Below are 72,089 nucleotides of genomic sequence, written 5' to 3'. Positions count from 1 at the left end.
GGAGAACGATACAAGTATGGATAGGAACGACATTTTACATGAGATCCAAGTATATTTGAGTTTTGGACACTATTTGTAATAATTAGACAAATATTTTTGTGTGTAATAGTCTCTTTTTTAACTATTTTATTTATTTATCTTAGATAAATAAATATTTTGAATTTAAATTAGTTTTTAGGTTGTATCTTAGATAAATAAGTTTTTTTTAAATTTAAACTATTTATCTTAGATAATTAAGGTTTTTTAAAAAATAAACTAGTTTATTTTGTATTTCAAAAGCAATGTATTAGCCTAGAGGCTTAGGCCACCTACTTTGGATAAATCAATATAATAATTATTTTTATTACTTTGAAAAGTGTTTATGAAAACCATTTTTTTAAAAGGGGTCAACTTTAATACTTAAAAACGAAAATAGGAGTTGCCACCGATTTTTTTTTGAGGTGTGGTCGGATCACCTAGTAATTTGGTCGTTTTAATAAAATATTTTGATTTACTAAAATAACGATTTTGATCTATGAAATTCGAGAAAACGAATTCGGGAGTTGGTTACATGCGAGGAAGGATTAGAACCCTCGTCATGCCCAAAATTGGTACCTAATTGATTCATCAATGTCTTAATGTCAAAAATTGAAAATTTGAAAAGATTTTAAAATACAATCCCCTTTTTATTAATTTTAATTTTAAAAATGTTTGAATTAAAATGAAACGAACATCAAAGCCCCACTCATCCCGTGATAACAATATGCCACATCCCGTAAGTTAGGATGCGACATTTGAGCCCTCGAGAATGAGGTTGCCTTTAATTTTTATTTAAGAGTTAGGTATTTTAAATTTAGAAGGATGCTCGGTTGTTTAGATTTAACGAGAAAATTGAAACTCCATAAGTTAGGGTATGACTTCTCGAATTTTCAAAAAAACGGAACATTGCCTCACTTTTTAAATTTTTGAGTAATAGTGATTACAAAACCGGAACGATAGGTGCTATTTAGTTGGAGTAAAATATGACGGCTTATATTGGATAAATATAATAGAACTTAATACACAATGCGATTTAAACGAAATAAAATAAAAAGGCAATATAGAGCATGAATAATAATACATGAATTAAATGTTATGTTAATGAATGTCAACAATATGAAAATATTAATAAGTAATTCCTAGAGCATATAATGGCAATATTCACATAATACACCATTTTAATACCACAACTAACAATCAAGAAAACGAAGCAAAATAATATATAAAATAATTTGAAGAAATAGTATAAAACAATTTAAAATAAATAATATGTAAAAGAAATGAAAATAAATAACATACAAAGAAATTTAACATAAATAATATAATAGACACTTTAAAATACATAAAAAAAGAGTTTTAAGATAAATAACATGTAAAAAGAAATTTAAAATAAATAATATACAAAACGGTTTAAAAAATAATATATATATAAAAATTCAAAATAAACAATATATATAACAGTTTAAAATAAATAATATATAAAAATTTAAAATGGATAATAGTTTAAAATACATAATAAATAATAATAAAACAATTTAAAATAAATAATATATGAAAAAGTTTAAAATAAAAATATATAAAAAATTAAAATAAATAAAGCATAAAACAATTTGAAATAAATAATTTATAAAGTAATTTTAAATATATAATACATAAAACAGTTTAAATGAACTAATATGTAAAAGTCTAAAATAAATAATATATAACACTGTTTCAAATAAATAATATAAAAAAATTATAATAAGTAAAATATATGAAACAATTTGATATTAAAAGGGTAAGGATTGAATTACAAAAGGTTAAAATTATGGGCCACATCTAAAAAACACAAAAACACGGAAGCAGGGCCTAAAATAGAACACGCGCGAAGGAACAGGGGTTAACTGGGTAATTATTCCCCAACCCCTGTGCGCGACGTTTCAATATAGGACCCAAATGTAATAAAAATAAATTATGCAGATAAATCTCAAACATATCAAACTATAATGGGATTAGATTAAAACATACAAGAAGATCAGAAGGATTAAAATAGCAAATAGCCTATTTGGGCCTTAACACGCAGATCCCCCACTAATCAGGTTGGGTTGCAGGTTCCCCCCCCAAAACGATGTCGTTTTGGCATCTGCGGGGAGGGAATGAAACGGTGTCGTTTCATGCTGCATATTTAAGCCCAAATTTTTTTTAAAAGTTTTCATTTGCAGCCCATTCTCTAAAAAGAAAATGAAAGAAAAAAAAAACTCTCAGCCTTTCTCAACCTCTCCTTTTCTCCGGCTAGTCGGGCCACCGTCCGTCCACTCCGGCCACCAGCCGTCGGCAATGGTGGCCATCGTATACGACGGCCGAATTTCAAAAAAGAGGTCCTTAAGGCCGTTTTGATCTCCCTAAGTCCGATTTGAGGTCAAAATTCTAATATTCGAACAAAAATTCCCCGAACAAACGAAAGACCCTTTGACTTTTAACCACCTTTCATCGGAGGTGGCTACCTCAGTCACCCATAACGGTGGAGCACCAACCCTTAGGTATGCCCTTTTAGACTCATTCGCTTTTTAATTTATGTTTTTTTTTTTGTTAAAATAGATTTGCAAAAAAATAAAATAAAATAAAAATAAACAGAAAATAAAATAAAATTTGAAAATAACCAACAAACACCTTTTAAACTTCAGTTCTCTTTTTTGATTTGCTTGTGTGCGTAAAAAAATTACAAAGGAAATATTTTGGCTTTTATAACCGAGTTACATACTGTTAGCTTTTATTGTTTGTCTCTTTACTATTTACTACCACTGTTGCTTGCATGTTCCTTTCTCTTCTTGCATTCAATTTTTGCAGGTGTCAGACGCGTGGAGGATGGCGTGCGGCGGTGCTAGCTCGTGTGGGAGGAGCGACAGCGCAAAGAGGCTAGGGTTTCTGCCTCCTTTTATTTATTTGCTTGAAATGGTTTAGTTTTAGACCTTTTTGGGCTACTAGGGTTTTAATCTTGTTGGGCTTGGGTATTGAGTTTGTAGATTGGATAATGTTTTGTAATGGACTATTAATTTTGGACATTTTATTTATTTGGTTTGAATTTTTGTTTTATTTTTGTGATTTGGGCCCAGGTCAAAATTGACCTATTACAGTGTTGTTACTTTTTTTAAATAAAAAGAGATTATTTACTTGTTTTAGAATTTGAATACAAATAAAATTGATGATGTGTATGATGGTACAATGATTATGCAATTTGATGGTTATGTAATTGGATTTAAAATCCTCAAAATGGTGATGAATATTATGTTTTTGATATGAATGTAACCGATCCATTCGAATTTAGTGATGATGTTGGATTAAAAGTGCCACTTAGTAGAAATTTCAATTTTAAAAGATTATAAAAATTTTCCACAACACTAAGACGTTAAATAATTTAGAAAAATTATGAAGAGCAACCATGTTTAGCCAAATACGTTAAATAAATAAACTGTTTGAGATAGAATTCAATTTATTTTAATTTTCTAATTATTTTAGTATTACGTATTTACTATTTTATTTTTATTTAATTCTATTTCAATTCTAGAGCCACCGTTTCATGACCCTTAGCAGCGGACCAAGTTGCCAGCCAACAGCTCCTTGACCAGCTGCACACCATGGTTCTTTTCCAAGCTCTCCCATCCTCAACAATGCCCCCTTGCAGCCCCACTATTTGCTTCTAGCAACAAAGCCACAACCACCTTTCATTCCACCCTTCGCCGCACCAACCACCAGCCACCTTCACCATCTTCACTAACGCCCCACTATTATTATTAGACTCCATGCCATTATATTATTTTTATTATTTTATTATTAATTATTCTATTTAGCTCATTATCTAATTCTTTTTTTATTAACTATCAATACACGATGGCATCTAGTATTATTTTGATAATAAAGCAAAATTTCTCTAATCACATTCAAGACAAACATACCACAAAACTAAATACTTCACATTCAAGCACAATCCCCTTCTGTCCCATCAAGAGATGATAAATTACTAACTCACCTCAACAACAAAGCTCTAATCAATCCTCGATGGTTGCATCTCAATTGCGGCCAATTCTTGTAGTACTGCTTCCTCCTGATCCTCCTCAACTCATTACCCCAGTAGTTTTTCCCTTCTACCATTTCCATGGTCTCCTTAAGAATTACTCTTTTTTCTATTCTTAAAACCCGAGTCTAACAAGGATGCATTGACTTCTTACCACTTCCTCTTTTCTTCATTCACTAGGTGTCATCAAACTTTTCACAATTTCATCAATTTGTCTTACTCTACTTTTAATTGTAGCCACCTTGCTTTTGAAGGAAAGAGTAATTATATATATATTTTTATTTTTATATTATTATTAAAGTAAAAATTACAAAATCTAAACAAAACTAAAATTATATAGATTTATAATATATATATTATTTCAAGTTGGAATATACCTAAACAAATTGTTGTCGAAATTCAAATAAGCACGGAAAATAGTTTGTCCAAATTCATTCTAAACACTTTTTAGTTGATTTATATATTATTAATTTTTCATCAAAGATCATATTTTTATATTATTATTCTAAAACTAAAAATATAAAATTTATAAAAATAAATACCATTCAAATTAAAAATAAAATAATTAAAGATAATTTAAAATATATAAATTTGTAAATATATAAAAATTAAGACCATCGAAATAAGATAACTTTAGTTAAAGATAAGCTCATTTAAATTAAGACCATTTACTCCCTAGAAAGGTAAATAATATTCTTAGGGCTAGTTTGGCAATGCTTTTAAAAAATGCTTTTAAAAAGTGCTTTTGAGAAGTACTGTGGAAAAGTGCTTTTGAGAAGTCTTTTGAAAAATTTGGTTTAAAATTTGAGTGTTTAGCATTCTTTGTCAAAAGTGCTTTTGAGAAATAAAATGTCCATTTTAGACATGTTATTATCAAGTAACAAATATACATTTAAATAATATTTAAATTAGTTAATATTATTATATTTTAGTAAGAATATAAAAAATATATTATAATTTCTTGTTAATATTTTAATATATAAAATATAAATTTTAAATATTTTAAGCAATAAATATTAATTATTTATAAAATTTAATTAGAGTATATAAACTATATTTTAAATATTTAAATATAACTATTAAATATTTGTAATTAGTATTTTAAAAATATTTTTATTTTTAATTAATGATTTTAACACATTTGTAATTAAGTACCAAGAAAAAAAGAGAAGTACTCTATTATTGAAGGGGTAAAAAGTAATTAAGCACTAAAAGTGCTTTTGGGGAGAAAAAGCTAAAATTTTAATTTCTCCGTTTGAAGTGCTTTTGAAAAGCACTTCGAAAAGCTAAAATTTCAACCAAAAGACTTGTTCTAAGCAAACTTTTCTTCCAAAAGTGCTTTTAGAGAGAAGTGCTTTTGAAAAGCAATCTGAATCCCGACCCTTATTATGTTTTAGATAAGAGGAAATTTATCTTTAATTTAAATGGTTTTAATTTTCATGCTTTTTTATGAAGATATGTATATATATATTTTAAAATATATATTTTATAAATTTTTAATTATAAAATAATAATATTGTCGAAACCATGAAAACGGGAATCGACTTTGTTTGAAAGCGAAGATTAAAAATGGGAGTCGCCACCTATCTTTATTAGGTGTAATCGGATCACCTTTGTTTTAGTAAAACATTTTAGTTTACTATGATGACATTTTTGGTCTACGAAACATGAAAGAACGGGTTCGGGAGTCGGTTACGTGCGAGGAAGGATTTGCACCCTCGTTGTGACAGCCCAAAATTGACCCTAGACGGGATGTGGTTTCGGGACCACAAAACCGAGGCATAAAAATAATTTAAAATTTATTGTGATGCCTATGATATGTGTTAAATTGTGTGTGACATTTTGATGATTTGATTTAGTGTTATAAAGGTGAATTTCACTAGAAAGGACTTGTGAGAAAACTTAGAAATGAGATAGGCAAATGTTGAAGTGGCCTATTGATGCATACTAGGAAATGTTGTCCTTGCATGTCAAATTTCCCAAATTTGACTATAGTGGCCGCCAAGGTGGGTATGATGGGCAAGGGAAAACATGTTTCCAACATGTTTGGTTAGTGAGTTATGTATGAAGGAATATAATAAAATTAGCATAAAAAATGAACAAAAAAAAAAGAAAGATGAGCATGGATGCCCCTTGTTGCCGTGAGTAGAGGAAAAGAAAGGAGAAATTTTTGTTCATCCATTTTCACTTCTTGGCGAAAATACTAAGGAAAAAGGGGAGGATTTTTGCTTCATGCTTGGTTTAGAAGAGAACTAGAAGGAGATTTGGCTATACTTGCATCAATATTAAGGTATGTTTGAGGTGGTGTCATGAGATTCATGCTTGTTTTGGTTGCTTACTTGATGTGCATGTTAGCCATGGTTCAAATCCTTGTTATGCCATGAAAATGGTATTTAGCCAAGGTTGATATTGTGTTGAAACTATTGCATGCTAAATGTGAAGCTTGCTATTGATGCATGTAATGATGGATTAACTACTCTTGAAATTTCTTTTAGTATTCTTGAGTAGGGCATTGAGTCCTTTGTTTAACCACGACAAAAAAATTTTAAAAGGGCATGGTGTGTGAGGTATTCGCCATGGTATGCTCATGAGCATGGTCTATGCTTCTTGCATGATATTAAAAAATTTGTGTTTTGAATGGTTATGGACACCTTAAAATTTGGCCTTGCACCTATGTGTGGATATATGTTTGCACATGATGTTTTGGTTATGAAGTAAATGATAAATGTGTTTGTTAAAAAATAAATTGTTGGAGAATGTTTGTAAAACTTCAAGTATATTCGCCATTGGGTGAGTATGTAAGTGATGTTGAATCAAGTTTTTGGTGCATATTTGGTGATGTATAATCGACCAAATGGGTGATTAGTAAAAAAATGGTTGCGAATATACAAGCATACATATGCATGTGTAGTTGAATTATGAATGTTTAGCAAGATGGTTAAACTAGTTGATTTATTGATTAAGCTCAAGGAGTTAAAGAAGGAGAATCAAGCAAGGGAAAGACGAAGGTCATCGAGTAGCCGACTTGGACTGTTTTACCCAACACAAGGTAAGTCATTAAGCATATATTTGGTGTTGATGTAAATGACCATAATATATACGCAATTGTGTTTAAATGAGTTGATGTGTAAATGAAAATGTATGTGTATGGAATGATGCCATGGTTGAATGTATAAAGGCAGCAACATGCATAAGGTATTGGTCTCGGCACTAAGTGTGCGGGTATAAATGGACACGGTGACAAGATTGGCACTAAGTGTGCGGGTTTAAAATTGTACAGCACTAAGTGTGCGAGTTTGATTATATAGCACTAAGTGTGCGAGCTGAAAATATATAGCACTAAGCGTGCGAGCTGAAAATTATATAGCACTAAGTGTGCGAGCTGAAAATATATAGCACTAAGTGTGCGGATTCACTATATGCTCTTGTATTACAATTGGCACTGAGTGTGCGACATTATCGAGTTAATCCCGGACAGCGGATCGGGTAAGTACCTTGAGCTCATGACGAATAGGCAATACATTCATGCTCGGGTTGAGCTTGGTAAGCTTGAAATATATGTGATGATTGCAATTGTATGATTGTGGTGCGAATGAGTTGGTGTGTAAAAATGCCTCAAATATCTTATTGTATAGAATATGAAATGTGGATGTATGACTTGGTATGAGATTGAACCGAAAGGTCCGAGGAATTATGGTATAGTTTCGATATGGATGAAGTACCTAGCCTCGTTTATTGTTTGATGTTGCGAAAACTTTATTAATGGATGGTTGATGAATGCTTATGACTTACTGAGTTATAAACTCACTCGGTGTTTTCTTGTCACCCATTTTAGGTCTCTTGGACTCATATTGTCGCGTGCTCGGAACCGTCGTTGAAGTCATCACACCGGCTGGAAACCTTTTGGTATTGTCTTCGTAGTTGAACTAGGAGAACAATTGGCATGTATAGGCTATTATGTTTTGTTGAATTGTGGGTTGTAAACTTTAAGCCATGTGAAAATGGCCTATGTGGTCGTCGAGTGGGATGCTAGAACCTATAGCCACGAGTCTTAGAAACTTTAATTTTGATAAGGTGGCCATAAATTGTGTCATGTATGATGGATGATTAGTAAGGCCAAGGAAAGATTCATGAAATTGGCATAGTCTACTGCAGTAACTGTTGCTGACAGCAGCAGTGAGATGAGATTGAAAAATCACTAAAAATAGTAGAAGTAGAATTAAATAGTGAATAAATTATGAAATTGAACCTTGATGAATCTATTTTTATATGGACGAAACGAAACGACCATATGAGCAGTATACTAAGAGATATTAGAGTTCTTGTGAGACAGGGCCAGAACGGTTTCTGGGTCCCCTGTCGCGACTTTGAAAATTTACTATAAATTATCCAGAAAGAATTAGAAGTCATGCCTTATATGTGCAGATTCCATTTTAGTCTAGTTTCTTTAGAAACAAACGGAACCAGTATTAAAGCCCTGTACAGAGAGATATTCAAGTTGTAACGCGCGAAGGTCAGTGTAGTCGACCCCTGTAACATGGGTGACTTTAACTAATAAACTGTACCAATTGGCCTAACCAAAAATTCTAGAAATAAATCCAGGGATGGATATATGAGTCTAGTTTCAGGGAAAATTTACGGAACTGATTTTCGAGTTCTGGAACTCGAGATATGATTTTTAAGGTGACAGTGACGCAGTTAGCTAGCCTGCCTGGAACTGAAATCAATTATTGTCAAGAGAGAAAAAAGGGAAGTAAGCCCGGTAACACCACGTGTTCAAATCCGGTGACGGTCACGGGTTTGGGGTGTTACACTCGTCACGCCCAAAATTGGTACCAAATTGATTAGTTAATGTCTTGATGTCGAAAGTTGAAAATCGAGGACGAATTTAGAATACGATCTTTTTATTAATGTCAATATTGAAAAATGCTAGAATTAGCTCAAAACGATTGTTAAAGATTCCCTCGTCTCGAGATATCAGAGTATCACATCCCGTAAGTTAGGACACGAGTTAGGACACGACACCATGAACTCCCGAGCGCGAGTTTGTCTTTAATTTTAATTGGAAATCCATGTATTTTAAAACTCAAAAGGATATTTGGCAATTTAGAACCAACGAGAAAATCGAAACCCCGTAAGTTAGGGCACGACTCCTCGAATTTCTTAAAACGCCAAATATTGCCTCATTTGGAGGATTTTCTTTTTGAAATATAACAAGTATAATATTTATCAACGTACATTTATTTATTTGGAATAAAATCAAGCAATCCAATTTAGATAAGCACATTGGATCAATTCACAATGCGATGAAGTAAAAATGTAATAATGAGCATAGAATAATAATACATGAATTCAATATTACACAAGTAAATGACAATAATGCAATAATGCGATATAAATGAATTAAAATACATATAATGGCAATAATCACGTAACATATAAATACTAACACTAATAATTAAATATTAACACTAATAATTAAAGAGCAATGAAACAAACATCATATATAACAATTTAAAAGAAATATTGTGAAACCAATTAAAATGAATATGAATGTAAAAAAAAAATTTAAAATGATGGTAACCTAGTTTAAAGCAAATGATGCAGAACGAAATTTTTGAAACCAACAATTGTAAAATAATTTAAAATGTAAATAATGTACCCATAAAATTTAATTAAATAATATACAAAAGAATAAGATCAATAACAAACTTAATATGAATAATAGCGAAAAGAAAAAAAAGAAATTTAAAATAAATGAACGAGATTTAAGATAAGCATATAAAATAATTTTAAAATGAGCAATGTATAAGTTAATTTAAAATAATATATATAACAAGTTTAAAGTATGTAATATATAAAGCATTAAAATAGACAATATAAATATATTTTATAACAGCGATTCAAAGATAATATATAAAGAATTATTTGAAATACATAATATGTAATAACTAAAAATAAACAAAATAATTTGAAGCAAATGCACGACAAAACAGTTTTAAAAGAATAGCAAATATATAAAAACTTGGAATAAATGGTATATATACACGTATAATAGGTAAGGATTATAAAATAAATAATACATGTAAAATAGATTAGGATAAAATATACACATAAAGCAAGTTAAAATAAATAATAAACATTTGAATAAACGACTTATTAAAATAAGTTAAAGTAGTTATAAAATAAATGACCAGTAAGATATTTAAAATAACATTATAATAAAACGTTTTTTTAAAAAGGATTAATAAATGATTTAAAAAAATTTAGGATATGATTGAAACCTAATTGAAATTTTGGGTATAAATTATAAATAACAGAAAAGGTCACAAGGGATCAAAATCGAACGTGCCAAAACTATCAAGGCCCAATCCGGCTAAAGACCCATTCCCAAGGGTTCACCATGCCAAGGACTGAATTGAACTACACGCGAAAAATACGACCGAATTTACAAAAATACATAAGATAGATGAGGGGTCGGATTGTAACATGCCATAAAAGTAGAAGGACCTCGCGCATAAATATCCCAATGATGGGAAACGCGCGGATCCTCCCTTGGATACGGGTCGGGTCGCGCCTGGGTGTATATAACCCAAGATTTTTTTTTTAAATTCATTTTAGCCCCATTTAAAAAAAACAAAACAGAGAGCTTTTGCTCTCTCCTTCCCCTTTTGTCTCCGACGGTTGGGGTTCCCCACCGCCCGTCGTACCACCATCGTACCTGGTGGCGGACGAAGTGCGAAGACGGGCTTTTTAGCCCCGTTTTAAAAGGAAATCGAAGGTCTAGCCTTCCTGAGCCAAAAAGAAACAAAAAAAGAGATCCTCGCTTCTTTTCGATCCCGACGACGGAGGAAAGACCTCCGGTGACGTAACCGCAGGCAATTCCGGTGAGATTCCCCTCTCCTCTCCTCTCGTTTCTTTTAATTGTTTTACCCACTTTTATTTATTAGGTTTGTAGTAAAAAATAAAAAAATAAAAAATAAAAAAATAAAAGAAGAAACTAAAAAAATGAAATGAAAACAAAGAAAAGAAAATCGGAGATCCACTTCAAACCTTGGTTCTGTTCTTTTTGATTCCAAAATGTGTGTGTTACATCTTTTTTTGTGTTTGTGGCTATATAGTCTAATACAAAGTGCTTTAGTCTAATCTCTGTTGCTGTTTTGCTTCGTTTCTGTTTCCTGTCCTTTTTTTTTGCCTTTTTGTTCTATTTCTGCTTCTTTTTTTTTCTTGCAGGTAAGGTCAACGAAGCTGTAGATGGCCGTTTTGGTGTAACGGGGCCGAATCTCGGGCGTCGTGCGTGCCGAGGGCACACATGGAGGCGCGGCGCCTTGGGCGTATTAGGGTTCCTGTGTTGTTTTATTTTTGGGCTATTTTTCTAGGCTAGGTTTTTTTAGTTTGGGCTTGTATTTTATTTCTTTTGTTTTGATTTTGGTATCGATGGGTCCGGGCAATTTTGGCCCATTACAAATATAAAAATATGATATTTTATAAAAAGCTAATAATATATAAAATTACTAAAAAGAATGTCTAGAATGAATCTAGACAAATGATTACATAAGTTCACTTAAATCTTGATAGTTTTTTTCTAAGTTCTAATATTGATAATATTTTATAAATTTATATATTTTTAATTTCAAAATAATAATATAAAAGAATGAGATGTTATAAAATAATCATATAGAACGAATTCAAACAATTATTTGTGAATGTATGAAAAATTATACTTTTAAAATTTTTAGTTTTATCACGTGCTCTAATTGATTGTTAATATCAGGGAATTAAAATTAAGGGCGTTAAGTGCAATACTTAAAGTTGATATATACTGAAAACAAGTCAGAAAAGTTAAAAGGATAAAATGTATATTAATGAATGCAAATATAAATAAACTAAAATATATAATCGTGGACCACTAAAGTGGGAATATAGTAATAAATAAGAGAATAATAATAATTCTCAAGATAAATCTTCAAAAGATAAATATAACTTATGTTATCAATGTGATAACATATGTTATTGGCCACATATGTGGTGTATGCTCAAATATTTTGTTTCTATTAATATTCTTTTGAGGAATGATATGACAATGTAGTAATGAATTCTATCATTACAGATAAAAATATTTATCTTATTTGGTATCTGAAACAAATAAATCTTATCCAATATTTGATAGTACAAAATAGTTGAAAGCTCTAGAAGAGCTAATATACTAATATCTAAAAACACAAAATTTGTGATGGTTAATACATTACTTTTAAAAATATTCATTATAATGTATATCATATTGAGATGGTAAATGAAGAAAAGATTATATTTCATATGAATCACTATTGCTATAAATATCTATTTTAAAAGGATGAAAAAAAAGGAGGATTGAGTTATTGATTACTCTTGTTATTAAATTGAATTGACTGTGACTATCTTTGTGATATTCTTTTGTCATCATCCCCATTAAGAGACTGAAAATAAAATATTTGACTGTGAAAGATCTACTTATGAGCAATAGAATATGTTAATTCTATCTAAAGCTTGTTATGGTTGGATGCACCTGAAGTTGCAATTTTTTTTTTAAACTGTAAGTATAACTCTACAGTATTCAGAATAAATTCTCAATTAAAATTACGTGGAAAAATATTACTGATGAGAACTTGCAAGATAGAAAACTTATTTGTGAAAAGTCATTGGTTATGTACCTGTTGGACACCTGGAAAATAAGATCCACTCTCAAAGTTTGGTATTAATAGATTTTGATTGGATTCCAAATCTACTACTAGAGTTTAATTTTCTAACTTCTTGATAAAATCGTCAAGACTCAAGGCAAAAAAAAAAAAAAAAGGCACATCTCTAAATATTAAATCTACTTGATATATGGTTTAAATATTTGAATGGTCTTCTTTTTAAGTTTTGATTACATGAGTTACATATTGTTTTAAGCATCTTATTTGTTCATGAAAATGAATATTAACTAATTTGTTTATGTCACTATAGTAGGTTTTATAATTAAATAATACATTTGATTAAAACATATCTAGTATGCAAATTTGTGTTAATAAACCAATGAGTTTTATGATTATTTGGATTTGATTTAGTTCAAAGAATTGTTAAAGGTAGTAAGTTCATACGTTTTATATTATTCCATGTGTTAATTATTTAGAAAAATGACATGAGCAATTGTAAATGAAAAGTTCTATGAGCATGAATGGTTGGATTTTAAATTAAATTTCATGCATGTTTATGATGATGATTATGAAAGAAAAAATTGCTAGTTTTTAATTATATCATATTTTTATATTTGAGATGTGATTTTATGGATATATTTAATTTAGGCTTGTTTCTATACATGACCTAGGCAGTTATTCTTGTTAGTTAATTGATTATGCAAAACTCTTGTTAAAAGGGCATTAAAAGTATTTTGAATTGATCTCATATTTCATTATGGATAAACAAATTAATGAGTTATTTGTTTCACCAGTTTTGCTCCATTCCCTGAAGTGAATGTAGCAATTCATAACAATTATGAAAATTTATCTTATTGTCATTATTGAAAAATAGATAAGAACAAGATGGATGATTCAAAATGGTGCCAAACATTTATTCTTAGTACAAAATGCTCAATGCTTTATACTAATTTATCATTCCTTGAAGCAAATCATATCTATATAATCTTATTGGTAAAAATATGATATATGCTTATATTATTGTCTAAATTGCTTTTTGCACATTCTTCAAGTGAATGTCTACAATAAATATAATAAATTTTATAATTATTACTTTTAGACATTTAAAGATTTTGGCATATTCCCAAGCGAATATTGCATATAATTGTTTGGAAATTATATTTATTTTGTTGACTTAGTGGCATTATAAACTTCACATTTGACATTTCTAGTAGTAAATGTCATAATAGTACTTATATATGGATACAAAGTAAAATGAATGACAGTAAAAGTATCACTTTGTCAAATTTATATTGACATTATTAGTACAATTGAAATGCATGTTAAAATAAACTAGAAGTGTAACGCGAAAAATCTCTTATATATTTATTTTCGTATGTTTGTGACATAAATATATGTCTGCCTCAGTGGTTAAGTGTTTGGGGAAGTGTCTGAAGGGTCTTAAGTTCAAGCCTTAGTTTGGGCAAATTTTAGTATTTTTATGAATAGAGTCCTATCTCTGATCAGTAGGCTTATAATTAAATGTGGGTAAAATATGTAAAAATAAGCCTATTGGTCTAGTGGTTAAATGGAGAGCAAAGGAGCAGGAGGTCTAGAGTTTGAGTCCTTGCCCAAATAAGGGGTTTATTTTTACTGCTTGTGCCGTGTGGGTGTTGTAGTTTGACCGAAATTCTGTAGTGTTTGAGTGGGGTTTGAATTCAGTTGTTGAGGGGAATGTGGTAGACGGTTGGGGGTGGTGTTGGAGTGATTTGGGGAGAAAAATAAAGGATAGATGAATTTCAAATCATCCCAATTTGGGTAGTGGCAAGTTTCGGCTTTCCTCCTCTCAAACTCCCAACTTTCTGTCAGATTTCCCTTCTACTTCCTTGTTTTCTCTGCCGAGTGTTTTTCCCATATCGTCTCTGCTGTTTTCTTTTGCTTTTCGTCCCTACTTACTGTCGTTTTTCTCCATCAACCTCATTTTTGTTGTCGAAATTCTAATTGGTATTTTTTCTTCCCTTTGCTGAAAATCTTGAACGTTTTTCTCATCTTTTTCTTTAGCCGAATCTTATTTGTTTTCTTCCCAAATTTTGGCTGCTACTTCTTTTCTCTGCTTGGACGCCCCTTCCTAAAGTGCTTTCGAGATATTGTTATGTATTACTGAGTGCCAAAATTTCCCTTTTTGTTCTTTATCTTCTTCCCCTCTCAAATTTATCTCCCCATCCCACGAAAATAGTATTTTCTGCCTTCGCGTGGTTTCAGTAATCAAGTTTCTGGTGTTTGGTAAAATTTTATTCGTTAAGGTTCTAATTAGTATTCATTTATCTTGTTGGGTAGCAGCAGATCTTAGAGAAAGAGACCAGTCGCGAGTGGAACCTTAGTCGAAGCATTCGAAGTGTCGAGGGTAAGTTTGGATGTTAGGTAATAAGAAGAATGCTTCAATTCAATTTGGTTTGAATGCGTATCAAAAGATTAATCTAGTGTTTATCAATCAATTGATAGGTATTGGAGTGCTCAGGAGTGCAATCGCATCGAAAACAGTTCAGGTGTGTACACATAACTTCAAAAGTGGAAATTAATAAAAAGCCGAAAAGTATGACTGTTGACGCCACACAGGTGTGTGGCCGCCCGTGTGGTAGGCCTTATGACCGAACACGAGTGTGTGATCGACGAGGTTGGCTGTGAGTGATACATGGGTCAGACCAAATTGGGCCGTGTAGACTACACAGACATGTGGGATCTTTGGGGCCAGACCTTGTGATCCATACGACCTAGGCCATTTTGGGCCGTGTGGGCCACACGGGCAAACAACATGGGCTTGTGGGCCCATTTTCACTATTAGATTGCTAAGGTTGCATGGGTCGCCTGAGTTGATTGGGGACCTACTGTAGGGTCGGTAAACTTACCTAGACCCCTAATTGACTGAAATAACTGTATGACTGATATGGAAAAAGTATGATGATGTCCCATTGATTTCATACTGTATGCCCTGATTACATTCATGATATTATGTTATAGCATGTTATACTTATATATTGCATTGCATTGGGTTAGTGGTTTATATTAATTGGAGGAAGTGTACTGAAAGGCCTCGAGCCTAATTCACTGGCAACTCAGCTGCTAGCTATTGTTTAGTGCCGTGTTCAATACTTTTTGGAGTGTAGGGATGGGTGGGTTGATTATATCCCTACATGGAGTATGGGGTTAGACGGGGTTAGACGGAGTTGGAGTGTAGAGGCTGGCTGGGTAGGATTTGATACTGTATATCTATTATTATACTGAATATTGATACTGTAATAGGCTAAGGCTCAAATGCATGACTGCTTTTGTATTGTAATGGGCTAAGGCTTTCACTGAAATTGAAACTGTCACTGAAATGGATTTAGGCCCAGACTATAATTGCATTTTGTCTGCTTGTTTCTATGGGAATTACACACTGAGTTTTCATAAACTCACCCTTTTATTTTATCTGTTCAGGTAATCCCCAAACTTAGGCGTATCGGAGCAGGAAGGACTCAGCGGTGGCTACACGACCCTTTTTTACACTGTTTCGTACTTAATTAGATTTTTAAAAGTTTTATTTGGGATATTTTACTATAAGATTGGCCTTTATGGGTTTTTGCTTTAAATTTGGATTTTATATTGCTTGATGTTTTATATCTGCCAGACATAGGTAAAACACAGGTTTTTTTTAATGCATGTGTTTTAGCAAAATACCTACAAGGACACAAACTGTTTTTAAAGCTTCCGTAACGTATAATGTTTTGAAAACTAACGACTGAATAAAAACTACAACTTTGGAATTAATAAAAGATAATGACGAGTTCTAACAGGAAATATTTTAAGCCAAGTTATGATTTTTCAACTCCAGCTACAATTTTTAAACACACTACTATGTGACATCGCCAGATTCGGCCATAACATTCAGGTCAGGTTTGCGGTTTTACATTTAGTGGTATCAGAGCCAGGTTTGCAAAACTCAGCTATAGATTTGGGTTTTTAAGGTTAATTTTTTAAAAAACTAATTTCTAATGATTTGAAATATTTTTACCGAATGTGTGGTACATCGAGTCTCCAGCATTGATCCCGTAAGTTCTCTGAACTGTTATCTATTTATAAACTGAAAATGCTGTAGATAGTATGTACCGAAACTACTATAGATTGATTGTACTGAAAACACTTAAGTTAGTGTATACTGATACTGTAGTAAGACTGATGGACATAGATTGACACTGCGATGTATGAAACAAACTATACACTTCATATACTATTTTCATAAAATATTTGTTAATAAATAATGGAACTGTAAATTGATACATAAAACTATTAGTACAAATAAAATGCAATTAGATGCACCAGAGGTACTCGCGAACGTAGTACAAGAGGCCATGGTAGATGTCATAAAGAGGCTCGAGCAGGGTCCTCATCTTCTGAAAACCTGCTTAATTTGGATACTAGTGAGATGCCGATTTCACCTGTGACCGAGACTAGGTCTCATGATCGAGCGGTTAGGGACGAAGCATTGTCCCAAGCTATGTTAAGGATCTTAGAGAGGGTCGCTGGGCCTAATACTGGAGCTGGAGGCTGCGAGTCAGTTACGGAACGACTCCGGTCTAATAGAGCTGAGCTTTTCAAGGGTATTGTTCGAGTTGCCCCTAAAGTGGCTGAGTATTAGATAGAGGCCACAGAGAGGATTATGGACGATTTGGACTGCACCCTCGAGCAAAAATTAAAGGGTGATATATCGCTGCTACGTGATGAGGCATATTAGTGGTGGCTTACTGTTAAGAAGGGCACTCAGCCCGAACGACTGTCCTGGTAATATTTTAAGACCGCTTTCCAGGGAAAGTATGTGGGTGCCAGTCGTTTGGGCTTAAAAACCCTCAGATTATCCCTGAAGCCATCCTCGAAGCAAACACATCGCTCATACTCAATCGCCACCATACCTCGCGCATAGCGGCTTAGTCTTAGAAATTTGGCCTCATAGCGGATAATCTGAGGGTTTTGATAGCTCTATAGAGGGAGCGAGACTTTGCTGCACTGGTTGATAAAGTAAAGATCGTCGATGAAGCGAAGTGTACTAAGCGTCAGAACCAAGAGAGAGGTAGAAGCAAGAGGGAGTAGGAGCTTTCAAGTTTTGTTCAGAGGCCTAAGAAAAAGACCAGGGTTGATGGGCCAATAAGAGTTGGGGCTCCTATTGTTGCTACTGGATAACCGCCACTTATTGACTGTAGTAGACGCCATCAGGGCGAGTGTTGGAAAAGAACTGGGGTTTGTTTGAGATGCAGTTTATTAGAACACTATATTAGAGAATGTCTGCAAAGGTTCGATCAGATGCAAGCTTCTGGCATGGATACTGTACCACCACCAAGGGTAGTTTAGCAGCCACAGAGATGTTGTGGTCATACCAGAGGTGGGAATGGTTTGGGCCATGTTTAGAAAGCACCGAGAAGAGGTGCTGCACATACTGAGGTAAGCCTGTCGACTCTAGTTAATGCTGCACGTCGCTGAGAGGATGGAGATGCTCCGAATGTCATTACGGATACGTTCTTTATTTATAATGTACCTTATATTGCACTGATAGATATAGGATCCACTCACTCCTATATAGCTTGTACCACATCTAAAAACGTAGGTATACTGGTTGAGAGCACTACGAGTGAGGTCACTGTACTGAGTTTATTGAGGCAGTCAATAAGGGTTAACAAACTATTTAGAGATGTTCTTCTAGAGGTTCAATGGGCTATCTTTCTGGCTGATTTGATGGAACTGCCTTTTGGAGAGCTTGATCTGATACTAGGAATGGATTGGTTGGTCAAGCACCGAGTGAGCTTAGATTGTACCACAAAAAGGGTTGTACTAAGAACAGAGAGGACAACGAAGTAGTCGTAATTGGGGAATGTCGAAACTACTTATCGAATGTGATTTTTGCACTGAGGGTGAAAAAGTTGGTTCATAAGGGATGTGAGGCGTATTTGGTCTACATCAGTTTAAGGATATCAGGATAGTTAAGGACTTTCCGGATGTTTTTCCTGAAGAGCTACCTGAGTTACCTCCGAATCGTGAAGTAGAATTTAGGATTGAACTCCTTCCTGATACAGCTCCAGTGTCCATCGTCCCTTATAAAATGGCACTGAAGGAGCTCGTAGAGCTTAAGGTTTAGATTCAAGAGCTTCTGGATCGTAGGTTCATCTATACTAGTGTGTCTCCGTGGGGAGCACCGATTCTATTCATGAAAAAGAAGGATGAATCCATGCGAATGTGTATTGGTTACCAGTAACTAAACAAGATGACCATAAAGAATAAATACCCTCTACCAAGGATAGATGATATGTTTGACCAGTTCTGAAGAGCTTCGATTTTTTTCTAAAATTGATCTCCGATCAGGGTATCACTAGTTGAGACTTAAAGAGGCTGATGTGCATAAGACAACGTTTAAGACTTGTTATGGTCACTTCGAGTTCCTAGTAATGCCATTTGGACTAACTAATGCACCGGCAGCTTTTATAGATCTGATGAACTGAGTGTTCCATCCCTATCTAGATCAGTTCGTGGTGGTATTTATTGATGACATACTAGTATATTTGAAGATCGAGGATGAACATGATGAACATCTCAGAGTGGTTTTACAAATTCTGCGAGAGAAACAACTGTATGCCAAGTTCAGTAAATGTGAGTTCTAGTTACGTGAAGTAACATTTCTAGGATATGTGGTTTCTGCTGAAGGGATTAGAGTCAATCCTTAAAAGGTTGAGGCTGTCTTGGATTAGAAGCAGCTTAAGACTGTATCTGAGATTCGCAGTTTTTTGGGACTGGCAGGGTATAATCAACAATTTGTAAAGGGTTTTTCACTGATTGCAGCACTCTTGAATAAGCTGCTACATAAGGGTATGCCGTTTAACTGGACTGTTGCATAACAAGAGAGCTTTGAGAAGTTTAAGACTGTACTAACTAAGGCCTTGTTCTGATACAGCCAGAGTCTGAAAAAGAGTTTACTATTTACAGTGATGTATCACATGTCAGTTTAGGATGTGTGTTGATGCAAGAGCGTAAGGTGGTAGCGTATGCGTCTCGTCAGCTTAAGACGCATGAGGCAAATTATCTGACGCATGACTTGGAGTTGGCTGTTGTGGTATTCACACTGAAAATCTGAAGGCATTACTTGTATGGTGAGAAGTGTATCATCTACATTGATCATAAGAGCCTCAAGCACCTCTTCACTCAGAAGGAACTGAATCTTAGGCAGCGTAGATGGATTAAGCTGCTTAAAGATTACGATTGTATGATTGAATACCACCCTGGTAAGGTCAATGTGGTAGTCGACGCACTGAGCCGTAGGGTTATGACTGATATGAGGGTAATGTTTGCTTGCCTCAGTTTATATGAAGATGGTAGTCTATTGGCCGAACTTCAGGTTAAACCGACATGGATAGAACAAATTAAGGGTAAATCGATAGAGGACGAGTCTTTAGGCCTTTGCTTCCGACAGGTTGAGAGTGGGAATACTGTGGATTTTGGACTGAATAGCGAAGGGGTACTCTGTTTCCGTGGGAAAATCTGTGTATCGAAAGATACTGAATTAAGGCAATCGATATTGAGAGAGGCATATATTAGCTTTTATGCTATGCATCCTGGCAGAAATAAGATGTACCGTGACCTACGTGAGTTATACTGGTGGACAGGTCTTAAATGAGAAGTTACCGAATTTGTGGCTAAGTGCCTAACATGGTAGTAGGTTAAGGCTGAGCATCAGTTACCTTTGGGTTTGTTACAACCAGTTAAGATTCCACTTTGGAAGTGGGAGAAAATGACTACGGACTTCGTTAGTGTGTTGCCCCTCACACCCATTAAGAAGGATTCAGTGTGGGTTATAGTGGATTGGTTGACCAAGTCCGCCCATTTCATACCAGTTCATATTGACTACTCTCTACAAAAGCTAGCTAAACTGTATGTGTCTGGGACAGTGAGACTAAATGGGGTACCTGTTTCAGTCATCTCTGATAGGGATCCTTGCTTCACGTCTCGATTTTGGAATAAGCTACATGAAGCTCTGGGTACAAGGTTAGACTTCAGTACTGCGTTCCATCCTCAAACAGATGGTCAATCTGAGAGGGTATTCAAATACTGGAAGATATGTTGAGGATCTGTGTCATTGACTTCTGAGGTAGTTGGAAGGATTACCTGCCACTAGTAGAGTTTGCTTATAGCAATAACTATTAGTCTAGCATACAAATGGCATCTTACGAGGCATTATATGGTCGTAAGTGTCGCACACCTTCATGTTGGACTGAGTTAGGTGAGCGGTGTGTTCTGGGCCCTAATCTAGTTTCTGATACCGAGGATAAATTTAGGTTAATTTGAGATCGACTAAAAGCGGCATTAGATAGACAAAAGTCCTATGCAGATTTGAAACGATGTGAAATCAAGTATTCTATGGGAAACTTTATTTTTCTTAAAGTCTAGCCATAGAAGAAGGTTATGAGGTTTGGTCGTAAGGGCAAGCTGAGCCCTAGATTTATCAGACCCTATCGCGTACTGAAATGAGTGGGACCAGTTGCCTACCAATTGGAGTTACCTCCAGAATTAGATCAGATTCACAACGTGCTCCATGTCTCGATGTTGAGGTACTACCGCTGGGATCCCATGCATATTGTTCCTATTGAGGAGATCGAGGTTAGGCCAGATCTAACTTTCGAGGAAGAGCCAATTCAGATTTTGGATCGTGACGTAAGAAGAAAATCCATTCTACTGGTTAAAGTTATATGGCGTAATCATAACACTGAAGAGGCCACGCGGGAGCCTGAGGATGCGATGCGTCAGCAGTATTCTCATCTGTTCAGATCAAGTAAAATTTCGAGGCCAAAATTTTCTTTTAGGGGGTAGAGTTGTAACGCCTCAAAATCTCTTATATATTTATTTTTGTATGTTTGTGACATAAATATATGTCTACCACAGTGGTTAAGTGTTCTGGAAAGTGTCTGAGGGGTCTTAAGTTCAAGCCTTAGTTTGGGAAAATTTTGGTATTTTTATGAATAAAACCCTATCTTTAATCAGTAGGCTTATAATTAAATGTGGGTAAAATATGTAAAAATAAGCTTATTGATCTGGTGGTTAAGTAGAGAGCAAATGAGTAGGAGGTTTGAAGTTTGAGTCCTTGCGCAAACAAGAGATTTATTTTTACTGCTTGTGCCGTATGGGTGTTCTAGTTGGACTGAAATTCTATAATGTTTAAGTGGGGTTTGAATTCAGTTGTTGAGGAGATTGTGGTGGACGGTTGTGAGGAGGTGTTAGAGTGATTTGGGGAGAAAAATAAGGGATGGATAAGTTTCAAATCATCCCAATTTGGGTAGTGGCAAGTTTCGGCTCTCCTCCTCTCACACTCCCAACTTTCTGTGTCGTTTTTCTCCCTCAACCTCTTTGTTGCTGCCGAAATTCCAATTGGTATTCTTTCTTCCCCTTGTTAAAAATCTTGAACGTTTTTCTCATATTTTTCTTTAGCCGAGTCTTATTTGTTTTCTTTCTAAATTTTGGCAGCTACTTCTTTGCTCTACTTGGACGCCCCTTCCTAAAGTGCTCTCGAGATATTGTTCTGTATTACTGAGTGCCAAAATTTTCCTTTTTGTTCTTTATCTTCTCCCATTCTCAAATTTATCTCCCCATCCCACGACAATAGTACTTTCTACCTTTTCCTTGACGATTCTTCGCATGGTTTTGGTAAGCAAGTTTTTGGTGTTTGGTAAAATTTTATTTGTTAGGGTTCTAATTAGTATTCTTTTATCTTGTTGGGTAGTAGTGGATCTTGGAGAAGGAAACTAGTCGCGAGTGGAACCTTAGTCAAAGCGTTTGAAGTGTCGAGGGTAAGTTTGGATATTGTGTAATAAGATGAATGCTTCGAATTCAATTCAGTTTGAATGCATATCAAGGGATTAATCTAGTGTTTATCGATCAATTGATAGGTATTGGAGTGCTCAGGAGTGCAATCGCATTGAAAACGGTTCAAGTGTGTAAACACAACTTTGAAAGTGGAAATTGGCGAAAAACTGAAAACTGTGACTGTCGACGCCACAAGGGCGTGTGGCCACCCTTGTGGTAGGCCGTGTGATCAAATACGGGCTTGTGATTAACGAGGCTGGCCTCATGTGATATATGGGTCAGACCAAATTGGGCCGTATGGACAACACGGGCGTGTGAGACCACACGGGTGAACCAAACGGGCGTGTAGGATCTTTGGGGCCAGGCTGTGTGATCCACACGGCCAAGGACATTTTGAGCCGTGTAGGCCACACTGGTTTGTGGGCCCCCACGGGCAAACAACATGGGCTTGTGGGCCCATTTTCATTGTTAGATTGCTAAGGTTGCACGGGTCGCCCGAGTCGACTGTGAACCTACTGTAGGGTCGGTAAGCTTACCTAGACCCCTAATTGGCTAAAATGACTGTATGACTGATATGGAAAAAGTATGATGATATCCCACTGATTTGATATTGTACGCCCTAATTACATTCATGATATTATGTTATAGCATGTTATATTTATATATTGCATTACATTGGGTTGGAGGTTTATATTAATCGGAGGAAGTGTACTGAAAGGGCTCGAGCCTAATTCACTGGCAACTCAACTGCCAGCTACTGTTTAGTGTCGCATTCGGTACTTTTTGGAGTGTAGGGATGGGTGGGTTGATTATATCCCCACATTGAGTGTAGGGTTGGATGAAGTTAGAGTGTAGAGGCTGGCCCGGTAGGATTTGATACTGTATATCTATTACTGTATTAAATATTGATACTATAATGGGCCAAGGCCCAAATGCATGACTGCTTCTGTATTGTAATGGGCTAAGGCCCTAACTGAAACTGAAACTGTTACTGAAATGGGCTTAGGCCCAAACTATGATTGCATTCTGTCTGCTTGTTTATATAGGAATTAGGCACTGAGTTTTCATAAACTCACTCTTCTGTTTTATCTGTTCAGGTAATCCCAGGCTTAGATGAATTAGAGTGGCGGTGGACTCAGCGGTGGCCACACGACCCCTTTTTACACTGTTTTGTACTTAATTAGATTTTAAAAAGTTTTATTTGGGGTATTTTTCTGTAGTATTGGCCTCTATGGGTTTTTGCTTTAAATTTGGATTTTATACTGCTTTATGTTTTATATCTGCTAGAGATAGGTAAAACACGAGTTTTTTTTTTAAATGCATGTGTTTTAGCAAAATACCTACAAGGACACAAACTATTTTTAAAAGCTTCCGAAACATATAATGTTTTGAAAACTAATGACTGAATAAAAACCACGACTTTGAAATTAATAAAAGATAATGATAAGTTCTAACGGGAAATGTTTTAAGCTAAGTTATGGTTTTTCAACTCCAGCTGCAGTTTTTAAACACACTACCATGTGACATCGCCAGATTCGGCCATAACATCCAGGCTGGGGTTGGGGTGTTACAAGAAGTTTACTGATACAAATGCATTTACTACTTGGCGTGACTAGTTAGACCATCCTGGATCATATATGATGCAAAAATTAATCAAGAATTTATATGGACATTCATTAATGAACCAGAAGATTCTTTAATTTGAAGAATTCTCATTTGCTGCTTGTTCTCAATGAAAATTGATTACTAGAAACTCACTAGCTAAAGTTGATATTTAATGTCTTGCATTTCTGAAATGAATATGGGCCTATTCATCCATCATGTGGATTATTTTGATATTATATGATTTTAGTAGATGCATCTACAAAATAATCACATATATGTTATAAACTTGCAACCTATCATTTGCAAGATTGCTTGTTTATATAATTAATTTTAGATCATGCAATTAGGACATTCATTTTGCTAATACTAATCAGTTTATATATCAATCTTTTATTGATTGAGTTTGAAAAACTTTTGTAAAGGTTTGTTATTTATGCGCATAATTGCTTAGAGAAATTATTAATTGAACGCCTTTGGCTAATGTCTAAACCATTACTTATGATAACTAAACTTTCTATTTCAACATGAGATTATGTTGATTTATGTGTTGTACATATCAAGTCAATAAGTTATAAATACTTTCAATTACAATTGATTTTAGGTCAAGAGTCTCATCTTTGAATTTGTGTATGTGCGTATATATTCTAATTGCTCCACCACAACAAAGATGAGTGAATACTCAAAGCAAGTTGGGAATATATATTAATTACGAGTCTCCTTGTATTATTATATGTTTTAAATGTATTGGAGATTCAATTATGATATGATTTGTGATTACTATTTTGATTCAATAGTTTTACCGACATTAGGGGGAGAGAAATAATATATAACTTGTAATGAGTTAGGGGGAGAGTAATTTGAACCAGAAGTTTAACAAGGATAAATCGTTACAAGTTCCAAATATGAAAATTCTCATAAACAAAAATAATTTTTCTAGATGATTATATAGTGGAGGCAGATGCTCCAGAAAAGACCTAAGACATAACTAATAAGTAAAACTCCATAAGAGATTTAGGTACCTGAAACTAAAGATTAAAATAGTGAAAATAAAGAAATCTCGATACGTTATGTCAATTCGAGAAAATGTGAAACCGATAATAAAAGTTGTCGATAATGGTTTTGTATCCAATATTATTGTTGAAATAATGAAATAAAATGAGGATCTTGAATAAATCTATTGAGAAATATAAATATGAAATAAATTTGTCAAAATAGAAAGACACAACTCAAGTACAATTAAATTCGTGGAGTTTTTGGCCTAGTAGTCCAAATATCTAAAGGTATAAAGCCAGTGATTGTGAAAAGATATGAAGTTTTGTAAAAGCAGAATAAAAATATGAAGTTTTTCACTAAGCTTTGGCAATGATTGTGAAAAGATATAATATTCTTTTATGGTGGATGTAATAACCTTTAGATATATTATTAAATTGAAAGTTCATAAAAGATTTAATTTGCGTCTAATGGTTGTTGTTACAACCTTTTATGAATCACTATATAGTAAAGTTTATATTAAAATCTTTGAAGGATTTAGTATGCCAGAAGCATATTGAAATTCTAGGGATATTGTTCATTTATATGATTTGAAATAATTTGAACATATATGGTAAATTTGACACAGTAAATAGTAGTTGAAAGAGGAATATAAGATAATCCAAAATACTTATTTGTGTTTTTATAAAAGAATCATAATTAAAGTTTGCTATGATTATTGTTGAAACTTTTGAAGAGATCAAAATATATTTCCCCCAAAATTTTTCCTCACTTATGACTGTCAAAAGAATGTTGATATAAATGCTTAGCAAATATGAATTTTGATATAAATACTTAGCAAATATGTTCAAATGGCCATTTGAAAAGCTAGTATTCAAGATTGAATACATAGAATATGAGAAAGTATGTGATGTTTTCATGAGGAGAAGTAAATATGCGCTATACTCTTTTTCCCTTAACCGAGATTTTGTCCCATTGGGTTTTCCTGGTAAGATTTTTAATGAGGCAGCATATTATGCGTATTATAGATATGTGTACTCTTTTTTTTTCCACAAGGTTTTTATCGTAATAAGGTTTTAACCAGATGCATTATGTACAAATAGACATCCAAGGGGGAGTGTTATGAATATCTTATTAAGTGGATATCCATCAAGATCTAGATAAATTTTGATATACTTTAAATTCTAATAGTCATTAGAAGTATATCTCTGCTTCATTTATACTTCTTATGCCAATAAATAGAGACTTTGGAAAAGCATTGTATACATTCCGGTTGATCAATAAAATATGCTCTCTCTTTTGCTTTCCCATGTTCTTTGTTCTTTACTCTTTGTCTATTTATTTTATAACATAAATTTAATTTTTATACTTTTATTCAATCATTTTTACTTATTGTACTTTTCAAATTTTCAAATTTTAAAATTTTAGTCCTCACCAAATAGGAACTGTTAAATTTATTGAGTAAAATTTTGTTATTTTTAAAATCTGATGCGTCAAACATATTATTATATGTGTAATTCATTTCAGCTTATTATTTTTACATATTCCTCACTAAAAATCTAGTTAATGGATTAACGACTATCATTTGCGTCAAGATTGAAATTTCAAAATTCGAAAAGTATAAAGACTCAGAATAATCCTAGAGAAAATAGACTAAATCTATAATTGTATGCATAGTACATGACTAATAATTAAATTTTTAACTAAACAAATTGAATTGCTATTGTCTGGGTTAGAACTAAAAATTTAATTTTTGAAAGTATAAGGACTAAAAGTGACCAATTTGAAAAGTACAGGACTAAAATTGATCAAATAAAGTATAAGGACTAAATTTACAACTTTCGCAAAGTATAATGACTAGTAACAAAATTTGACCTAATTAATTAACTAAATTTTCAGATAGCTTGAGAGATGGTGAGAAGGACAAAACCTTCTCAGATTTTGCTAACTATATATACTAATATTCAATTTATATATGCATCCATACATAATTACATACATGCATATATATATATATATATATATATATAAACATGAAACGATCTACAATTAACACATAAGCCATGAATAGAAGAGGTAGCAGTGTTAATTTTCATGGCTAGCAGGCAGCTGAAGGGTGAGATAAGGAATTGATGAAGTGAGATTTGGGTCCGATTGTAAAAGGGATGGACGTTGTCGTCGCCGGAAGGCCATCGCCGCCGTTGGCAACTCTCTCACAGGAAGGGCACATGGTGAGGGTGGCTGCTGCAGGCAGCTGCATGCAATACGATGCTGTTAGTTTCCATGATTTAAGCTCTTGTAATTCCTCCTGCAACCTCTTGTTCTCTTCTGTTAGCGTTTCACAACATTTCTTCAGTAATTCACAATCTACTTCAGTCTGTTTCAGCTTTGTCCTGGCTCTCCTATTTTGGAACCAGACTTCAACTTGCCTTGGCCTTAGATCCAACTTAGCTGCTAAAGCTTGCTTCTGTTTCTGTTTACAAAAAAAAAAAAAAAAAGTAAATACCAAATAAGAGCATTGAATATTTGAATAATAAGTGTATAAACAATGAATATAAAGATATACTTACTGGACAGAGAGTGGTGTGCTCTTTGAAGCTATCTTCTAAGATTGCAGATTGGTGTTTGGTAAGCCGAAGTTTCTTTCTATGGCAACCTTCATAATCTTCATCACCAACCCTTGAAGAAACCCTGTCGAATTCCACATCTCCCTCTTTCTTGACACTGGAGTTGGAAAACGAAGACAGTGCAGTGACAGAAGAGGCTTGCTGGTCGTCGCCATGTGCTTTACGAGCATCATCATCTGATGATGGACCTAACGTCAGAGATGGGAAAAAATGCTCATCTCTCACCAACGATTTCCTCTTCTTTTGTTGATGATCCGATTGTGAAAAGTTTTCTTGTTTAACATTCCAACCTAGACCAAGACCAAGACCACTGCTGCAAATATCATCAAATCCCATTGTGTTGCTCAAAAGCTGCTAAGGAGACCAAGAAAAGAAGGGTTTTCTTCAAAGAGAAATGGAGGAGATGAAGTGTTAATTTTAGGGGACTGTGGAATGAATTATATTACTAATCAAAAGGAAATGAATAGAGTACTAACGAATCTGGGTTATGAATGATGTCCTCATAGGTTGACCATTCATAACAAAAACTCTCTAATTTCTCTCCCTCTTTTTTAACGTTTTTTATTATCAAAATTACAAATATAATGAGTATTATCATAATCAATAAAAATAACTAAAAAAAACCAGAAATAGCAAAATAAAACCCATCCATCCCACCAACAGCCAAGAATACACTGCAAAAGGTTCATAAAATGGATTACGTACGTGGAATCGCATGGAAAAGTGGGGATTACATAGGAGAACATAAAAGAGAATAACAATTCCTCTTTTTTTTTTTTTTTTCCTGCACTTTTCTTCTGATTTTCCTTTAAATCCACACCTTTTTGACACTGACTATAAAGCAAAACTAACTTAAAATCATTGAGTATAAGTCATCATAATCAATCACTTTGTTTTCAATGTTAAAACACCAAAAGGGTGGTGATTAATTAAAGGGAGAAGGGGCATGATCAGATGGCTAAGCAATTATTGTGAATTCGAGGCAATAGAAAATCAAAGGAGACAATATTTTCATAATAATAGAAATTAAGATAAAGACCCATCATCAGATGTGTGTTTGTTTATGTTTACCTAGTCGCAGGCCACCCAATATGTCCCCCACTATTTCATGCCTTACTTCTCTAACAAGATTATAAGACACTCTTACTAAACTTTACCCAAAATATTCCAAATATTCTTCCTTCCATATATGTGCCAAGTGTCGGCTTAAATGGTGATCCGGGAATTATTTGTTTAGAGGAGCCTTAATATGAATTCAAGTCCACCCTTATTCAAAACTCGACTCATTTGAACTAACCCTCAGTGAAGAATACTCAGTGATGATTCATTTTAAACATATATCTAAGACATTACGGGATCGATTTAGATTTATGGCTTGATATATTGATCTGGAAGGACATTCATTATCCACACGCCCACAGCACTATCTTCCCAAACCAAAAAACGATAATTGAGTATTGTGTCTAGTTTCCTTTTCGCTGTGTATTAAAAGCAAGGAAGCCCTATTTTTTTAAGTCCGCAAAACCTACTAAAAAAACTAAATTAGTCTCTTCCCATTTTCATAACCATGCAAGGTGGTTATCATAGTATCCAAATAATTGCATTTGCAAATTAATATAACCGCCCTACTGCACCATTCATAAACTTTATGAGCTACCCACCTTTCCTACCGGCACAATACTCTCGTGATTAAGCATCAAGGGATTATCTCTTTTTGTTGGTATGGTACAATTCTTATACAAAATTTAATCAATTAAAATTTATCATGTAAAATTATCAAGAACAAAATTAAAAGTGGAGACGTATTTGAATCTATTGATTTTTTTGGAATATTCGATTTTGTGGTTTTGATCTTCTAAATTAGTACACAAGTAATTCAGAAAAAAGTGTCTATTTTTTCTAAAGATGGAATATTAGAAAAGTTACGTATGTGTAATTTAGAGACCATACCCTAATATATACACATTAAAACTAATTTTAATCAGCCTATCATCAATTAGAAATTAGTTACAAGAATATCTACAAATATTTAACCAATAGTTTATTTAATAACTAAAACCCAATAAACCTTAGTCAAATTAGATTACTTTTAATTTGGGCTAATTTTTTATGATAGTAAATAATAACTTGTAATTACTCTTATAGTAAATAATAACTTCTAATTACTCTTATTACATATGTGATGTCCATATTTTGAAGAATCTCCCACTTGGACCGCATATATATACTAATTACTCTATAATCACAAGTCACTATATAACTTTATGAGCTCAAAACTTTACTACCATATCTGAAAGGTATTTTGAACAATCTCATCCATTAATTATGTTAACATAGAACCAATGCGACTTTTTTTACATATATCGTAACTAAATCCATCATTTATTTAATACAACAAATGACATAAATCAAGTATGAATGTGTAGCATGAAAATTACATGCAATATGACCCAAACATGTCTATTTCCAACTGGTCCTCCTTAATCTTAGTGAGATCAAACTTTACTAAAATCAAAGTGTGAATAAATCAAATAAACTTTATTTCTACAGAAAATAAACTTAATATTCACAAACTGAAATAACTGAAAATGTGTCTATAACATAAAGTAATTTAAAAATACAAACTCACACTAAACCACATATCTTTAAATGACATTACACCCATATGAGCAGTGTGCTCATGAAAAACCTTGGGTGGTAGTCCCTTAGTAAGCGGATCCACAATCATGAAGTTTGTCCCAATATGCTTTATGAACACATGATCACTCTAAACTCTTACTTTAACAACCAAGAATTTAAAGTTTACGTGTTTTGAGTTTGATGTGCTCCTATTGTTATTGGAATAAAAAACTGCAATTTGTTTTCACAATTTGCATATTAGTGACAAAATATTGTATCCATATTCCATCAAAACGGAGTTTGTATACCTAATGATCTTTAACTGATCAGACCTCCAATATGTGATCATGTAATCTTTCGTTCTATGAAAATACCTCATAACCCTCTTGGTTGCCATTCAATGGTCCATACCAGGGTTGTTTAAATATCTACGTAATATCCCAATAATGTACACAATATTTGGACGCGTACATATTTGAACATACATAAGACTCCCAACAGCTGATGCATAGGGAATCTTTTTCATTTCCTGAATTTCAAGGTTAATTTTAGGGCATTGAGTAAGATTAAATTTGTCTCCTTTAGAAATAGGGGTCACCGCCTTCGGACGTACTACGTCTAGAGTGTGAATATTGCACTAAATATAGAATTATGAGGCAGTATTTGCAAGTATACGGGTCTAGTTGTAATATAGTTTTACAACGGAGTGGGTGAGTACTCCGAGGATCATACCCAATGGAGGCAGTTTTTAGATCAATTCTAACCTAAGCATTAAAAGATCTAATTAATACCTTAAATTCAGTTATAGTATGAAGAATAGAAAATAAAAGATTTTTTGGGTTTTTATAATAATAAAACTAAAACAACATAAAAAGATAAAATTCAATAGATTAAAAAATGAAGAATAAATTAAATTGATTATGGGTGATTAGCTCGTTTTGGTAATCTCCATTAACTGTTTTGTTTGGGGTTCCTCGTCAATCAACTAGTCACTACCCTAGCAGGATCTTCTGATCTTCCACTAACATAACGAATAAAAAAAAACTACTTATCTTCCGACCTCACAGCCCAGACTGGTTTAGGTTTAAGGTGTTCACAGATGGGAAATACCAATTTTGGGTTAATTCCCACCTTGATGACTTCTTGGGGTTGTTAGGCTTGGGGTTTGTTTCACGTTCTCCCTTTTCCGAACAGTTGATCTATTGAGTAACCCTACAAGTTAACAGATCTCACCTCTACTCACTAATCCCCTATAGAAATATTAGTTCCCCATGGCGTTCATAAACAATATATATAATCGATGTAAAGAGAAAGCTTGCTAATTAAATTGACAAGATAGAGTAAATGAAAGAGCCTAATTATATTGATATTAAATGTAAATCCACAGAGTTGAATGATTCCACAATCCTTATCTCTTGAAAGAAAACAATGAACAAATAAACTAAACTCTAAAAACCTAAGAAAGAAAACGAAACTAAATCTAAAGAAAAAAACTAGGTTAAATGAAAAGGTCCCTATAACATGTGCCAAAATAGTATATTTATAGCATTCAGGTGGCCGTCATCCTTAACCCTAGGTCAATTGACATTCTCGAGCTTTAAGTTTGATTGTGTGGACCAAAATACCCCTACTTCGTGTTTAATTTCTACCCCAGATTTGTTGTCGCGACACACCAGGGCATGTGTCACTATATAGCACTCCTCTGTAGCCATCTTTAAGCGTATGTCGCGACACCCTTAATCTGTGTTGTGACATCGAAGGCAGACTTAAGTTTTCTTCATTCTGTTCCCTATGTTGCGACATCAGACCTCCCTGTTGTGACATAGCATCCAGTATCAACCTAAAATGCCTTCTAATGGTCTCTTACACACTTACAAAGTATGTTAGCTCTCCCTTAGGCCTAATTCGACCCTTAAGGTCAATAAAAGACTCAATTTGTACTTTTATTGAATGTAAGTGAAACTAAAGAAACTTAACTAAAATATAATAAAAATGCTTGTATTCAGGCTCTTTAAGTGTGAAAACTAGTTTAATCTAGATCCAAATTTAACTCTTTGATTGCCCAATATGCCTTCCTCCCCAATTCATTTGTAGGTGACAATTCTTACCATAAACTAGCTTATATAGGGACATGACTAATGGAGTCTTCATGTTGTTCTGTAAGCCCACAATGCATCGTCTAATTTGGCTGCCCAATCTTTTTGACTTGGGATTATTGTTTCCTTTAAAATCTACTTTATTTATCGGTTAGATACTTCTACTTGCCTATTAGCCTGTGGGTGATACGCCGTTGTTATCCTATGTCTTATGCTGTACATAGCCAATGCTGCTTCAAACTGCTTGCTATAAAAATAAGATCGTTCGTCACTGACCAGTGCTTGTAGATTACCAAACTTGGAAAATATGTTTTTCTTGAGGAATCTTACTATAGATTTTGTATCATTAGTAGGTAGTACGACAGCTTCGACCTACTTTAAGACATAATCTACAACCAGGAGAATATATTGATTCCTAAAAGAACTCATAAAAGGTCTCATGAAAGCAATTCCCTAGACATCAAACACTTCGACCTCAATTATTACTGTTTGTGGCATTTCATCCCTTTTAGATATATTCTTAATTCTCTGACAACTATCATATCCTTGGACGCAGCCATAAGTGTCTTTATTCATTTTTGGCCAATAAAACCCTGATTGTAGTATTTTTTAAGCTGCCATTTTTCCACCAAAATGCCTTCCACAAGGAGATGTGTGATAACCTTGAAAAATATCTTATATCTCTTCCTCTACTACACATCGTCGGACTAATTGATCTATACATTGTCGGAACACATATGGTTCCTTCTAAACGTAATTTTTTGATTCATGAACTATTTGTTTTTTCTGTTGCCAAGACGCCTGTGCTGGGAAGACCCCATTGCAATGTAATTAACATAATCTGCATACTATAGTGTTAGATGCTTACCTAGTTTTGATTGATCAATGTCTACTCTGAATAATTGTTCATTTGCAAAGGTTTCATTAATGTCTTCAATTTCTTCCTCTTGTAGATGGTTTTCAATTATGGATAAGTAATCTACAATTTGATTCCCAGTCCCCTTCCTGTCCATTATCTATAAATCAAATTCCTAAAGTAAGAAAACCCTCTCATTAGTCTGGCTTTTGTTTCTTTTGTTCTTCATGACGTATTTTAGTGCAGAGTGATCAGTATACACATATACTCGATTCGCCATTAAGTAGGGCCTAAATTTTTCACACGCAAACACTACTACCAACATCTGTTTCTCAGTTTTAGTGTCGTTGCACTGTGAGGGAATTCAATGTTTTGCTAGAATAATGACTAGCGCTGAATAAATTATTTCACTTTTGTCCCAACACTACACATACTACATAATCACTAGTATCACACATAATAATAAAAGGTTCCAACCAATTTGAGGTGATAATTATAGGAGCATATACGATTTTTTCTTTTATTACCTCAAAAACTCTGACACAACTTTGGTCAAATATAAAATGTTTCTCTTTTTGGAGAAGTTGATTTAGGGGTTTAGAAATATGAGCAAAATCTTTTATAAATCTTCGATAAAATCCTACATGGCCTAAAAAATTTCGCACATTTTTAACATTCGTCGGGTTTGGAAGATGATTGATAAATTCAATTTTGGCTTTATCTACTTCCAAACTTTTTCCAAATGTTTGATGCCCTAAGAACAGTCATTTTTTCACCATGAAATGACATTTTTCCCAATTGAGTACCAAGTTCGTTTCCTCACATCTTTTTAACACATTTTTAAGGTTAGCCAGGCATTCTTGAAAAAGTTCCCCATATATGGAGAAATCATCCATAAATACATCTAACCCGTTTTCTAACATATCAGTAAAGATCGCGGTCATGTGTCTCATGAAAGTTGCTGGAGCATTACATAAGCCAAAAGACATTCTCTTAAAGGCATACGTACCAAAAGGGTAGATGAATGTGGTTTTCTGTTGATAATCGGGATGAATTAAGATTAGATAATACGCTGAGTACCTATCAAGGAAGCAGTAATAGTCATTTCCTACTAGCCGATCAAGCATTTGGTCGATAAAGGGCAACAAAAAATGGTCTTTTTTTTGTTTCATCATTCAACTTCAGATAATCAATGCATACTCTCCAACCTGTAACTATCCATGTGGGAATTAACTCATTATTATCGTTCTTGACTACAATTAAACCTCCCTTCTTTGGAACACGCCGGGTTGGGCTAACCCACTCACTATCAGAAACAGCGTAAACAATTCCTGCATCTAGCCATTTAAGCAATTTCTTTTTGACCTACTATTTCATGGCTGGATTAAGTCTTTGCTAAGAGTCTACCACAGGTCTTTTTCCCTCCTCTAATCTAATCTTGTGTTGAAAAAATGCATGATTGATTCCTTTAATATTAACAATTATCCATCCTATTACTTTTTTATACATTTTCAAGACATTTAATAAAGCTTCTTTCTGTTTTGCTTCTAGACTTGCGACAATAATTACTGGTAACGTATTTTGTTTCCCCAAATATCCATACTTTAAATGATTGGGTAAGGGCTTTAGTTTTAACTATGGAGGCTTGACAATAGATGTTACCATCTTCACTGAGTTTGGGATAATTTGCTCCTGTTGTTCCTTATTCTGTCTCCACCAGTCCAATTGAGTTACCATGTGGTGATTCTCTTGTTCTTCACTGTCCTCTTCCTCTTCTGTTTCATAACTCATTGATTCTTGCGCATTGAACTCCAATTGATTGCATTCTTGCTCTCTATGTTCCATGGATTTCAATCCTTGATTTCGTATTTTAAGACATTCTTCCTAGGTTGATTCATTGGTGTTGTATCTTTCTAGTATCTCCATTACTTCCTCCTGGTTTTTTGTCCAAATATTTCCCCCCGTCATGATATCAAATTTTCCTCTACTCTGGCTATCCAACTCGTAATAAAAATGATGTATTTGAACTACAAAATGTATTCCTCCACCTAATATAGAACTCAAGATTTCCTTGAATATTTCTCACCCTTGTCCCAAAGTTTTAGTAATGCCCTACTAAAAATAAAATAACTGAGTGTAACTACTTAATACCTTAGTCATAGGCAACACCCAATGAAGGAATAATTGTATGAAATTATTCCATATTGTGATAGTGTCTGGAAGAAGTGCTTCTAGCCACATTTTTGCCTTTCTATCTAACGCAAATAGAATTAATAATAACTTTATAGTCTCAGATGGAATTCCCACATAACTAACAATACTGCATATAAGGTTAAATTTCCTCAAGAATGTGATAGGATCTTCATTGACGTGATTGGAAAACCTGACATTATTAGAGATCCATGTTAGTAGAGTAGGACTTAATTCAAAATGTGGACTATAAATAACAAGCCAGGAAATGCTAGACCTTAGCTAATTTACATCAAATAATGTCCCCAGAACCTACATGTTGTTAATAACCTATGTGTGAATCGTACCTATAACTTAAAAATTTCCTAATTATTCTAATTAAGTATGAAAATTAAAATTAACCTAGTGACGTTACCTCCTCGGCAATGATGCCAACAACTTGACTTCCTCCGGACGTACTACGTTAAGAGTGTGAATACTGAGCTAAAATATAGAATTATGAGGCGATATTCGCAAGTATACAGGTCTAGTTGTAATATAGTTTTACAACGGAGTGGGTAAGTACTCCGATACCCAAAGGAGGTAGTTGCTAGATCAATTCGAACCTAAGCATTAAAAGATCTAATTATTACTTTAAATTCAGTTATAGTACGAAGAATATAAAATAAAAATATTTTTTGGGTTTTTATAATGATAAAACTAAAAACAACATAAAAAGATAAAATTCAATATATTAAAAGAGGAAGAACAAATCAAATCTAATTATGTGTGATTAGCTCATTTCAGTAATCTCCATCAACTATGGTTTTGGATTCCTTGTCAATCAACTAGTCGCTACCCTAGCAGGATCTTTCGGTCTTCCACTAACATAATAAATCAGCAAGAACTATTTATCTTTCGACCTCACAGTCCAAACTGGTTTGGGGTTAAGGGGTTCATGAATTGGTAATAGCAATTTTGGGTTAATTCCCACCTTGATAACTTCTTGGAGTCATTAGGCTTGGGGTTTGTTTCATGTTCTCCCTTTCTCAAATAGTTAATCTGTTGAGTAACCCTACAAAATAGTTAACAGATCTTACCTTCACTGACGAATCCCCTAGAGAAGGATTAGTTCGTCATGGCGTTTATAAACAATATATATAATTGATGTAAAGAGAAAGCATGCTAATTAAATCGACAAGATAAAGTAAATAAAAGAGCCTGATTGTATTGATATTAAACGTAAATCCATAGAGTTGAATGATTCCACAATCCTGATCTCTTGAAAGAAAACAACGAAAAAACAAACTAAACTTTAGAAACTTAAGAAACAGAAAGAAACTAAATCTAAAGAAAGAAACTAGGTTAATGAAAAGGTCTCTATAACATGTGCCAAAGGAGCCTATTTATTGCCTTCAGGTGGTCGTCGTCCTTAACCCTAGGTCAGCCGACATTCTTGAGCTTTAAGTTTGATTGTGTGGACCAAGATACCTCTACTTCATGCTTAATTTCCATCCCAAAGTCGATGTTACGACACACCAAGACCTGTATCGCGACATAGCAACCAGTATGCTCCTCTATAGCCATCTTTAGGGGTATGTCACTGTAACACCCCCTAACCTGAATTCGTTGCCAGATTAGGGTTACGAAGCATTACCGATCGAAACACAACTCAAACCGACAATTAAACAATTTATACTACGTAAATTGATCACATGAATACTCTCATCTTATTAATGACTTCAGATTTTTTATTATTATTAGAAATATATATCATATACCAAGCATATATCAATCAATTCACTTATTATCTGAGTATCAAAACAATTTTATAGCTATTGCTCATGCATATACTAACATCAATTTGTGCATACTCCATGATTATTAACAATCGACTCATATGGTTATTTAATAATTATGGTATTCAAAATTGTAACTACGGATCAAACAAGTACCTTATTTAATTAATCAGTATTATTACACTCAAATAATTCATATCATATTTGTACAAATTAATAACTCAAACTCATAAGCAAAACCAACATTTCCAAAGGTTATATATAAAATTCATTTCATTTTTCTTATCTATTCGACTAATATAATTCGTTTGTACATATTCGTCAATTTTCAAATGTATTCCTTAACTCATTTCGACATTTATTCAAATGTACCTTTAACTAAATTTTAAATCATTACTAACACATATAAAACATAATCAAATCAGTTTAACCAAAGGTAACATAACAAACATAATTCAATTAATATATACATATCATAGTCGAATCACTCATACCACCTTTAAATTCATCAATCAACCTCAATGCACAAAACACATATCAGAAATAACATTCATCCACTAAACTTATTATCACTCGGATATAATCATGCATTTAGTCCACTTAATAACTAATCACATAATCATTACGACATGTTTATAATATAATTATGAAATCAAATCAATTCCTCCCAATTTATTTATACAAATGCCGAATCCCATAATGTTGGTTACACATATTATGCATTTTTCCAAAATTTTAACACAAAACCACTTATTTCTTGTCAACTAAAATAGTAAAGTGAACCACAAGAAATTCATACAAATTTCGTATGCTTTGTAATAAGCCAATACGTTACTTAATAAGCAATTATATATATATATATATATATATATATACATCATATTAGACATTTCTCATTGCCGAATCATATGACCAAACGTTGCCACTTACATGCTATGTATTAAATATATATATTGGCATGACTAATTTATAAATTATACATATCAATACTCGACAAAATCATATAATCAAAACACTACTCAAACGTGTCATATATTGTACTTACCATAATATATATTTATCTTTAGTCAAAATAATAAATCAACAACTGACCTAACAACCCAGCCGAACCCTATTACTAAATACCACACATTCAAAATTACCAACCAAACATATCCATAGCATAATCAGACTTAAACCAAACTTAACATGAATAAACAAGCCATTTTCACATGGCATTTATATATACAAACAAAAGTCCAATGCTTCCAAAATATTATCTAGCCTATACATGCCATAGATCCAAAATTTAGCTTATAAAATACCAAAATCGGTCGATAGTGTGATAGACCTTGCTGACAATCCCTGAGCTCGTAACCAACTTCCAAAATCTATAAACAGCAAACAAATACATACAATAAGCTATCATAGCTTAGAAAGTCATAAATAAATAAATAACTTAATATTAATAACAACTCAACTTAACCAAAATAAATTAGGCCAACTTAATCACATTTATTTTCAAGATCACAATTTCATATACAACATATAATTCCATATACAAATTTACCTTAGCCGAACATATACATATGTCTATTATCAAGGTAAAATTCAATTTCAAAACCTTAGTACCATTAAATAGTCGAATATACATAAACCCACATACATATTTATCCATGAACCTTTCATAAATAGTCACATGATATAAACTAAAAGGCCAAATACATTTTCAATATGCATATACAATTTTTATTTACATTATACATAATTTAAAACACATACCAAGTAACTTTCTTACCTTATTTCAAATAAGTAATAAACTATTACATACCTGATTACTTTAGCTCGTTTTATTCATTTAATCATAACTATCATTGCCCGTTGAACCATTCGAAATTGGATAGGATACTCGGATAGCCACAAATATCGTATAATGTCAACGTCCCAGACGTGGTCTTACATGTGATCACATATCAATGCCACTGTCCCAAACAAGGTCTTACTCGTAAACACATATCGAAATCACATATCGATGCCAACGTATAAAATGTAGTCTTACTCGCACACTTATATCAGAGTCACATATCGATGCCAACGTATGAAATGTGGTCTTACTCGCACACATATATCAGAGTCACATATCGATGCCAACATATGAAACGTGGACTTACTCACACACATATATCGGAGTCACATATCGATGCCAACGTATGAAACGTGGACTTACTCGCACACATATATCGAAGTCACATATACTTCCAGGTGACAACTTTAAATTGACCAAAATATACGTATATTCATTAACAAAGTTATTATTTACTACCAATGTCACAACATCATCACATATTCGAATTCATATATGTATATATTTATCATGATTTACACTTTAATATCACATACATATACTTCATTTAGCCGAATATTAACTTGCAATTATTATACAAATAATAAACATTTTCACATATATAGCTCATATCATCACTTTAATTACTAAACTTATTCATTACTTAATCATCAGACATAAATCATTTTCATTACTCAAAGCCGATTCACAATTCACTTCTAACCATTATAACTATAAATTGACCACATATATTGAAATTAACCACATCTATCCGCTTATAAACTTACCTCGGACGATGTAAAATGGAACGGGACAGCTAGTCGACGACTTTCGTTTTCCCCTGATCCAAATCCGAATTCTTTGGTTCTTAATCTAAACATATTCAAATTAAGCTCATTTAAATATATTTTCATTCATTTTAGTCCAAAAACACATAAATGGAAAAATTACCATTTTACCCCTACATTTACACTTTTTACAATTTAGTCCCTTTTGCACAAAACACAAAATATGCAAAATTTCAATATACCCATGTTTGGCCGAATATTCCTAGTATTCATACAAGTCCATATATTTTATTTATTTCACATTTTAGTCCCTCCAATTATTATTTTTTCAATTTAGCCCTAATTACTCAAAATCATAAAAAACTCCAATACAAAACATGTTAATCTAAAACATATCTTTCATATTTCATCATCAAAAAACAAAAATCACAAGCTCTCAACAATGCATAACTCAAAATATTCATCAAAATAAAAAAAATTCAAGCATGAGTTTTGTAGTGCTCGAAGCAACGATCTCAAAAACATAAAAATCATCAAAAACCAAGCCAAAACTTACCTTAAATCAAGCTCAACAATGGCCAAATACCTAGCTTCCTTTTCTTTTCTTTTGTTTCTCATTTCGATGGATGAATATAATAATAATATGATGGCTTGTTTTAATCTAATATTTTATTATAAACCATTAATTACTTAATTTACTTATTTAACCTTTAAAATAAAATTATAAAACCATTAATAACAAGGACACTACCATCCATATCACACATTCATGGTTTATTTTCAACATAAATGATCCAATTTAAAAAGCCACTAACAATTTGGCCGTTATGTTTTAAACTATCAAATTTTCAATTTATGCGATTAAGCCCTTTTATTTAATCGGACACCTAAACGACAAAATTAAATCAAAAAAATTTCACAGATATAAATTCACACAAAATAAACACAGAAAATAATTTTTAAATATTTTTTTGACTCAGATTCGTGGTCCTGAAATCACTGTTCCGATTAGGGTCTAATTCGGGCTGTTACAGTCGCGATACCCTCAGTCTGTGTTGCAAAAACGAAGGCAGACGTAAGTTTTCTTCATTCTTTTCCCTATGTTGCGACATCAGACCTCTCGTGTTGGAACATAGCATCCATTATCCACCCAAAATTCGTTCTAATGGTCTCCTTCACACTTACAAAGTACGTTAGCTCTCCTTTAGGCCACATTCAACCTTTAAGGTCAGTAAAAGACTCAATTTGCGCTTTTTATTTATTGTAAGTAAAACTAAAGAAACTTAACTAAAATGTAATGAAATGCTTGTATTCAGGCTCTTTTAGTGTGAAAACTAGTTTAATCTGCTATACCGAATGAGGCAATCACTTGATGAAACTTGTGGTGCCATTAATGAGAAGCTTGTTTGAGTCCATAGATGAATTTTATTAATTTGCAAACCATATTCTTTGGGTCTCATGACTCAAAGTTTTCTAGTTGCACCATATAAATTATTTATTCAATGTCGCCATTAAGAAACGCAATCTTAACATCCACCTGATGTAACTCAAGATTAAGATGAGCAATAAGAGTAATGATTGTCCTGAAATAGTCTTTCGATGAAACTAGAGAGAAAGTCTCTGCAAAATCAATGTTTTCTTTCTGAGTATATCCTTTAGCTACAAGTTGTGCCTTATATCTCTCCACATTATGATTTGTATCCCTCTTGGTTTTAAATATCCATTTACAACGAATTGGTTTTGCACCTTTAGGTAATGGGACAAGTTCCTAAACTTTATTGTCTTTCATAGACTTATACTCTTATTGCATGGTTGGAAACTCAAAATTCATAACAAAATATAAGGGGTTAATTGTAAATAATGACCAAGTAAATGGTTTGGCTTGATGGTTAATTGTTTAGTGTACTCCCTAAAGGTCCTAGCTTCAAGCCACACTTCTCCCAATTTTTTTCTTTATTTTTCTTTTCAACAACATATGATCAAAACCATTCTTGAATATATATTAAATAGAGTAGAAACTAACCAAGTGTGTGCAGCAGCCCAATTAATTAAGCATTCTCTCTTCCCCTTTGAAACTTAAGTTCAAGTCACACCTTCCACTCTATATTCTTTTAATTTCGATAGAAAAGGAGAAATTACCATGCAACCCTTTAGGATTTCTAAACTCTAAGTATTTACTCTATCTCTCCTAATTTTCTTCCAACCCTAAATAGAATTTTTCCTCTCTACTTTTTATATTCTACTTTTTTTTTTCTTTTATCAAAATTTAAATCTTTTTTATGAGAATTATTTATCCCGATTCAAAATTGATTTTTGTTAACTCGTTTTCTTTACCAATTTTGTAATTTTCAAAAATCGTATCCCATATTTTCATAAAAAGTTAGGTAAGTACTCTCGTTTTAATTTGTAAGAACTCATAAATTTTGAAATAGTGTTAGATCTTGCTAACCTTTCAACTCGATTACGATTTATTATGAATTTTACTGAAACTCTTAATAATCTTGTTTAATCTTGGAATCCGTTATTAATTCATGTGTAAAACTTATTTGAAGGACCTGTTTTAGGTACCCTGGACCAGATTTAACTGCGAGGAACGTTGATCGAGGTCCTGGATATAAGTGTGTGTTCTTTTACAAGTGAATTGGGGCAAACCGTGCATCGAAATAGAGCCACACAACTAGCCATATGAGCGTGTGGCCACATGTTTGGACCACACAACCATGTCCCCTTGAAGCCTTAGGTTTTTCGATTCTCACACGGCTCAAGACCCTTTACACGATCGTGTCTCCCTTGTAAGTTGATTTTGCAATACCATGCGACTACAGTCTGTTGCATGGCCTAGCCACATGGCCGTGTGCCCTTTCCACACGATCCAGGGTTGTTCACATGGTCTGGTCACGGCCATGTGTTCCCTATTTTTCAGATTTTATAGTTTTACCCTTATTTTTCATATTTGATAGTTTAGCCTTTTTTTAGATTTTATAGTTTTACCCCTATTTTTTAGATTTTACAAATTTAACCTTATTTTTTTAGATTTTACAGCTTTGTCCCCTGGTTTACAAATTTTACAATTTTGTCAGAATTTTATGATATGTTCAGTTTAGTCCCTAATTGATTCTTTAATTATTTTTAGTGCTTTATTTTGTTCAATTGAGTCCCTGATAATATGAATAATACTAGAATCCATGATCTAATTAACTTAGTTAATATTATATAAATATTTGCATGAATTGTGAATAACACACATGTGTATTGTATTTGTATTTATGGTTGTAAGCATCTCATGCCTTATGTTACTATTAAACCGAACATTTAATAAGCATGACTTTTGCTGCTAAGTTGATCTGTTATAAGCATTTTATTTACTATTGTATTGAACTATTATAAACATATTGATTGCAACCATATTGTTATGTTAAAAGCATAATTAAATGCTATCGTATTAATCCATTTTGAGCATGCCATATTGCATTACATAGGGTGGGACGATATGTACGGAGGAATAAGTGGCAGTTTATTTGCAAATTTGCTATGCACCCACAGCTTAAGGGCAGTGCTTATCCTTTAATTGTAAAGTTATGCTTCACTCAGTGCTCAGTAGACTGCTTCTGTAAGTGCAAAACTTAAAAAAATTGAGGAGGGTAAGACTTCAGATTTTAGGTTTCATACTGAAGGTATGTTATGTTTCTGAGGCCTTTGTGTACCGAATGATAGAGAGCTGAGACAGTCTATATTACAGGAAGCATATAGTAGTCCTTATGGTATGCACCTCGTAGAGAATAAGATGTATCGCGATCTTCAGGAATTATATTGGTGGCCGAGTTTGAAACATGAAGTAACCAATTTTGTAGCTCGGTGCCTGATGTGCCAGCAAGTTAAGCTTGAGCACCAACTTCCTTCAAGTCTGTGGTAGCCTGTTAACATTCTACAATGGAAATAGGAGCGAGTAACTATGGATTTTGTTAGTGGGTTGCCTTTGACACCCACTAAGAAGGATTTGATTTGGGTCATTGTATATCGATTGACCAAATTTGCTAATTTACTTTCAGTCTAGGCTGATTATTCTCTACAAAGATTAGTAAGTTGTACATCTTTGAGATTGTAAGACTTTATGGGGTTCTTGTATCGATTATCTCATATTGAAACCCTCGTTTTACATCACAATTTTGGAAGAAACTCCATGAAGCTGTGGTAATCGGTTGGACTTCGGTACAATATTTTATTTGTAAACTGATGGACAGCCTGAAAGTGTTATTCAGGTATTGGAGGATTACAAAGTTGTGTTATTAATTTTTGTGGTAGTTTGGAAGAATTTTTGCCTCTAGCTGAGTTTGCTTACAATAATAGCTTCCAATCTAGCATCCAGATGGCACCTTACAAGGCTCTATACGGTCATAAGTGTTGTACACCATTGTGTTGGACTAAGTTGGGCGAAAGGAAAATTTTGGTTCTGAATCTAGTTCTTGAGGTTGAGGACAAGGTTAGATTGATTTGGGATCGATTAAAGTTGACATCGGATAGCCAGAATCGTATGTGGATCTTAAGAGGAAAGATATTGAGCACTGTATGGGGGACCAGGTTTTTCTCAAGGTACCTCCGTGAAGGAAGGTTCTAAGGTTTAAATGTAATGGAAAGTTGAGCCCTAGATTCATTGGGCCTTATTGAATTCTGAAGTGAGTAGGGTCGATCGGGTATCAGTTGGAGCTACCTTCAGAGTCAGACCGCCCCAAAATCTAGCTTGACACGCCTTACTTTTCTTTAGTTTTCATATGTTTGTTAACAAGTGTGACGCATTGGCATAATGGTTAAAGGGTTTTGTGAGTTTCCTTGTGTCCTAAGTTCGAATCTCGTGATGCTTAATTAGAAATAATTTTTGTTTCTCCTCTACTGTGTCGTCCAAGCTATCAGAATTCTAGTAAAACTCAAACTCTAGGTAGTCAGATTATGATCAAATCAAATCTGGTAAGAAGTTATATTTTAGATTTTAAAATTCAAAATTTAAGAAATTATCTCCTAAAGTTTCTCTCTTAGTGTCGTCCTCTTCTCCCCCTCATTCTCCACTTTCTTGTTTTTATTTTTTTCATTTTGCTGCTGAACACTTTCTTCATGCCATCCTTTCCTCTATTTCTTCTTTTTCCTTCTTGTCTTTTCCTTTTCTCACCCATTTTTCTTCTATTTTGCTGTCGTTTTAACTTGTGTCGTTGCCTTTATTGGTTTTAGTTGCTAGCCATGTTTGATTTGGGTGTTTAGATAGTATGTTCATATCTCTTTGTAAGTGTCGTTCGTACTCTTTTTAATGATCTGTTTTGCTCTCATTCACATAGAAGGTATGTGATTATCTAGTTTGGCCAGTGAGATTACAATTTGAATGTTTTGGTTTTGTTTAGGTAAAGAGAGGGTGGTGAATACTTCTCCAGCAAACTAATAATTCGATAATTCTTTCTCTAAGGGTAAATAGTCGAATTCCCTAAGTTGGTGGTGGAAAAGGTTCTTATGGCTTGAGTTTGTTTTGTGTGCAGAACTTAAGTTGTGTTATACTGTCGACATTTCCCAAAGCAATCAGGTGTGTGCTTTAACCCTTTATGATCTATGGGTGTGGTTAACTGAATTTTTTTGTGACTTATTTAAAATCACTCAAATGTGAATTGTGTTTTTTTCCTGGTATAGACGAATATAGCTAAGTGAGTGAGGGTCAAGATCAAAGGTGAGTAAGCTTCAATTTGGTATAGTTCGAATGCTTAAATGCCTTAATATTTGTTAGCCAATTTTTTATATTGTGTATACTCCTTAATATGTGTAAGCCGATTGTGTATGCCCTAATCTATGGCATTACTGAATCTATATTTTCCTTATTGGTGATAACCTCATATGAATTCTTGCTTACTACTATGTTGGTCGATTGTGCCTAAGAGTATGATTTCAGTTTTTTTGTTTGTATGTACAAATAGCATATTTTCAATCTGTACATTTGTACACAAGTATGTCCGATTTGGGCATGCATAACTGGTTATGCCATTTGAATTTGCATTGGGGATGGGATATGTGTATCATATGGAGGAAGTCTTGGCATACTATGATCTGCGATTCTGGCAGGTTACTCCTAAAGTCTAATTTTTGTAGTTAAACTGCATTATTCATTTCTGGTGGTTTTTCGCATTATATATGGCAACTTGACTGCATTATATTTTAGTGGCTTACGACCACCATTTTGGTATGCTAGATGGATAGGTTCCTAATAACCCTAATTGGTGTATTTCATGGATGGAGTTGGTGTGTAGCGATTGGGGATAGGTGACTTTGGGACACACTAACATCCAGAATGTAAATACTGCAACTAAAAGATATAGACTTGAGGCGATGTCCACAAGTATATAGGTCAAGTTGTAATATAGTTTTTAGAATGAAATAGGTGAGTACTCTGAGGATCGTACCTAAGGGAGGCTAGTACTCAGGGCTAAGGTGTTCACGGATAGGCCATACCAATTTTGGGTTTATTCCCATCTAAATGACTTTCTAGGATCGTCAAGCCTAGGGTTTAAATTCTTCTTCTCCTAAACAACTGATCCACTAAAAAAACCCTAGATCGTAATTAATCAACCACAAATCCCCTCACTAATCCATTATTAGAGTATTAGTTCCTCAAGAATATCATAAACATAATAAACTTGATAAATAAAATGAACATTAAAAGCAAATTAAGAAAGAGTTTAAAATGAATCCTGAGATGTATTTGAATGAAACAAATAATCCACAATAGTTTGATCACGTTCACAAATTATGTTATCTAAAGAACACAAATAGAGAAGAACTTAAAATAAATTTAAAACCTAAAAGAATAAAAAACTGAAAACAAAATTAAAGAGAAAGACTTAGAATCTCCAAACATGTCCTTAAACTAGTGCTAAGTGAGCCTATTTATAGAATTAGGGTAACTATCATCCCCAACCCTAGCTTAGCTAACATTCTCGTGTTTAATTTTTATTGTGTGGTCCAAAATGCCCCTGATTCATAATTAATCCTATACAAGGCCAATGTCGTAACACCTTAGTGCTTGTGTCACGACACTGGAGGCAGTATGTATAGGTTTAGAGGTGGCTTCAGGGGTGTGTCGCGATACCAAAGGCAGACTTGAAATTCTTGTATTCTACTCCCTATGTTGAGACATAAAACTCCCCATATTGCAACATAGTGGCCATCTTTGAGTTTCTACTCCTTTGAATGGTCTCTTGCACACTTACTAAGTATGTTAGTTTGCCTTTACGCCTCATTCGGCCCCTAAGGTCAATAAAAGACTCAAAATACACTTTTTATTGAATTTAAACTAAACTAAGAAAACATAACTAAAACATACTAAAATTTCTTGTATTCAAGCTCCTTAAGTATGAAAACTAGTTTAATTTGGTACACCAAATTATGACAGATTAGTAGGATCTATTCTAAATGATACTTTGCATTTCTAAGCATGCTATGCCATCTGTTATCTGCTTTGATATGTTATAATTTGTGCATTAATTTTGCAATTTCTAATGCTATTGGGCTATGACAGACATTGAGCTTTTAGCTTACTTTGTTATTTTACTTTCTCAAGTAATCCTTAAGGTTAGGATTGGGCGATGCTAGGGAGCTCTAATTCGGATTCTCAAAATGAATTGTTTTTGAATAAATCTTTAAGTATGGACTTTTAGATTGTTAGTTATCTTTATGGACTATAATTTTGGTTTTGGACTTTCACACTTGGTTTAATAGGTGTAACACCCCTAACCCGTATCCATCACCTAGAGCATTATCGGAGTTTTCAAAACAAATGGACATAAATTTCAAAATTTCCAAATCATATCAATAAAAACATTAAAACCAATTCAAAACATACATATTGTCCCTTAAACCAGCCCTCGAGGCCCTAATTACATGTTAGAAACAAATGGGGACTAAATCAGAAACTCAGAGAATTTATCAAAAAATCATAAAAATTTTCAACACTACAGGGTTCATACAGCCGTGTGGCAAGGCCTTGTGGGCATTTGAAGTGGGGACATACGACCGTGTCCCAGCCTATGTAACTCACTAACTTGGGTCACACAACCAAGCCACACGCCTGTGTGTCAGGCCGTGTACCCTTCAAAATAACCCTACACCCCCGTATGCCAGGCTGTGTGTTAGGCCATGTAACAGCTTGACTTGAAACCCTTCAAAAGATACAGGGGACACATGGCCATGTCATCTGGTCGGATGTCTGTAACGCTCGGGTTTGTGCAAATGTACATAGTCGTTATCAAGTAATAAGTAAGTATCAAGTTATCGTCTCCACAGGGATTGTATTTGTGCTGAGTCACTTAATTTGTAAAAGTGTATTAACAATTTGATAAATAAAAACAATATAATTGAGAAGTGATGAAAAATTAAGTATATGAAACTAAATGCAATGATCCCTAATGCAATTTATCCTAAGTATGCAAACTATATGAATGAGATAGATTTTAGCAGAATTAACACAATAAGCAACAATTATAACATAAATAAGCTAAGACAATTACTTTACTTAAACTCAAATTATTATCAACATGCTTATCAATATTCAGAAAAACATTTCATGGCAACCCGATCTTTCATGAGTTTGGAAACCACATTAGGTCCTTTCGGAATCCTTTACTTAGTAAATACGCATTTTACTGATCCTTATTTACTAAGGGTTTCTTAGTATTCGTGCGAGGTAATAGGGACGTGTTAGGTTTGAAATTGTTTAATCACAAAAATCTAAAAACTATGCAGATAACAGATCCTGGTTAGGGATGTTATGCAACCTGCAATTTAATCGGGTTAGGATCTAAATTGAGCATGCACGTTTCAATTATGCGTCCATTAGCTGTCGTCTGGTTAGGATCGCTCAGCTAATTCAAGCGCATTTCAATCACATATGAACGAAATACAGACTTGATTTTAATTGAAAACATGATCGGTTGAGGCACAAATATTATAAGCATGAATCAAATAATTATTATTAAATCAAAGCAATCATCCTAGCTTAAATAAAATTAAGCTATCATTGTTGTAAAAAAGTACAAAGAACACATAGCAAACATTCTTGAATTAAATTAAAGTAAGAAAGATTAAACCCAATCAGAGTGGCTATCACCCAAGACTCTGATTGATGAGGGCTCCTTCGTTCCTTCACTTTGCTCCTTTGCTGATGGCTCTCCGAGGTGGCTAACCAAGGGTTCTTTAAGTGGCTAATTTGCTAAAATATTTATACAAAGATGATAGGCGTGAGGGCTAAGAAAGCTAGGAGAATTGAGAGAGGAGAGAATGATTAATGAGTGAGGGATGAATAAGGGATGAGGGATGATTGAAAAAGTGAGAAAGGGGCTCTTATCTATAGGTGAGGCATGGGAGCTAGTTTTCTAAAAATAAGAGTGTCCATCTTTCAAAACTCCTTCCAAGGGTGGTCGGCCATGAATTGAGGGAATGTGGATGATTTTGCTTGATTCTTGGTCAATTTGAGTGCCACAAGACCAGAAAATCTTCGGGTAAATCTCTGATTTCTTCAACTCTTCAAGGACCTTGTGTAATTAAACCAAAAGATAGTTTATGAACCTCCATATTCAGTAGAATTTTGGGTTGACTTGGCCCTCCATTTGGACGGTTTTGTAATCAAATTAAAGCTCTTAGACCTGTCCAAAAATAAATCAATAAGTTAGAGGACCAAAGAATTAAATTTTACAAACTTAATTAAATTAATTAAAACCTAAATTATTAGTGAAATATTTTAAAATGAATTATTAAATATAATTTTATATTTTATTATTTAATTTAATCATGCATGGCCCACTTTATGTCATAAAAATACAATATGGTCAATTTAATATAAAATGAGCCATTTTATGCATGAAAACTATATAATAAAGCATAAAATCACATTTCAATTATTTCTATGTCCTGTTTTTATATTTTCACATATTTCATTAATTTATTAAATAATTACTTGGTTTTAACAACAAATTTAAGTAAAAAGGTAATAATTTATATAGGAAAAATCCTATATATTTTTCAGTTTACAATGTCACACATGACTGAGACACACGCCCGTGTCTCTACCCATGTGGACGAAAATTGGCCATTTTACAAGCCATTTTTCTCACCCAAACTAGCATCTACCTATAACCAAAATGCATATATGCACATGCCTTATTAAGGCACCAAAAATCAAGCATAAACAAGTCATATACATATGGTATAACATCATACAACCAATATGCCTTTAGGCAGCTCAAATGACAATATATAGACATGTTTAACCATTTATTTAAATTGGCCAAAATGACTAACTTCCAATTAAACTTGCATCAACTCAAACCATTGAATTAACTTACCAAAGTCTATCAAATGGTACAAAATATGCCATTCATTCACTATCATCAATGGAAATTTATATACCTTTCATAACAAGATACCAAACCACAAAAAGTTATAAGGCTTACACAATATGCATATTTATCTATCACAATTCAAACATATTAAGCCAAACATCGAACATAATAAGGTTAATATTTACATGCCATAAACTAAGCTCATACCAACATCAAAATGCTAAGTCACAAGCCAAACCAAATGGCTATTCCAACAACCAAAACACATGGCCAACATTAGTCAAAATACCTATACATGCCATTATAACCAAAATTAAACATTCGTAAGTATCGAAAGAGCCGATATATCATGTGATAGTTTTCCGATGACTTTTCAACCCGAACGAGCTTCTGACAACTACAAAACACAGAAAAATAACACATAGTAAGCATGTCATGCTTAATAAGTTCGTAACACATATAGTCTAACTTTGCCAATACAATATACAACCACAAAGAATGAAAACCCAGTCCAAAGTAAGAATAACTAATTCAAAAACTTATATATGTACATTTATACTCTTAACTTTCACAAGGTACACATTACTTACCTTTCATCAAACTAATGTAATTTACACTGAAAGCTCTTACCGAAGTTCACACCAGGTAATAATACGATGGTTGACCCATCCCTTTTCGTAATTCAATAACTGAAGTTATCCCTTTTCATAGTTCGATAGCTGAAATTATCCCTTTTTCATAATTTGATGGTCATCACCATCCCTTTTCATTGTTCAATGGCCGTCACTATCCTTTTTTCATAATTTAATAACCGAAGCTATCCCTTTTCATAGTTTGATGGACATCACCATCCTTTTTTATAATTTTATAGTCGAAGTTATCCTTTTTCATAGTCGATGGTCGTCACTATCCCTTTTCATTGTTGATGCTCATCTCCATCCTTTTACATAATCGATAGCTAAAGCTATCCCTTTTCTATTTAATAGCTGAAACTATCCCTTTTCATTTGTTGATGATTAACATTACACTGTTGGATTTTTCCGTCAACACTCAATTTAACATTATACAATAATAGCATTCAATTTATAAAATAAAAACGAAACTTAAACGTACCAACTTACCTCGATGATAAACGTAGAAAAATGAAATTGACTAATTCGAAGATATTTCTTTGCCTCGACCTAAAGCTCGTACTGTTTCCACACCTAAGGTAACAACAGGAACCAGTTGGGGAATAGGTGAGGGTGGAGGTCAATGAGCCGCCGGGTTCGTTCGTACGAACTTGGTAAACCATTCACTCATCATTTGAAAGAAAGCTTCCTTAGATTTCCCTCCCCAGCCCTCAGATACAGTCCTCGAACCACTTCACGCTGCTCCGTGAACGGAGGCTTGCGCGTTACAATCAACTTCATCAGAGTCGGCTCGGTTGGATGTCATTGCTATATGAAAACATATTTTTAAACGATCAGGAGATAATACACTATCACAGGTTATATAATGGCATGTATAGCTAGACTCGTACACACTACATTTAGTTCAAAAATTAACTAAACCTTAGCTTTGATACCAATAAATGTAACTCCCCTAACACTTATCCGTTGCCGAAATAGGGTTACGGAGCATTATCGAAGTTTAAAAAAAAGATATAAATTTCAAACTTTCCAAATCATGTCAATAAACACATTAAAACCAATTAAAACATACATATTGTCCCTAAAACGAGCGCTCGAGGCCCTAATTACACGTTAGAAACAAGTCGGGACTAAATCGAAAACTCAAAGAATTTTTCAAAAAATCATAGAACTTTTCAACACTACAGGGGTCAAACGGCCATATGGGCATTCGAAGTAGGGAGACACGGCCATGTCCCAACCTGTGTCCGTGCCTGTGTAACTCACTGACTTGGGTCACACAGCCAAGCCACACATCCGTGTGCCAGGCCGTGTAGCCTTCGAGATAACCCCACAGGCCCGTGTGCCAGGCCGTGTGCTAAGCCATGTAACAGCTTGACTTGCAACCCTTCAAAAGTTATAGGGGACACACGGCCGTGTGTCACACATGGCTAAGAAACGCACCCTTGTCTCTGCCCGTGTGAACGAAAATAGGCCATTTTACAAGCCATTTTTTTATCCAAACTAGCATGTACCTATAACCAAAATGCACATATGCACATGCCTTATTAAGGCACCAAAATCAAGCATAAACAAGTCATATACATATGGTATAACATCATACAACCAATATGCCTTAGGCACCTGAAATGACAATATATAGACAAGTTTAACCATGTATTAAAATTGGTCAAAATGACTAACTTTCAATTAAACTTGCATCAATTCAAACCATTGAATTAACTTACCAAAGCCTATCAAATGGTACAGAATATGCCATTCATTCACTATCATCAATAACCATTTATATACCTTTCATAACAAGATACCAAACCACAATAGCTTATAAGGCCTATATAATATGCATATTTATCTATCACAATTCAAACATGTTAAGACAAACATCAACCATAATAAGGCTAATATTTACATGCCATAAACTAAGCTCATATCAACAGTAAAATGCTAAGTCACAAGCCAAACCAAATAGCTATTCCAACAACCAAAACACGGGACCAACATTAGTCAAAATACCTATACATGCCATTATAGCCAAAATTAAACATACGTAAGTACCGAAAGAGCCGATAGATAGTGTGATAGATCTTCGACGAATTTCCAATCCGAATGAGCTTCCAAAAACTACAAAACACAGAAAAATAACACAAAGTAAGCATGTCATGCTTTGTAAGTTTGTAACACATGTAGTCTAACTCTACCAATACAATATACAACCACAAAGCATGAAAACCCAATCCAATATGAGAATAACTAAATCAAAAACATATATATGTACATTTATACTCTTAAATTTCATAAGGTACATATTACTTACCTTTCATCAAACTAATGTAATTTACATTGAAAGCTCTTACCGAAGTTCACACGAAGTAATAATATGATGGTTAACCCATCCCTTTTCGTAATTCAATAACTAAAGTTATCTTTTTTTATAGTTTGACAGCCGGAGCTATCCCTTTTCATAATTTGATGGTTGTCACCATCCCTTTCCATTATTCGATGGTCTTCACCATCCCTTTCTATAATTTGATAGCCAAACTTATCCCTTTTCATAGTTCGAAGATCGTCACCATTCCTTTTCATTATTCGATGGTCGTCGCCATCCCTTTTCATTGTTAATGGTCGTCACCATCCCTTTTCATAATCGATAGCTGAAGCTATCCCATTTCATATTCGATAACCGAAACTATCGCTTTTCATTTTTCGATGATCGACGTTACGCCGTTGGAATTTTTCATCAACACTAAATTTAACATTATACAATAATAGCATTCATTTTATAAAATAAAAACGACTTAAATGAACAAACTTACCTCGATGATAAACGTAGAAAAATGAAGTCGACTAATCCAAAGCTTTGTCTTTGCCTTGATCTAAAGCAATTTTATCCTTACCCAAGCCTAGCCAAATGTCATGCAAGCTTATAGCAATCCACACATTTCATTAATTCACAAATTACACCATGAATATTTCATATTTTTCAATTTAAATCCTGAATTGACAAATTTATCAAAAAATCACTTAACAAAATTTATTTATCCAACAACAAAAATTCATTTTCTTTTATTAAACATCACAAAAAACTAAAATGCATTCATGGTGAAACCCTATACATTCAACAATTTTTCAAATTAGTCCCTGGGCTAGCTAGATTAAGCTACAACGACTCCAAAAACATAGAAATCATTAGAAACGAAACAAAACTCACTTACATGCACAAAGATGAACTTGTCGAATGATCAAACCCTAAAATGGTGATGTTTCTCCTTAGGAAAATCGACAAGAAGAAGATGGACTAAAAATGGTTTTGTTTTTACTTATTTTGATTTTATTTATTAAATTACATATATAACCTTGAATTAAACCTTCAAAAATCACTTAAAAGATGTCCATCTTTGTCCACTATTAATGTTAACGGTCTAATTACTATTTAAGACCACCCACATTCAAAATTCATAGCAATTTGACACTTTTTACTTATAGAACTCAAATTCTACACCTTATGAAATTTAGTCCTTATTATCAAATTAAGCATGCAAACGATAAAATTTCTTAACGAAATTTTTATACGACACTACTAACATGTAGTAGTGTAATATCCCGAATTAGGGCCTAATCGGAATAGTGGTTTCGTGACCACAAATCCGAGATAGAAATAATTATTTTATAATTATTTTGAGGTTTATGATATGATTGCATGATTGTGTGAAAATTTCATGATGAAATTCTATGCATAAAGTGCTTAAGTTGAGATTAAGGACTAAATCGAATAATTTGAAAACTTGCATTCTAGAAGTTTTTAGTATGAAATTACTTTGGAATATTAATGGGGAGCTCTTAAATAGAAATTTGACCAATTTCTAAGTCTATGGACAAAAATTGGACATGGATGGAATTTTTGGAAAGTTTAGTAGTAAGGGCATTTTGGTCATTTAGTTACTAAAATGAATTAAAAACAAAATTAAAAGCCAATTTTTGTCCATCATCTTCATTAGGCCGAAATTTCAAGGGTTCTCCATAGCTAGGGTTTGTTTCAAGCTTACAAGCTCCATAGTAAGTGATTCCAAGCCCCGTTTTTAATGTTCTTTACGTTTTTAGAATCCCGGTAGCTCGATTTAGCTTATGTTAGCAATAATTTGACCTAGGGTTCATATTTGGAAAAATAACCATAGGTGAAATTTGTGTATTTTGGTGTTTTATTCTAGAATATGAGGTTTTAAATTATGTTAGACAACTTGTGCTACTCAGTTTTAAGTGAAAACAAATAAAAGGGCTTAATCAGTAAAAATACCTAATAGTCATAAGTGCATGTTAGAGTGTGAATTTGATGCTGTCATAGAAGGAAAAAATGATCAGCATGTCATAAAACATAAGAATAAGGGCTGAAATTAAATTCCCGAGCCTAGGGGCAAAATCTTAATTTTGTAAAAGTTAGGGGGCAAAAATATAATTTTTCCATAATGTAATTTTTGGATTGAAATAAATAGTATGAGTGTTAAATGAACTAAATGTGTTTTTATAGATCAAGAAAGATGTGGAATCGATCGTTATCGGGGAAAAGAAAAGCTTTCAGACTAAATTATAACATTTCTAAAGTTTGCACCGAGGCAAGTTCGTACATGAATAATTTATCGATTTTTTTTATGTTATTTTATGTTGTTATCATATGAATTGGTGGCTGTCCATAGAACGATTAAATGATGGAAATTTGCAAATTTAATTAGATTGTGAATAAGTGTTAACAGTGAAAAAGGAAAGATTTTCCCGGTTGAACCTTCGGAATAGGAACAATACGAGTGACCCATTGTGAGTACACGTGTGTAGTACTAAGTGCAGGCTACTACGTGTACCATACTGTTAAGTCGCATGTGTAGTACTAAGTGCAGGCTACTATGCGTACTCAATGGCTTTGATCACGTGTGTAGTACTAAGTGCAGGCTACTACGTGTACCGGATTGTTGGTCGCATGTGTAGTACTAAGTGCAGGCTACTATGCGTATCAGATAGCTTCGACTATAAGTGTGGAAGGGGGAAATATGTGTAAACAATGGTATATTTGTTATTTTTCCGTTGAGTTCAATGGGGAAAATCGATAAAGTGGTAATATATGAAAAGTTAGGAGCTATGTGCTCGATAATTGAGCGAATTCTAGTATTACAAAAAGGACTAGGTGGAATTATGCGAGAGTGAATTTAGAAATAAAACAGTGTTGGACAGCAGCAGTTACATGATTTTAAAAATTTACCAAAAATCGTGGAAGTTGAATAAAAATTCAAATGATATATGAAAATAAAGCTTAATGAGTCTATTTTTACATAAAAGAAACAGGGGAAGAAAAATAATTCTATATTGTGTGATATTTGAATTCTTCTGAAACAGGGTCTGAATGAATTTGAGATCCCCTATTCTAAATTTAGAAATTCACCATAAATTGTAAAAAAATTATTAAGAGTCATACCTTATATGCATGGATTCATTATTGAGTATGTTTTTAAGAGAAATAAACGGCATGGTCGTTGGAATTCTGTACAGGGAGAAATTTGGTTTGTAGTGTACAGGGGTCAGAGTAGTCATACCCTTAAATAGGGGAGACTTTAACTAATAAACTGTACTAATTAGCCCAACCAAAAATTCTAGAAAAAAATTAGTAAGTATACATATGAGTCTAGTTTCAAGGAAAATTTACAGAATTGAATTTCAAGTCTTGTAACTTGAGATATGATTTTTTTAAAAACTGAGACTCCAGAAAACAGCCTGTCTTGAATATGTGATTATATACTAGTATGATTGTTTTACTTTGATAAATTGTATATATCAATTTCGTACTTACTTACTAAGCTATATGCTTATCTTCTTTTCTTTTTCTTGTCTTATAGAGTTACTAAGCCAGCTCGGGATTTGGAGATCGTCGGAGACTCATCCACACTATCAATACTTTTTGGTACTTTGTAAACACTATTTTGGAATTATGGCATGTATAGAGGGCTGAATCATTCTGTTATATGTTATAATTAATTTGGTTTAAAATATTACTTTTCAAAATTTGATAATTTACTTGTATTTATGTATATCTGTTAATGTTATCTATTTTTGTTCAAGCTAGAAGAATTAATTATGTAAGGTCAGGTAATTGTGTGAATTCATGATTTCGTGATCTATAATATTCCGTACCTTGTTTCGGCTTAGAACATGGGTATGAGGTGTTACATTTATTGGTATTAGAGCCAAGGTTTAGGCGGTTCTCAGATTTACGTACTGTGTGTGGAAGTCTATCTATACATGCCATAATTATATTATGATAGTGTGATGACTCCTGACAATTTAAATTGTGTTTTTATATAGTAAATGGATCCCGACCGAGCTGTAGCTGATGATGTAGAAAGTAATGCACCGGCTCCTGCACAAGGGACTGCGCTAGTTGAGAGCAGGCATGAGACACATAATCAGGGAGATGGGGCCCGGGAAGCCTTTCTCCGTATGATGAGTAATTGGTACATAGAATTTGTTCAGGCAAATCTGAACGTTTAGCCTCCTCCACCCCCTCCTATTCCTCAACTAGTTCCCGTAGTTCCTCAAGGTGCCGAAATGACAAGATGGAGCAAACCCCCAGTTGATAAAATTCGAAAGCAAGGGGCTGAAGAATTTAAGGCTAATATAGATGATGATCCCGAGAAAGCAGAGTTCTGGCTTGAAAATTCTATCAAGGTATTCGATGAGCTTTCTTGCACTCCCGAAGAATGTTTGAAATGTGCTATATCTTTACTAAGGGATTCGGCATATCATTGGTGGAAGACACTGGTATCTGTGATTCCGAAAGAAAGGGTTACATGGGATTTCTTTCAAGAGGAGTTTAGAAAGAAGTATATAAGCCAGCGGTTCATTGATCAAAAACGGAAAGAGTTCCTTGAGCTGAAACAAGGTAAAATGTCTGCGGCAGAATATGAACGTGAATTTGTCAGACTCAGCAAGTATGCCCAGGAGTGTGTGTCCACCGAAGCTATTATGTGTAAGAGGTTCGAGGATGGGCTAAATGAAGACATCAAGCTACTAGTTGGGATTTTAGAGTTGAAAGAGTTTGTGGTATTGGTCGATCGAGCTTGTAAAGCTGAAGAACTGAGTAACGAGAAGAGAAAAGCTGTGAATGAAGCCAGAGATGCAAGAAAGAGGCCAATGAGTAAGTCATTTCAATCTCAGTGAAACTAGTACCCCATGCAATCTGACAATCTCAGAAACATATAATTTAGCTAATCTCTCATGGGAGTAATCTGTATGTACCGGAATAAAATGTGCAAACTTTGTCAAATAATAAACAACAACCAAAATTGTATCTTTCTTTCTCAGAGATAGGGGTAAACCTGATACGAAGTCCATTGTAACTCGATCCCATTTCCATTCTGGTATCATCACTGGCTGCAATAATCTAGAAGGTACCTGATGTTTCGCTTTAACTTGTCGACATACTAAACATCTCGATATAAAATCTAAAATCTCGTATTTCATTCCTGGCCACCAGTACATCTGTTTCAAATCATTGTGCATCTTATTACTTTCTAGATGAACAGACAGGCTACCATTATGAGCTTTGTGTAGGATGCTCTAAATGAGTTATGGATTGTTCGATACACAAATTCTACCTTTGAATAATAAACAATCTTCGGGTCCTATCTGAAATTTTTGAATTGGAAGTCGGCTCACTCTATGCTCATTTAGCTAGCAACTTGTCATCACACTTTTGAGCTTCACAGATCTGCTGTAAAAACATCGTCTAGCTTTCAACTCAGCTAAGATCGAGCCATCATCAAATAATGTCATTCACGTATTCATCGCTAGCAAAGTAAACAATGACTTTCTACTCAAAGCATTGGCAACTTCATTTGCTTTTCCCAGATGATAATCAATGATCAACTCATAATCTTTTAACAGCTCGAGCCATCTATGCTATCTCAGATTCAAATCTTTCTGTGACATTAAATACTTCAATCTCTTATGATCAGTAAATATATGACATTTTTCGCCGAGCAATTGGTGTCGCCAAAATTTCAACGCAAACACAATAGTTGTCAACTCTAGGTCATGTGTTAGATAAATATTTTTATGTGGCTTTAACTATCTGGAAGCATAAGCTATTACTTTTCTTTCCTACATCAAAACATAGCCTAAACCATTTAAATATGCACCATTGAAATTCACAAATTCTTTACCCGATTCAAGATGAACTAGAACTGGTGCCTCGGTCAATAGTGCTTTCAACTGATTGAAATTTTGTTGACATTTCTCAGATCATTCAAATTTTACATCTTTCTGTAATAGTTACGTTATCGGTATAGCTATCATCCAAAACCCTTTTATGAATCTTCTGTAATAACTAGCTAATCCCAAGAAACTTCTAACTTTATATACATTTCTCAGTGGTTTCTTGTCAACAACTACTGAAATTTTACTCGAATCAACTCTAATGCCACCAGTCAATAGTACCAGAAAACCAACTTCTCGGAGCCAAAACTCACATTTTCTAAATTTAGCATAAAGTTGTTTATCTCACAGGGTTTGCAAAATAATTCTCAAATGTTCAGCATGCTCGGACTCATCTCATGAATATATCAGAATGTCGTCAATAAATACAACAACAAATCTGTCTAAATAAGGTCTGAAGATTTTGTTCATCAAATCCATAAACACTGTAGGTGCATTAGTTAAACCAAACGGCATCACAAGAAATTTATAGTGTCTGTACTTGGTTCTGAATGTAGTTTTCGAAAAATCTAAATCTTTCACTCGCAACTGATAATAGCCAGAACGAAAATCAAATTTAAAAAATATTGTGGCACCTTTTAGCTGATCAAACAGATCATCAATTCGAGGTAGTGGATATTTATTCTTGATTGTAACCTTGTTGAGCTGACAATAATCACTACACAATCTCATCGATCCATCCTTTTTCTTAACGAATAGAACTAGTGCATCCTAAGGTGAATAGCTGGGTTGAGCAAAACCCCTATCTGTCAATTCTTGAAACTCAACTTTCAACTCTTTCAACTCAGTAGGAGCCATTCTGTACGATGCTATCGAGATCAGCGATGTTCCCAGTACTAGTTCAATAGCAAACTCAACTTCTCTAATTGGCGGTAATCCAGGTAACTCCTCTAAAAACACATCAGGATACTTGTAAACCACTGGCACTAATTCAAGCTTCGATTCAGACACTTTAGTATCCAACACATAGGCAAGGTAAGTATTGCAACCATTTCTCACACATTTTCGCGTTGACATAGCTGAAATAACTATAGGCAACCCAATTACACTATCTGATTCAATACAAAGTGTCTCACCATTCTGACATTTCAATACAATAAACTTTTGTCTACAGTTTACAACAGTGTCATGTAGAGTTAACCAATCTATCCCCAAAATCACATCAAACTTGTTAAATGGCAACAGCATCAAATCAGCTGGCAAACTGTAACCCCGAGTCATCAACAGATAGTTCTTGCAAACCTTATCAACTAATACATGTTGACCTAGGGGGTTTGACACTTTAACCATGAATTCAGTGGACTCAATAGGTAAATTCTTACTAAACACTAAATTCGTGCACACATATGAATGAGTTGATCATGGATCAACCAAAACAATAACATCAGTGTCAAAGAAAAAGTACCCTTAATTACATCTGGAGTAGAAGCTTCCTCTCGTGTGCGAATAGTGTAAGCCTTAGCTGGTACTCATGCCTCGGATCTCATAGCAGATTCCTTTGTTACACCATGGCCACCACTCACATTTCTAGGGTTACAGGTGGTTTACCCCTCGTGGTAGTGTTGTTGGGTCGAACATTCTAAACTTTTTCTTTTTTCAAATATATCAGGGAAATCACGAATAAAAAGCAAACCACACTTGAAACATGCCCTTCCTTTCGCTCTACACTCGCCAAAATGTCAACGTCCACACTGTTGATAATCAAGTTTATTATCTTTAACACTACTTACACTAGCCACAGACATAGCTTGTGTCTTAGAACCTGCATAATGTTTGCCTCAGTCTCTATTAGGGTAACCCACTGAAGCAGTCGAGCGATTATTGTATTCATTTGATCTCTTCGACTGTGACCAATACAACTTCTCAGTCAACCATTTTCCTGAATCTATGGCTTCAAAATTGGCTTTTTTTTCTCTTTCCTAAGCTCATCGGCCTTATGTGCTCTGTCAACTAAAACAACGAATTCTTTCAGCTCAAGGATCCCAACTAGAAGCTTTATATCTTCATTTAATCCATCTTCAAACCATTTACACATTGCAGTCTCAGTCAGAATGCACTCCCAGGCATATTTACTCAATTGAACAAATTTCCGTTCATACTCTGTCATACGACCCTGCTTAAGCTCGAGAAATTCTTTACACTTTTGATCAAGGAATCTTTGACTTATATATTTCTTTTTGAACTTATTTTGGAAGAATTCCCAGTTGATACACTCTCTCGGCGCAACTAAAATTAGGGTATTCCACTACTGATATGCTGAATCTTTTAGTACAGGTACTGCACACTTTACACATTTAGCTAGTGTACAAGATAACTCATCGAAAACTCGGATAGTATTCTCTAACCAAAACTCAGCTCCTTCAAGATTATAATCAACTATAGCTCGAAATTCTTCAGCCCCATATTTATGAATTCTGCCGACTGGTGGTTTATTAGCTCATACTGTTTCTATAAGGGAACAATAGGAACTGGTTAGGGAACAGGTGTGGGTGGAGGTCAATGAGCCGTCAGGTTCGTTCGTACAAACTTGGTAAACCACTCAATCATCATTTGAAATAAAGCTTCCTCAGCTTCCTCTCCCCGGCCCTCAGGTACGGACCTTGAACCACTTTACAGTGCTTCGTGAGTGGAGGCTTGTGCATTACTTTCAACTTCATCGGAGTCGGCTCGGTTGGATGTCATTGCTATATAAAAACATATTTTTAAATGATCAGGAGATATCACACAATCACAGGTTATATAATGGCATGTATAGCTAGACTCACACACACTACAATTAGTCCGAGAATCGGCCCAACCTTAGCTTTGATACTAATAAATGTAACACCCCTAACTCGTATTTGTCACTGGAACAGGGTTATGGAGCATTACCAAAGTTTTTTTTTAAAAAAAGGACATAAATTTCAAACTTTCCAAATCAAATCAATAAACACATTAAAACCAATTCAAAACATACATATTGTCTCTTAAACGAGCTCTTTAGGCCCTAATTACACGTTAGAAACAAGTCGAGAATAAATTACACTCAGCGATGTCCCAACCCGTGTCCGTGCCCGTCTAACTCACTGACTTGGGTCACATGGCCAACCTATACGCCCGTGTTCCAGGCTGTGTACTAGGCCATGTAAAAGCGTAACTTGCAACCCTTCAAAAGCTACAGGGGACACACTGTAACACCCTTCACCCGTATTCAATGCCGGAAAAGGGTTACGGAGCATTAGCGAACTTACAATACATAAAAATATACTTTTCTCATTATTCAATTACTTTATACAATCATCATACAAATTCAATCAATTTATCCATTATATGAGCCTACGATGCTCTAAACATGCTTTAGGAGAGGTTGAGGACTAAATCGATAAATTATAAAATTTTCACGAAACTTTGAAAATTTTTCTCAAAACAGGGGACACACGGCCACCAGACACGCCCGTGTCACAGGCCGCGTGGACATTCGAAATGGGAGCACATGGTCGTGTCCCAGTTAGTGTCCAACCCCGTGTAGGTCTTTGGCTTGGGTCACACCACCAACACACATGCCCGTGTGGATAGCCCGTATGCCCTAAAAATGGCCATACATACCCGTGTGCCAGGCCGTGTACTAGGCCGTGTCAAACCTGTAGGGTATACTAACTTATACCACACGGCCAAGTCACATGCCCATATGTGAGGCCATGTGGAGCATATTGACTTGTTTTCAAAATCAACACCAGGGGACACATGCCAGAGTATGTAACACCTCTAACCCATATCTAATGCCGAAATAGGGTTATGAGGTATTACCGGACAATACATCTCATTCACATACATTTATACATTCATAATCAAAGTCTATTCAAATCAATCACAATGTCAGGACTAAACATGCTTAAAAGGGGTTCAGGACTAAACTGATAATATTTACAAACTTTAAGAAACTTAGAAAATTTTCTTTGATTTCAGGGCCACACGCCCGTGTGAACAGGCCGTGCAGACACACCTGTCTCACAAGATGTGTGAAAACAAGGTATACATACTAAATTATACCCCACTACCGAGGACACGCCCGTGTGCCAGGCCTTGTGAAATCTAAGGGGGTTACTGACTTGGGTCACACAACCGACCACACGCCTATGTGACAACCCATGTGCCACACACTGCTAGTAGACACGCCTATGTGAATAGGTCGTGTCAAAACTGTAGGGTATACTGACTTTAATTCGAAGGGTACCCTAGGGGACACACGGCCGTGTAACATAGACACGGCTAATACAAATGCCCGTGTCTCTGCCCGGGTGGACAAAAATAGGCCCTTTACAAAGCCAATTTGCCACCCTTCACTCATGCACACATAGCAACCAATTTGGGACCATTTCCATACACCTATAAGTAGCCAAAACATACCAATTCACACACATATCATCCCATCTATCATCAATCATTTTAACTACTCAAATCCATATTCAAAACCTATCAAAATCATTATGCCAAAATCATCACAACTTGCATAAGTTCCATATACATTAATTCATCATATCATCATCTATTTCATATCACAAAACACATCATTTAACTATATCAATAACTAAGACCAACATACCCAAAACAAGCCAATATATATAAGGCATTATGCACATCACTTAGGCGAACTTAAATGGCTATGAACAGAACCACATTTCATTATCAATAAGCCAAATCACATGGCTAATATCTTAACTCAAAACATACCAATATGACACTAGCCTATATGTGCCATGTACCATATATATAAAGCTTCAAAAATACCAACGAATTGGTCGATAGTGTGATGACGTTTTTTGATGATCCCCGAGTCCGAACTAGCTTCGATAATCTATAAAATAGGGAAAGAACACACAAAGTAAGCTTTATAGCTTAGTAAGTTCGTACCAAAAATATATATATAAAACAGTTCAATATATACAAATCATCAATAACACTTAGTAATTCTCATATCATCATTCAATTCTAATCCATGACCATTTATCATGTATACACAATTCCATCGAGCTTCATACACATAGTATCAACTACCACATAAGTATCGTACGTACCTATATTTTCCTGTATTTATTTATTTTATTCTCACCTCTTTGTTCAATACCTTAAATCGTTCAGAAATCTTTCAATCCTCTAAGAACTCGCACACTTAGTGCATAAATAATTAGCTGAAGCTATAACAATATTGCACACTTAGTGCCATCACATTAAACCGAAACTAACTCGGTATCGCACACTTAGTGCCACATATAGTCGAAGCTATTCCAACTCGCACACTAAGTGCCAAACATAGTCGATTTGTCATCGTACGCAATTGTAGTCATATATATACAATTTATACAATATTAAAGTATTAAAACAAAATTGTAACAATGTTTATCACGTACGAACTTAACTCGTACTCGAAATTGACGAATCGGATCGATAACTTGATAACCTTTAATTTTCCCCGATCTAAATCCGATTCCTTTCTTTCTCGATCTATATAAATTCAAAATTAACTCATTTAATCTCTTATTCATTCAATTTCATCCAAAAATATTCATTTGGGCATTTTTTCACTTTAGACCTTAAACTTGTACATTTTGACAATTTAACCCGTATTTCACAAATACACAAAATCACACCAATTCATTGCAAACCCATGTGTGTCGAATTACTATAGTGCCCCTAGCAGCCCATATTTTCATTTATTCCACATTTCAACCATACATTTTCAACATTTCTTAATTTAATCCCTAATAGGTATTTTTACTCAAAATCACTTAACAAAACTTATTTAACTATCAACAAATATTCATTTTACATTTTCAAGCATTCAAAAACTCAAACATTCATCAATGACATTTTACAAAATCACCAACAAACTCAAAAATTAGGGCACGGGCTAGCTAGTACTCAAAGCAACAATCACAAAAACGTAAAAATCATCAAAACCAAGCAAAATGGACTTACCTATTTAATCATGCAATGGTCGAATGTTAGAAAGATTCAATGGCTTCTTCTTCTTTTGTTATTCGGTTGAAGAAAGAAGGCTTGCTTAGCCTCTCCCCCTTGGCTACTAGTTACGAGCCTAGAATCAGATCGCACTGACCCTTGAGTGGGAGTGGGTGCATTACTTTCCACATCATCAGCTATTGCTCGATCAGGATCCATTTGCTATATGAAAAACACATTTTAACTATCAGGAATCATCACACTATCGCAGTTTATATATATAGCACGTATAGCTAGACTCTCACATGCTACGTTAGTCCTAGAATCGACTAAACCGTAGCTCTGATACTAATTAAATATAACACCCCTAACCCATATTCAACCCCGGAATAGCGTTATGAGGTATTACCGGACAATACATCTCATTCACATACATTTATACATTCATAATCAAATTCCATTCAAATCAATCACAATGTCCCTTATATAGGTCTACGAGACCTTAAAACATGCTTAAAAGGGGTTCGAGACTGAATCGATAATATTTGTAAACTTTGAGAAACTTAGAAAAATTTCTTTGATTTCAGGGTCACACATCTGTGTGAATAGGCCATGTGCCTCAAGGCCACCGACACACCCGTGTGAAAACAGGGCATACATATTGACTTGTACCACACGGTCGAGGACACGCCAGTGTACCAGGCCTTGTGAAATCTAAGGGGGTTACTGACTTGGGTCACACGGCCAACCATACGCCTATGTGCCAGCCTGTGTGCCTAGGCCATGTCAAAACTGTAGGGTATACTGACTTTAATTCGAAGGGTACCCCAGGGGACACACGGCCGTGTAACATAGCCGTGTGTCACACATAGCTGAGATGCACGCCCGTGTCTCTACCTGTGTTGACAAAAATAGGCCATTTGCAAAGCCAATTTTCCAGCCTTTACTCATCCACACATAGCAACCAATTTGGGACCATTTCCATACACTTATAGGTAGCCAAAACATACCAATTCACACACATATCATACCATCTATCATCAACCATTTTAACTACTCAATTCCATATTCAAAACCTATCAAAATCATTATGCCAAAATCATCACAACTTGCATAAGTTCCATATACATTAATTCATCATATCATCATCTATTTCATATCACAAAACAAATCATTTAACTATATCAATAACTAAGACCAACATTCCCAGAACAAGCCAATATATATAAGGCATTATGCACATCACTTAGGCGAACTTAAATGGCTATGAACACAACCACATTTCATTATCAATAAGCCAAATCACATGGCTAATATCTTAACTCAAAACATACCAATATGACACTAGCCTAAACATGCCATGTACCATATATATAAAGCTTCAAAAATACTAACAAATTGGTTGATAGTGTGATGACGTTTTCTGATGATCCCCGAGTCTAAACTAGCTTCGATAATCTATAAAACAGGGAAAGAACTCTCAAAGTAAGCTTTATAGCTTAGTAAGCTTGTACCAAAAATATATATATATATAAAAGAGTTCAATATATACAAATCATCAATAAATAAACACTTAGTAATTCTCATATCATCATTCAATTCCAATCCATGACCATTTATCATGTATACACAATTCCATCAAGCTTTATACACATAGTATCAACTACTACATAAGTATCATACGTGCCTATATTTTCCCGTATTTATTTATTTCATTCTCACCTCTTTGTTCAATAAGTTAAATCGTTCAGAAATCTTTCAATGCTCTAAGAACTCACACACTTAGTGCATAAATAATTAGCCGAAGCTATAACAATATTGCACACTTAGTGCCATCACATTAAACCGAAACTAACTCGGTATCGCACACTTAGTGCCACATATAGTCGAAGCTATTCCAATTCGCACACTAAGTGCCAAACATAGCCGATTTGTCGTCGTACACAATTGTAGTCACATATATACAATTTATACAATATTAAAGCATTAAAACACAATTGTAACAATGTTTATCATGTACGAAATTACCTCGTACTCAGAATTGACGAATCAGATCGATTACTCGATAACCTTTGATTTTCCCCGATCTAAATCCGATTCCTTTCTTTCTTGATCTATATACATTCAAAATTAACTCATTTAATCTCCTATTCATTCAATTTCAACCAAAAATATTCATTTGGGCATTTTCGCAATTTAGACCCTCAACTTTCACATTTTGACAATTTAACTCTTATTTCACAAATACACAAAATCACACCAATTCATTGCAAACCCATGTGTGCCGAATTACTATAGTGCCCCTAGTAGCCATATTTTCATTTATTTCACATTTCGACCACACATTTTCAACATTTCTTAATTTAATCCCTAATAGACATTTTTACTCAAAATCACTTAACAAAACTTATTTAACTATCAACAAATATTCATTTTCCATTTTTAAGCTTTCAAAAGCTCAAACATTCATCAATGGCATTTTACAAAATCACCAAAAAACTCAAAAAGTAGGGCACGGGCTAGCTCGTACTCAGAGTAACGATCACAAAAACATAAAAATCATCAAAAACCAAGCAAAATGGACTTACCTATTTAATCATGCAATGGCTGAATGTTAGAAAGCTTCAATGGATTCTTCTTCTTTTTTTATTCGGTTAAAGAAAGATGAATGAAACCATATTTTTTTATGATTTTGTTTTATTAATAATACATTAATACATAGTTTACATTTTTACCCTTGGTTATTAAATTATTTAATCATCAAACATTAGGCCATTTATGTCCATTAACCTTATCAATGGTCTAATTACAACATAAGGAGTTCACATTTAATAAGCCATAGAAAATAGACACCTTTACCCTATAGAATGCAGCTTTTGCATTTTACACAATTTAGTCATTTTTCTCAAATTGAGCTATTAAACGATAAAATTAGCTCACAAAATTTTTACACATATATATTCACATGTTGTAAACACAAAAAATAATATTAAAATAATTTTTACGACCTTGGATTTATGGTCTTGAAACCACTATTCTGATTTAGCTAAAACTGGGCTATCACAAAGTAACATGACCGTGTGTCACACACGGCTGCGACACACGCCCGTGTCTCTGCCCGTGTGGACAAAAATAGGCCATTTACTAAGCCATTTTTCCACCAATTTTGCACGTACCTATACAAGATCAATTGGTACCATTTTAAGACACAAATATGCATCCAAAAGTCATCAACCAATACACAATCATACTATATCCATTCCAACCAATTCAATACTCAATTCAATGCCATTTACCTATTCAAATACCTATAAACTCAACTTGCCTTACTATACATAATTCACATATATAGTCTATTTAGTTAAACCATTCCAAACATGCATTATCAATTCAACCTCATTTACTTAATATAGGTCAATTACCTAACTCAAAACAGAGCCATTTACACATCTTTATACATTCACAAATTCATCATCACAAGCCAACTCAAATGGCCTAAATACATGTTCATCAAACATACCAAAATGACACAAGCCTATACATGCCATATACCATAATTACACAACTCAAAAGTACCAAATAGATATCCGATAGTGCGATGAAGTCTCTGACGATCCACGGATCCGATCTAGCTTCGTAAAACTATAAAACAACAAAAATTAAACAAAGTAAGCTTAGTAATTCATATGTAAATATGAAATAATCACAACATTCATTAACATTTCAAAATGGATAACATAATTAACATTTAAAGCATCCAACAATGAGCTAACATAAAGTTTATCCATATCATAACTCATAAGTTCTCAACTTTTTCTAACTCGTTACTTGAATTATTTTTCCATACATACCTGTACCGATACTTATCTATTTCTCAACAATTATCTTATCAAACCACTCCAGCTTATAAGTGCTTATGATACAATTACTTCGATTTTTTCGATGCCATAGTCTAACTATGGTCTTACACATACATTGCCAAGGCCCTGCCATGGTCTTACATTCACATGCCATAACCCGGTTATGGTCTTTTTATCCGATTTTCCATAGCCCAGCTATGGTCTTACTCAACAATTCGTCCACTTAAACAATATATTTCAATTAAGTTCTATACATTTAACCATAAGATAAATACAATCTCAATACCATCCATCCATTGAATATATACGCATTTAAGTTCAAATAAACGAACTTACCTTGTGTACGGAAATGACAAAATAGATCGACTATTCAATTACTTTGCTTTTTCCCCGATCTAAGTCTGAATTCCTCTTTTCTTAATATGCTCAATATACCATAGCCAAAATTTCCAATCTTTGAAATGGTGTTTTTAATCCCTAATTTTGGTGGTTTCTCATATTCAAGAAGATGACACTTAATTTCTTTTTGTTTTATTAAACATATTAACTTAATTACTAATTTAACCTTAAGTTTTAACCTTTATAAATTTATTTATAATGTCCATAAATGTCCACTTAAACAACCAATGGTATATTTACCATATAAGGACCTCAACTTTAAGGTTCTATAGCTATTAGACATCTTTAGCTAATATAGCAATGCTTTTGCATTTTACGCGATTTAATCATTTTTCTCAAATTAACCATTTAAACGATAAAATTTCTTCACGAAATTTTCACACATACATGCTATCATGCTGTAAACATTAAAATAATAATAAAATAAATATTTTGACTTCAGATTTGTGGTTTCAGAACCACTATTCTGATTTGACTAAAAATGGGTTGTTACACACACGGCCGTGTCATTTGGCCGTGTGTCACACACAGCTGAGACACATGTTCATGTGGATGAAAATAGGTCATTTTACAAGCCATTTTTCTCACCCAAACTAGCACGTACCTATAACCAAAATTCACATATGCACATGCCTTATTAAGGCACCAAAATCAAGCATAAACAAGTCTATAAATATGCTATAACATCATAGAGCCAATATGCCTTTAGGCACCTCAAATGACAATATATAGGCATGTTTAACCATGTATTCAAATTGGCCAAAATGACTAACTAACTTTCAATTAAACTTGCATCAATTCAAACCATTAAATTAACTTACCAAAGCCTATCAAATGGTACAAAATATGCTATTCATTCACTATCATAAATAGACATTTATATACCTTTCATAACAAGATACCAAACCAAAACAAGTTATAAGGTTTATACAATATGCATACTTATCTATCACAATTCAAACATATTAAGCCAAACATCGACCATAATAAGGTTAATATTTACATGCCTTAAACTAAAATCATATGAACATCAAAATGTTAAGTCACAAGCCAAACCAAATGGTTATTCCAACAACCAAAACATATGGCCAAAATTAGTCAAAATACCTATACATGTCATTATAGCCAAAATTCAACACACGTAAGTAACAAAAGAGCCGATAGATAGTATGATAGATCTCCGACGACTTTCCAACTCGAACGAGCTTCCAACAACTACAAAACACAGGAAAATAACACAAAGTAAGCATGTCATGCTTAGTAAGTTCGTAACACATACAGGTTAACAAAGTAAGCATGTCATGCTTAGTAAGTTTGTAACACATACAGGTTAACTTTGCCAATACAATATACAACCACAAAAGCATGAAAACCCAATCCAACATGAGAATAACTAATTCAAAAACTTATATATGCACATTCATACTCTTAACTTTCACAAGGTACACATTACTGTAATTTACATTGAAAGCTCTTACCGAAGTTCACACGAGGTAATAATACAATGGGTCAACCATCCCTTTTTGTAATTCGATAACCGAAGTTATCCTTTTTCATAGTTCAACAGCTGAAGCTATCCCTTTTCATAATTTGATGGTCGTCACCATCTCTTTCCATTGTTCGATGGTCGTCACTATCCCTTTTCATAATTTGATAGCCGAAGTTATCCCTTTTCATATTTCGATGGTCGTCACCATCCCTTTTCATAATTTGATAGCCGAAGCTATCCCTTTTCATAGTCGATGGTCGTCACCATCCCTTTTCATTGTTGATGGTCGTCATCATCCCTTTTCGTAATTGATAGCTGAAGCTATCCCTTTTCGTATTTGATAGCCAAAACTATCCATTTTCATTTGTCGATGATCGACATTACGCCGTTGGATTTTTTTGTCAACACTCAATTTAACATTATACAATAATAGAATTCATTTCATAAAATAAAAATGACTTAAACGTACGAACTTACCTCGACGATAAATGTAGAAAAATGAAGTCGACTAATTCGAAGCTTTTCTTTCCTCGATCTAAAGTCGTACTTAGTCTTTCCTGATCTAAATGAATAAATTCAGTTCAATTCAATAATCATTCTATTCAATTTAACTTAGATTCATATTTTAGTAAAATTATAATTTTGCCCCTATATTTTTGATTTCTTTACAAATTAATCCATAGGCTCGTAAAATGAAATTCAAGAATTTCATCCCTACCCAAGCCTAGCTGAATATCATACAAGCTTATAACAACCCACACATTTCATTAATTCACATATTACACCATGAATATTTCACATTTTTCAATTTAACCCCTAATTGATAAATTTATCAAAAATCACTTAAAAAAAGTTATTTATCTAACAACAAGGATTCATTTTATTCCATTAAACATCACAAACAATTAAAATGCACTCATGGTAAAACCCTATACATTCAACAATTTTTCAAATTAGTCCCCGAGTTAGCTAGATTAAGCTACAACGACTCCAAAAACATAGAAATCATTAAAAACAGAACAAAAATCACTTACATGCACAAGGATGAGCTTGTCGAATGCTCAAACCCTAAAATGGTAATATTTCTCCTTAGAAAAATTGGTAAGAAGAAGAAGATGGACTAAAAATGGTTTTGTTTTTACTTATTTTGTTTTTATTTATTAAATTACATATATATAACCTTTAATT

At 33.8% G+C, this 72,089-nt stretch overlaps 2 protein-coding genes across 2 annotated transcripts; one reads left to right on the top strand and one right to left on the bottom strand.

Annotated features, from left to right (window-relative positions):
* The first annotated feature begins 20,005 nt into the window (after positions 1 to 20,005).
* LOC108450877 (uncharacterized) lies at positions 20,006 to 20,879 on the top strand. Its single transcript, XM_017748644.1, has 3 exons — positions 20,006 to 20,405; positions 20,502 to 20,701; positions 20,820 to 20,879. The coding sequence occupies exons 1-3, from the start codon at positions 20,006 to 20,008 to the stop codon at positions 20,877 to 20,879; spliced, it is 660 nt and encodes a 219-aa protein (XP_017604133.1).
* A 6,265-nt stretch (positions 20,880 to 27,144) lies between these two features.
* LOC108452567 (homeobox-leucine zipper protein HAT22-like) lies at positions 27,145 to 28,739 on the bottom strand. Its single transcript, XM_017750362.2, has 2 exons — positions 27,762 to 28,739; positions 27,145 to 27,664 (listed from the first exon to the last, which is right to left on the bottom strand). The coding sequence occupies exons 1-2, from the start codon at positions 28,152 to 28,154 to the stop codon at positions 27,290 to 27,292; spliced, it is 768 nt and encodes a 255-aa protein (XP_017605851.1). The 5' UTR covers positions 28,155 to 28,739; the 3' UTR covers positions 27,145 to 27,289.
* Positions 28,740 to 72,089: the final 43,350 nt, after the last annotated feature.

The sequence above is a fragment of the Gossypium arboreum genome, chromosome 1, assembly GCF_025698485.1.
Source record: "Gossypium arboreum isolate Shixiya-1 chromosome 1, ASM2569848v2, whole genome shotgun sequence".
Classification (NCBI taxonomy): Eukaryota; Viridiplantae; Streptophyta; class Magnoliopsida; order Malvales; family Malvaceae; genus Gossypium; species Gossypium arboreum.
Note: the sequence above shows the minus strand (reverse complement) of the source record. Positions and strands in the feature narration are given on the sequence as shown.

Coding starts and splice junctions, on each gene's coding strand:
- LOC108450877 (XM_017748644.1), top strand. CDS start 20,006: ATGATTGAATACCACCCTGGTAAGGTCAATGTGGTAGTCGACGCACTG. Junction 20,406..20,501: donor TGAGTTATACTGGTGGACAG/GTCTTAAATGAG, acceptor TGTTACAACCAG/TTAAGATTCCACTTTGGAAG. Junction 20,702..20,819: donor GGACAGTGAGACTAAATGGG/GTACCTGTTTCA, acceptor ATCCTCAAACAG/ATGGTCAATCTGAGAGGGTA.
- LOC108452567 (XM_017750362.2), bottom strand. CDS start 28,154: ATGGGATTTGATGATATTTGCAGCAGTGGTCTTGGTCTTGGTCTAGGT. Junction 27,665..27,761: donor AGCACACCACTCTCTGTCCA/GTAAGTATATCT, acceptor TTTTGTAAACAG/AAACAGAAGCAAGCTTTAGC.